This window comes from Stegostoma tigrinum, chromosome 4 (assembly GCF_030684315.1).
Source record: "Stegostoma tigrinum isolate sSteTig4 chromosome 4, sSteTig4.hap1, whole genome shotgun sequence".
In the NCBI taxonomy this organism is placed as follows: domain Eukaryota; kingdom Metazoa; phylum Chordata; class Chondrichthyes; order Orectolobiformes; family Stegostomatidae; genus Stegostoma; species Stegostoma tigrinum.
This window is the reverse complement of record NC_081357.1, coordinates 45543286-45615374: the sequence shown is the minus strand read 5'-3', so window position 1 is coordinate 45615374 and position 72089 is coordinate 45543286. Positions and strand designations below refer to the sequence as shown.

The 72089-nt window shown below is 40.0% G+C and overlaps 1 protein-coding gene across 1 annotated transcript; it reads left to right on the top strand.

Moving 5' to 3' along the window:
- The first annotated feature begins 34635 nt into the window (after nt 1–34635).
- olig3 (oligodendrocyte transcription factor 3) lies at nt 34636–56383 on the top strand. Its single transcript, XM_048531505.2, has 2 exons — nt 34636–35594; nt 55948–56383. The coding sequence occupies exons 1-2, from the start codon at nt 34804–34806 to the stop codon at nt 55976–55978; spliced, it is 822 nt and encodes a 273-aa protein (XP_048387462.1). The 5' UTR covers nt 34636–34803; the 3' UTR covers nt 55979–56383.
- The last annotated feature ends 15706 nt before the right edge of the window (nt 56384–72089 follow it).

The following is a 72089-nucleotide window of genomic DNA, read 5'->3' as shown; positions in this document are numbered from 1 at the left end:
CTATTTTTAAGCAAGGGTTGGGATTTCATACCTTGAGGAAATCTTTTGTATAGAGAATATAATTAGCAATGCCATCCTGAATTAAAGTTGAACTTTCACTGTGTAATTATTATAGTATTAGGACATTCTATTGGGAGATTCCTAAAGAAAAATATGCAGCCTGCAATCTGAGTAGGGTAAATTTTTATATTTAGCCAAACATCCAACACCTAAATAAAATAACATGAAAAGGGCTCATCAAGTGACTTTTCTAGCATTAAGTTTCTGGCGTAATAATCCTTTCACAATCTTTCTTCCACAAATTTTGAGGGACACACTGAAGAACAGTCTCCTTTTTCAACTCCACTGAAAAGTTTCATAAAAGAGAAATGGCCACCAACATTCAGAGTTTGTACAGTATGACCTCGGGGCCGAACATCTACCAGAAGTTGAGAGGCAAAAGGCCAGCCCCTGAAGCATAAAAGGGGCTCACATCACTATTAAATAATTCTTTCTCAGGGAAGCAGATTTGTAATTAGTTACTGTGGTAACTGTGGAGGACTGGAAGTAAGCCTCAGACAATGAAAGCTAAGAAGATGTGTTCAGAGGAGTAGAGCATATTCTTTTGTATCTGTTAGTTTGTTTTCTGATTTGCTATGCCGTGCCCAAAGTAAAAAAAGTCTCACCATTTGAAAGGACATTGATAAAACAGTGGCTCAGGATTAGCAGAGAAAGAATGTAACAGACTGCAATAAAAAAAACCAAAATTCCTCGGTAGTTTGATGCAGCTTTTCAATGGCCAGAGTGCAAGATTTGTTTAAAGTAACCTCACCTTGTCATTTTCAATAAACTACCTACATACATTTAAAATTATGGTGATAGAAGTTATGTTTTCTATAAAGGTAGAAATGCTATACTGTATATATACCATTCAAATACAATGCATATCAGAACTGGAGGTTGTGTGTTGTACATCATTTATAGGCAGTGCTTTGTACCTTCATTGGTATGGGGTTACAGGTAATATACAGCAAACACCTTTTATCTTAAGATTACAGCTGGAAAACTAGATTTCATATTCAAAATTTTTATTTAGATTTTCATCTGTCAGTTTTGCAAGCCTGTACAGTGATCTTAGGCTGACATGAGACACCTGCCAACCTGACTATTTAAGCTATGCTGAGATCAGTTTAAAGCAAACGTTTTAAAAGACTGAAGAGTTGAGCATTTTTCAGCACTGAGAGGTACTGATTCAGAGAACAAATCCTGAGAGCTAATTTGAAATATAAAGTTATGACTAATGAATGGAAAAAAAAGCCTAATTTGTGGATATATGTCATGGAACTACTCAAATAGTTTAACTTAGGATTGCTTTCCATTTTTGTGGTTCTCTAACATTTTATCCTTTGAGTTTAAACAGTCACCCTTGTGTCCTGTTTTAGTGCCCTTCATAAAATACTCTCCTTTCAGCATATCGAATAGCTCCACCAGAATGACCATGACAATGGATGGTCATTTTACTGCTGTAAAGAGGTTTAATGATTAAGAGGTTGAAACAAGACATTAAGACAGAAGCCATTGATTAACACCCATGAAACTCCTTTGGTTTAAAATGTTCTGTTGACAGGATCAAGAGTGTTTTTCATCCTGTTCCAAAGTAGGAACATCTGCATTTTTATCAATACCTCCCACTTAGCAGATATGGTTAATGTGTAATTAATGAAACAATCTTTCTAGTGGATACATGCAGTCTTCAACAGGTATCCCTCCAGTCTTGACGAAGCAGAAATAAAGCTGGCCTGCCTTCCCTCCTTGTACTGCCATTCAGCTATAATAAACCCTGTTCCCAGCTTATCAGACCAGCTTACATCTTAATCTTTTTTATCAGCCTCCTTAGGGAGTTGAGATGAAAACCTTCATTTTCTGGTCACATGAGTCCATTGGAAGTGGATGAACCAAACGCCAAGCTACATACAAAGCAGAATAGAGGTTGCAGAGCAGAAAAGAATATACAAAGGAGCCAAAAAGAGATAGACAATTGACTGGATTGAAAAGATAGTTAAACAGTAGGGTTTGGGATGCAGGCTAGTTCAGAGCTGGATCATATACACAGATTTGGCTTCAGCTGTCAAGAAAGGAGGCAAATTGATGTTGGAGTATGAACCAATCAAATTTCTTGGAATTGGGCGGCAAATTTTTCCTACTATTTGTTTTTCCTTTGTGCCACTATTTACGAATGTTTTAATGAGTCGATCCCTGTATGTGCTACATGACTTGAAAATTTATTCGCTAATCCATTTTCTTTGCACCTCGGTTTGTTTTCAAACATTATTTTGCATACTCTATTGTAACTTCTACAAGATGAATGGATTTTCTCTTGTGGGTATACTAAAGTTATCAATGTTTCAGCTGAAAATAAGAAAAAGGAAATATTGCAGAGTGCCAGCTACAGCAACTGGAAGTGCAAGATTACATTTTTCTGTATAAGTTCCATTAGATGCTGAAGTGTCTATAAAATGTACAAATGTGATCATTTTCCATTTTAAATCTTGATTTCCAGATTGAATAGGTTCTCTGTCATTTAATAGATATTTATTATTTATCATTAAACCGCTATTAACATGTACTTTCTGATGAAGCAGGTGCAGAAGTAAATCCTAAAGCAGTTGGGGAAGAATTTCAGTTTTTGCCGGTATACATAGTGAAACTTCTGGCATAATCCCAAATGATACTCACTAGTATGGATAAGAGACTTGAACTAGTCAGGGTCTTAGAAATCTTGATTGACTCTGATGCTGCACATTCAGTGGGTGCGATGCAAAATGACATTCATCATCATCCTGACATTATGCTTCGCGTTGCTGTTCAATATTTCCTCTAGATTTGCAATGGACTAACAGGACCAGTGTTACACCAGCCCCTTTGGACTATTGCGTACTATGGTGAACGTTCTTAAATCAGTGCCTTTTAAATTTTTACAGAAATTTCCTGATAATGATCCTATCTGCTCTTACAAATGTGGCATTGAAGCAAGCAATAAATTCACAGCGCTTTAGAATGTGGATGCTCAGAGGGTTAAGCAGTATTGTCAGTTTTGATTCTGGCTTCCTTGAAAGATCCAATACTACAGTAATTTTTTTTAAAAATTCATTCACAAGATGCGAGTGTTTTTGGCTAACCCAACACTCTATTGCCCATCATCAACTGCCCTTGAGAATGTGGCACTGAGCTGGCGTCTTGAACCACTGCAGTCCATATGGTGTAGGTACACTTAAAATGCTGTTAGGAAATGTTCCAGGATTTTGACCTGGCGTCCAAGATACATACTGGTGTTCTCCTTCAATTGTTGCCCTATTCTGGTGACAAACTCTATTTTCTAATCTTTCTATTGCTGACTAATGCTGAATTTACATTGGAAATGAGTTGGGCTCAAAACAAAGCACAGGAATCTAGAGAGGAACTCTGCCCCTGTAAGGCCTGTCTGCAATCATTTTATTGCTCATGTTAAGTTTCTGGAAAATGATAAATTCACAGAATCTTGATATGCAGAATTAAGCAAAGACAATGCACTAGGACCTCAAGGAGAAATGGCCGAATTGTCTCTTGCTGGAAATGGCAATTGCCTGGTACTTGTGTGGCATGAATGTCACTTGGCAAAGTGACAAAGAAAGGAAGGAATGTCTTGCTTGATGTATTTGTTTGGAATTTTCAAACAGCTGAGGTTTGAGCTCACTTAAACTAAGCTCATTGCTCTTTTAAGATGGCAACGAGGCAAATGCAGATTAATTTGCAATATGTTTACATACTGATGTTTGATGATGTAACTTCATGACCAATGTTCTTTTGATCCTGGTAACGTAACTCACATTTAGATGCTTCTGTCTAATTCTTGATGTGATAAATTATCTTGCTAAGTTACGAAATGCAATTGTTTCATTCAAAGTAGTAATTCTTCACTTTCAGTTGTTGACTCACTTTTGTATATCTTCAAAATTTTCTGCCTGATTTCAGGTTTGCTGTTTCAATTTGTCATTCAGCACATATTGGAAATTTAGGCATGTACTTTGGATTCTTTCATTTACTGTTTAGAAAACAATATTTTCTGATTTGTGTTTTTAGTAAAACAAGGTCACCAGGACAGCATCAATGAAGGCTCTGGGAACTGGAAATGTGGTATGTGTAATGAACCAAAACATCAAAACCACAATGGTGGGTTCAGAATGAAAAAATAAGTTGACAGCATTACAGTGCTGAGTTAAGCCTCGTGGCACCATATGTTGGGTTTTTACTTGTAACATATTTGCAAGTTGTGAATATTAATTATTTTAATACTTTTTGAAATTAACTCCAACTTCCAAAATCAGGTAAGTAGAGCAAGGCCTCATCGTGTCACCCCGTTCATGTTTATCAGAATGTAGGAAGAGGAATAGGCCATTCAGCCCCTCATGCCTGCTCCCCCATTTAATGAAATCATGGTTAATCTGTAGCCCAACTCTATATATCTGCCTTTCACCTGTACCCTTTAATATCTTTTCCTCACAACAATGTATCTATCTCAAATTTAAAACTAACAACATCACTGCCATTTATTGGAGAGAATTCCAAATATCGTACCACCCTTTATATATGGTAGTGTTCCCTAAAGTCTCTCCTGAATGGTCGACTGTGTCCCCTAGTTCTAGAGTAGTCAGCCAGCTGAATTAGTTTACCTTTATCCACCCCATCTTTTCCTCAAAACATAGAGTCATAGAGTCATGCAACATGGAAGCAGACCCTTCGGTGCAAAGAGTCCATGCTGACCATTATCCCAAACTAAGCTAATCCAACCTGTCTGCACGTGGCTCATATACTTCTAAATCTTTCTTCATCATGAACTTATCCAAACATCTTTTAAATGTTGTAACTGTGCCTGCATCCACTACTTTCTCTGGCAGTATGAACAAGTCAACCCTTATATCCTTTATAAATTTTTTTCCTCTCACCTTAAAAGTATCACCCTTAGTTTTGAACTCCCCAAACCGAGGGAAAGGAGCCTTGTCATTCACCTTATCTATATCCCTCATGGTTTTATAAGCCTTAATAATGCGACCCTTCAATCTCCTACACTCCAAAGCCTCTCTTTATAACTCAAGACCTCCATTCCGAGCAACATCCTAGTAAATTTTTTCTGAACCCTCTCTAGTTTAATAATATTCTTTCTATGAGAGGGTGACCAGAACCGAACACAGTACTCCAGAAGAGGCCTCATTAATGTCCTGTAAAACCTCAACATGATGTTCCAACTTCTATACTCAAAAGTTTGAGCAATGAAAGCAAGTGTGTTAAATGCTTTAATCCCCCTAGCTACGTGTGACGCAAATTTCAAAGAATTATGTATGTGAACTCCTAGGTCTCTTTGTTCAACAACACTCCCTAGCGCCCTACTATTAATTGTAAAAGACCTGTGCTTGTTTGTATTACAAAAATTAATTATATCACATTTGTTCAAATTAACACTTTGAAGACTCTGATCCAATCGCCCTTAACCTTCTAAATTCCATAGAAATAGACCTAGTTTGCATAATCTCACCCTATAACAACGCCTGTTGTCCAGCTATCATTCTTGTAAACCTTCATTGTACTCCCTCTAGGACCAATATATCCATCCATGTGGTGCCCAGATCTGCTCCCAGTAATCAAGCATGGCCTGAACAGATTTTCGTATCGTTTCAGCATGACTTCTGCATTCGTATCGAGTTAGTCATAGAGTTATACAGCATGGAAACGGGCCTTTCAATCCAACTCATTGATGTCGACCAGATATCCTAAACTGATCCAGTCCCATTTGCCAGCATTTGGCCCATATCCCTCTAACCCATTCCTATTCATATACCTATCCAGATACTTTTTAAATGTTGTAATTGTAGCAGTGTCCACCACTTCCTCTGGCAGGTCATTCTATACATGCATCACCCTCTGCATGAAAAAGTTACCCCTTAGGTTGCCCTTAAATCTTTCTCCTCTCACTTTACACCTATGCCCTCTACTTTTGGAGTCTCCCCCAACCTCCCCAGAGAAAAGACTTTTTTCTATTTAGCCTATTCATGCCCCTCATAATTTTATAATTCTCTATGAGGTTACCCCTTAGCCTTTGAATCTCCAGGGAAAATAGCCCCAGTCTGTTTAGCCTTTCCCCATAGCTCAAACCCTCCAACCCTGGCAATATCCTTGTAAATCTTTTCTGAACCCTTTCAAGTTTCACAACATCCTTCCTATAGCTGGGAGACCAGAAGTGAACGCAATATTCCAAAAGTGGCCTAACCAATGTCCTGAAGAGCCACAACATGACCTCCCAACTCCTGTCCTCATGCACTGACCAATAAAGGCAAGCATTCCAAACACCTTTTTCACTATTCAATCTACCTGTGACTCCACTTTCAAAGAACTATGAACTTGCACTCCAAGGTGGCTTTGTTCAGCAACACTACCCAGGACCTAACCGTTAAGTGTATAAATCCTGTCCTGATTTGCCTTTCCAAAATGCAGCACCTCACATTTATCTAAATTAAATTCCATCTGCCAATCCTAGCCCATTGGCCCCTCTGATCAAGATCCCATTGTATTCTGAGGTAACCTTCTTCGCTGTCTACTACACTCCCAATTTTGGTGTCATCTGCAAACTTACTAACCATACCTCCTGTGTTCACATCCAAATAATTTATAGAAGCGATGAACAGCAGGTGGACCCAACCTCGATCCTTGTGGCATACTGCTGGTCACAGGCCACCAGTCTGAAAAGCAAACCTCCACCAGCACCCTGTGTCTTCTACTTTTGAGCCAGTTCTGTACCCTCTCTTCTCTGTGATCTAACCTTGCTAACCAGTCTACAATGAGGAACCTTGTTCAATGCCTTATTGAAGCCCATGTAGTTCAATAGACAATAGGTGCTGAAGTAGGCTATTCGGCCCTTCGAGCCAGCACCACCATTCATTATGATCATGGCTGATCATCCACAATCAGTATCCTGTTCCTGCCTTATCCCCATAACCCTTGATTCCACTGTCTTTAAGAGCTCTATCTATCTCTTTCTTGAAAGTATCCTGAGAGTTGGCCTCCACTGCCTTCTGGGGCAGAGCATTCCCTATATCCACCACTCTCTGGGTGAAGAAGTTTTTCCTCAACTCTGTTCTAAATGACCTACCCCTTATTTTTAAGCTGTGTCCTCTGGTTCTGGACTCTCCCATCAGCGGAAACATGCTTCCTGCCTCCACAGTGTCCAATCCCTTAATAATCTTATACGTCTCAATCAGATCTCCTCTCATCCTTCTAAACTGAAGAGTATACAAGCCCAGTCACTCCAATCTTTCAACATATGATAGTCCCGCCATTCCGGGAATTGACCTCGTGAACCTACGCTGCACTCCCTCAATAGCAAGAATGTCCTTCCTCAAATTGGGAGACCAAAACTGCACACAATACTCCAGGTGCGGTCTCACCAGGGCCCTGTACAGCTGCAGAAGGACCTCTTTGCTCCTGTACTCAATTCCTCTTGTGATGAAGGCCAGCATGCTATTAGCTTTCTTCACTACCTGCTGTACCTGCATGCTTGCTTTCATGCCCACTGCTCTGCCCTCAGCAATCCTCTTAATTATATCTTCAAAAAAACTCAATCAATTTTGTGAGGCATGATATCCCATGCACAAAACCATGTTGACTATCCCCAACTAGGCTTTGCTTTTCCAAGCATATATAAACTGTGTTCTCAGGATTCCCTCCAACAACTTGCCCACCACTAATGTCAGGCTGTCCGGCCTATAGTTCCCTGGCTTTTCCTTGATATGTTTCTTAAATAGTACCAGCATGTTAGCCAACCTCCAGTGTTCCGTCACCTCACCTGTGGCTGTCAATGATACAAGTACCTCAGCAATCTATTCACTAGCTTCCCATAGGGTTCCAGGGTACACCTGATCAGACCCTGGGGATTTATCCACCTCAGTGTGTTTTACTATGTCCAGCATTCCGCTCCTTTGTAACATGGACCTTTTTCAAGGTGTCTATTTATTTCCCCACATTCTCTAAATTCCATATCCTTCTCCACAGTAACTACTCATGCAAAATATACATTTAGTATCTTCCACATCTCCTGTATTCCATGCATTGGTGATCTTGCTGATATTTAAAGGGCGCTATTCTCTCCCTAGTTACCCTTTGGTCCTTAAAGTGTTTGTAGAATCCCTTTAGATTCTCTTTATCCCTATTTGCCAAAGTTATCTCATTTCCCCTTTTCCTCTCCTGTTTGCTCTTTAAATATATTCTTACTGCCTTATTCTCCTCTCAGGAATCATGTGATTTTTGCTCCCTATACCTGACATATGCTTCCTTCTTATTCTTGACCAAAACCTCAATTTCTCTAGTCATTCAGCATTCCCTACACCTACGGGGATTGACCTTCACCCTAACAGGAACATACTTTCTCTGGACTCTTGTTATCTTAGTTTTGAAGACTTCCCATTTTCCAGCCATCCCTTTACCTGTCCCCAATCAACTTTTGAAAGTTCTTGCCTCATACTGTAAAAATTGACATTCCTCCAATTTAGAACTTCAACTTTTAGATCTGGTCTATCCTTTCTCGTCACTATATTAAGACTAATAAAATTATGGTTGCTGGCTCTGAAGTGCTCCCCCACTGACAAATCAATCACCTGCATTGCCTTTCTTCCCAAGTGTAGGTCAGGTTTTGCACCTTCTCTAATAGGTACATTGACATATTGAATCAGAAACTTTTCTTGTACACGCTTAACAAATTCCTTTCCATCCAACCCCTTAAGAGTCCCAGTCTATGTTTGGAAAGTTAAAATCCCCTACTGTTACGACCCTATTATTCTTACATATAATTGACATCTTCTTCCAAATCTGGTTCTCAATTTCCCACTGACTATTGGGAGGTCTACAGTACAATCCCAATAAGGTGATCATCACTTTCTTATATCTCAGTTCGAACCAAATAGCTTCCCTGGACCTATTCCTCTGAATATTCTCCCTAAACACAGCTGTAATGTTATCCCTAATCAAAATCAAAACCCCTCCTCTCTTGTCCCCATTTCTTTCCTTCCAATAATATAGAACATTAAGCTGTCAGCTCTGTCCATCCCTAAGCCACATCTCTTAATTGCTATAGTATCTCAGTTCCATGTTTCCAACGATGCCCTGAGTTCATCTGCCTTATCTGTTAGGCCTCTTGCATTGAAATAAATGCATATTAAACGATCAGTCCTACCTCATTCTCAACTTTGTTCCTGCCTTGTCTGTTTGACTTGCTTCTTTTCCCAGCTGTATCAGTCTCAGACTGATATATTTCCTCACTATCTCCCTGGGCACACCCCCACCTCCAAACTTAATAGTTTAAATCCTCCTGAGCAGCCCTACCAAATCTCCCCACCAGTGTATTCGTCCCCTTCCAATACAGGTCCGGTCTTACTTCTTATACAGATCACTTCTACCTCAGAAGATATTCCAATGATCCAAAAACGTGAGTTCTTCTCCCCTTCACCAGCTCCTCAGCCACACATTCATCTTCCTATTCCTACCCTCACTAGCTCGTGGCACTGGGAGTAAGCCAGATTTTACTATCCTTCAGGACCTACTTTTTGAATCCCTGCCTAACTTTCTATATTCTATCCTCAGAAATGCATTATTTCCACTTCCTATGTCATTAGTTCCATGTGTACAATGACATCCTGTCGGTCCTGCTGCCCTTTGAGAATTTTCTGCGCCATTTCCGAGGTATCTTTGATCCCATCTCCAGGGAGGCAACACTCCATTCTGATGTATCGCAGTCGACTGCAGAATCATCTGTCTGTGGCTCTAACTAGAGTGTTCCCCATCATAATGGATTGCTTGAAACCTGGCCTAGCCCTGTTTACATTGGAGCCAGTCTTGATACCAGAAACCTGAATGTCAGTGCTACATCCCCGTGAGAGTCCATCACCTCCTATATTTTCCAAAACAACATACTTAATAATGTGAATAATTACAGATCCCTGTGTTCTCAGTTCATTGATTTCTTTTTTTTGTTTTCACTCTGTTTGCTTGCTAGAATAGAATAGAATATGCCTCAGTTTGCTGGGGTGGTTGGAGTCACTCCCGTTCTGTTTTGCAGTGGTTTGTACGTTGGGTTTAGTTCAATGTATTTGTTGATGGAGTGCATATAAGTAACAAGCAGGACGGGGCACCAACGCTTCACTGGTGTGATACATCAGAATGGGGTGTTGCCTCCCTGGAGATGGGATCAAAGATATCTCGGAAATGGCGCAGAAAATTCTGGAGATGCACTGACGATGTTACCTAGCAGGTCACGAAACATCTGCAATCAAACACACTGGCTCAGTGAGCAAGTCTACAACCTCATGCTTACACGATGCTAAAGGCATGGTTGATCAGGCCTTCTCTAGAACCATGACTCCAGGTAGCCAAGACGCTGTATCTTAGGCACCTGCGGCTGTCACTGGCTGTCAGATCCTGCTGCTGCATGGTTTTGGATAGTGATCCATTGTTGCTGCCACGCAAGGTGATAGTGGCACTCAACTTTCTCACTACCAGCTAGTTCCGAATTCATGGACACCACGTTTTTGCATTATGCACTGTTAAATACAGGATTATCAAAGAGGTGACCAATACCCTCTTTCATCTTGTCAATGAGTTCATTTATTGAACCACAGATGTTAACCATCAGGTGGCAAGGACGATGGGTATTCATGAACATTTCCCATCTCCCTAGATGGTGAATATTTAGGCAATTCACAAACGACAGCCCAGTAAGTTACTTGATGACACAAGTTCTTGAGGTGATCAGCTTTTCAGCCAAAGTCAATGGACTGAACCTTACCATCATTGAGGTTCTTCTGCTGTTTGAATAAAATATGCTCCCAACTTCAATGCTTTCAGTAGGCTGCACAGTTGTCACAATTTTACAAGACAGACAGTCATAAGCATTCGCTGTGTATTTAAGGCGGCAGGTTAATTCATGAAGCAGGACATCAGTCCAAAGCTAGGGATGGCTACAGGCCCTATGGGAAGAGTGATGGTGATGCAAACAGGGCACCATAAAGTTGCCTCAACCAAAACATTCTGAAGATTTAAAAATCTTTCAAGGTAGTGAGTTTACGTAATATCGGTTTACCTTCTTTGAAATGTAGAGGTAAAGGGGTGATTTGATTGAACGTTTTAAGATTTTGAAAACACTTGATAGGATAAATAGAGGGATTTTTTTTCTGTGTGGGTGTAGGATTCTTGGAAAAACAAACATCAGTTAATATCAAAGAAAGGAGAGAGACAAGGCAATGTGTCTTTGTAAGAATGATAGTAGGAATGTGGAACACACTCAAAAAACCTAAATGTTCATTTAATTGATAATTTAAACCTGTGATTAATCATGCTTTGATAAATATGGGTACAAATGAATACAAAAGCAAGTAATTAGAATTAGGTTACTCATCAGCCATTCGCTAACTGAATAGCAGAATGAGTTTGAGGGGCTGAATGGTTTACTGCTGTTCCTAGTTATTTTATTAATTTCCTTCAGCTGAGTTCCTTCGCTTGTTAACTACTGTTAAATTGAAAGGGCAGCTCTGAGGCTAGTTCTGCTTTGCAAACTAAGAATGCAAATGTATCAGCACAGCATGGCTTTCTGCTTATGGGTGGCTGCAAACAGACCCTCGAGCTGTTTTGAATTGAGAGCCTCAGCTGGTTACAACAAAGTCCCTCCAAGCTACATTGGGTGATTCTCCATTATTTATGCCACTAAAAGGGCCTTACCAGGCGGGGAGCCCCCTACACATGATCTCTAGATCAGTAATAAATTAATTTATAAATTTGTAAAATATCAAGTATCTGTGGAGAATCTAAGTGTGTTTTGTAAAGAGGAGCATACTCTAAGTTAAAAAGCATGCTTCTTTTATTATCTGTCCTTTACGTGAATATACTTTTTAGCTACAAGCTATGTCTTACTTCCAAGCCAAATATCCAATTGTGTTGCACATAGTGCATTGAATGATTTATTTTCTTTCAGGAGAATGGGTAAGTAAATATCCCCAGTTCATTTTCCATTTGGAAAAAGAAGCTGACACACTAGTCTTGCTATAATATCAACCGATGGCCTGCTAGGTGGTGGTTTCTACATCTTTTCACTTTGCCCCAGGATTTTCAAGACTTTCCTGGTAAGCTGGAGCTGCACCTTTGTCTGTTGTTGCTCCATGATGATCAGGGCCACATTAATGAGACAGCAGGATGATGGGGAAAGGATAAGCAATAGCAAGGTATTCCTATGTGTATGTGTATGTGGGTGTTCTGAAACTCTTGCATCATTTTCCTGTATGCCCTAGCTCATGGTGCATAGTGAAATCCAGAACTTCATCTAAGGGAAGAGACCTACAAATCTGGTCTTTACTAGCGGCTAGAAAACTTCCAACTTGCAGTGACAAACCTGAAGTGCTTAACTTTCCTGCCCCTTGCTGTACATTGTATGGACTTGTCTTGATGGGAATATGTTCAATTAATAGTTTTGAGGTCTTGGATATCTTAAGCTTAATTATTTAGTTGTATTTTACTATTAATACAATGGCAGGTAGCAGGCTTACCATGTAGGGAAGCAAACTCCAACAAGTTGGTTTGTGCGCTTCCAGGGAGCATAGGTACTTAGCTTTTGATCAAGGGTGCCTGCGTTAGGAAGAGGGATCTCACTGAGAGTCATCCCTCAAGCTTGGTGCTGACACCCCTCACCAATCTTTCCTGACAACCACATTCCCACTGTCACACTCCTCTAACCTGGGATCTAGCCACAGTCCAAGGACACGGCTGATATTGTCCTGACCTGCAGCAGCAGGCACCACCTCATCAGGAGAATTGCTGCTCGATAGATCTGCTGGCCCAACATATCCTATGTAAGCAAGGCAAATGCTTGAATTATTTTCTAATTTCCATTATTTTGGGTCTGAATTCTGTTTGTGGCTAACTGTATATTTCCTGTTGCATATCGGATGCAGGTCATTGCTTCACCCTTTCAAAAAATGTTAAGTTCTATACATGAGTCCTAGCTGTCACCCTGACCTGCAATCAACCTTCCTCTATTTCTGGTAATCTCAGCTCAGGCGTTGGCTGCCTTGATTAAAACTTGCCACCTAGGCAACTGAAGAAGGGCTTTACATTTTGGACGATGGAGTACAAGAGGTTAGAAGTGTTTGGAAGAGTGGTCAGTTCTAGTTTTTTGAAAAATGAACTCTGATTCAATTAAAATTTTTGATTTGCTGATCAAAATTGTTTCTGTGAATGCAGCATCTACATTAAGACAGTGACTACAATTTAGATGTATTTTCTTCACTCTGTAATGTGCAATGATCATGGAGGGCACCAGGTAAATAAAAGCCTTCCTCCCTTTCCGTTCCTTGCACTCCTTCCTTAGTTAGAGACATGGAGTTGTGCAGCATGGAAAGAGAGCCTTCAGTCCAACTCATCCATGTCAACCAGATATCCTAAATTAATGTAGTCTCATATGGCTCTAAAGTCTTCCTATTCTTGTACCCATCCAGATACCTTTTAAATATTATTGTACCAGCCTCCACCATTTCCTGTGGCAGCTCATTCCATACAGATATCACCCTTTGCATGAAAATATTGCCCCTTAAGTCCCTTTTAATTCTTTCCCCTCTTACCTTAAACCTATGCCCTCCAGTTTTGTACTCCCCGACTCAAGGCAAATGGCTTTGGCTGTTCACCCTATCCATGCCCCTCATGATTTTATTAACCTCAATAAGGTCACCCTCAGCCTCTACCGCTCCAGAGAAAATAATCCCAGTCTATTTATCCTCTCCCTGTAGCTCAAATGCTCCATCCCTGGTAACATCCTTGTAAATCTTTTCTAAACCCTTTCAAGTTTCACAACATCCTTGCTATAGCAGGGAGACCAGAAGTGAATGCAATATTCCAAAAGTGGCCTAACCAATGTCCTGAATAGCCACAACATGACCTCCCAACTTCTGTACTCAAGCACTGGCCAGTACAGGCAAGCATACCAAATGCCTCCTTCACTATCTTGTCTACCTGTGACTCCTCTTTCAAGGAACTATAAACCTGCACTGCAAGATTTCTATGTTTAGCAACACTCTCCATGAGCTCACCATTCAGTGTATAAGTCCTGCCCTGATTTGCCTTTCCAAACTGCAACACCTCACATTTACCTAAATTAAACTCCATCTGCTACCCTTTAGCCCATTAACCCATCTGATCAAGGTTCCCTGATACTCTGAGGTAATCTTTGCTGTCCACTACACCTCCAATTTTGGTGTCATCTGCAAACTTACTAACCATACCTCCTATTTTCACATCCAAATAATTTATATAAACGATGAACAGCAGTGAACCCAACATCAATCCTCATGGTGCACCGCTGATCACAGGCCACCAGTCTGAAAAGCAACCCTCCAACACCACCTCCTGTCATCTTCCTTCAAGATAGTTGTGTATCCAAATGGCTAGTACTCCCTGTATTTCATGTGATCTAACCTTGGTAACCAGTTTATCATTAGGAGCCTAGTCCTTTCCTTTTTTCTTTCATTTTTGACTTACTGGAAGGGGTTTTCCAAACAGGATTATCCTCTTTGTGCTAATTGAAGGAAGAGAAAAACCTGGTAGACCTCTTGGATGCCAAACAAATGCAGCATGACAAAAGGAGAGGGCACATGCATGCAGTAACTCTGCTAGAAGAATAATGTCTTCCTATAAACTTTTTCTACTTACTTCAATGTTTATGAGACACTTCTGTAGTAGATTGGGCTTGAGCCCGAATCTTTTGGACCAGAGATAGGAACGGTATAAATGCACCGCAAGAACAGAAAGTAGAGGGAAGTAAGCACTTGTTTGGATACATGGAATGTTGGTTAGTGTGGGGATTGAATAAATGACCCTGGAATCATTAACACCAGATTCGAACTATCGGAGCTGACCAGCTTCCATTGATTTTTTTTAACCCTTAACAAAGGAGAAATATCTTTCCATATTCAAGAGTAACATCTTCCTATACAGGCAGTCCCTGGGTTGTGAATGTGTTCTGTTCTTGAGTCTATTCATAAGCCAATTTGTGCAAAACTCAGGACTCAATGCAGAATCATGTAAAACACCTTGTGTAGTTATAGGAAATTATTGTTAAATTGAATCTTTAAAATTAAAACCCCCATATGCGTGCATAAATACAAGTGTTCATGAGTGAGATGTTCTTAAATCAGTAGCTCCCCTGTCATACTGTGGGCTTCTGAATAGCAATTTACGACTTAACTGAAGATTTGACACTTGTCACCAGTAAAGTCACTATAGCCTTGACTCATTTGTACTAGTCCCTTCACGATCCAACAGTACACTGAGCAAGTCACAGATATATTGGTCTCCTAAGGCAATCAGCACACTGACAGAGCCCACACGAGAGTCTGCCAAACTCTAGACTGTCTTCACATGGCTGAATTCCCAATTTCATGCATTTATTTTGGAGAGTGCTCTTATATGATGGAGCTTTACTCCACTACCATTCAGCTGGTGTGTGACTATTGCCACAAGACAACACAAATAACGGCCAGATTTTCTGGAAGCTTGTATATCTTCAATAAGGTACAATGAAATATAATGCTTAGAGACTGAAGGGTTGGCTCCTGGTAATAACCATGTCTATATCTGTCTGTGGTCTATTAAAATCAAGTTCCTTTTTGGGACTTTTCTTGTTCAGGTGTATCTCCGAGGGAGTCTCCTTCAATCTCAGGTAGAGAATATCAAAGCTCAAGAACACTTTAATTGGCTCTATAGTCTGATCAGTCTCTCCCTCAAGAAAACCTGCCAGTTTAGATTATTACCTTTTTCCTGATAGCCTTTTATTTTTAATTAGTTTTTTTAGCCAGATTGTAGTTTTCCCAATTACTATAAGGTTCTGGGTGAATATCTGCAGTTAATTATTCCCCAACCAAAAGGGAATAGGAGTTACTTCTTTGGTTAATGATTCAGAAAACTGAGTAAGACAATTTAAACTCTAAAACACTCAAAAGGTATTAAAATAAGCAGCCATGTCATTTGAGTTATATAAACATGCCCATGTTTATTTGAAATACATACATCATGAAACTGGATATATCTGAAAAAAAACCCAAAAGCTCTTATTTCTAACAGAAAAACCAATGTTAAAATTGTAAGTATTACAGAAATATAATGATAGAAAGGAAATGATTTCCATCAATTATAAAAGTAATGTTGTTCTAATCCATGTATGTGAGAGATTTCTCAAGTTCAAAATTAATGTAAATCTATACAATTTTGGTTCAGATAATTACAGCAATTTTGTAGGTTGTATAATGAATTAATATGTGTTTCTTTCATTCATAATAAGACCACTGCTATTTGATTTCTCATATTTTGTGAATGGGCCTTCTGTATAATGAAGGGGCCTCTTCAATTCTATGAAATGCTGTTTTGATCTGTTCTTTAAAAGCTGGATCTTTGTTACCTTTTGGAAATTTTCTAATGTTTAGACATGTTGTATATGTGTGGAGCAGCTGGGAATTGAACTTAGGCTTCCTTGCTCAGCGGTAGGGACATTACCTCTATGTCACAAAAACTTTTTTGGCATCTTTTATGTTGATGCAATTTTATGTAGTCAAAATGCAGGTTCAAGTAAGAATAAAATGTGGGGCCTAATATTCTTCTACTTGCTTGCAGTTTTAATCATCAGGGTTTGCATTGTATGGTTACATGCAAACGTAATAGAATATCATTTTCTAGGGATGGCTATTTTCTCATCATGGATTTTATATTGTTATGAAGTGACTTAACCATTCTGTGGTTCCAAACTAGTTCTGACAATTGTCAAACAATAGATTTTTCTGAGTTTTTGATGCATTACTGATGTACCATTGTCAGATCCTTTTAACCCTTATTATTTCACTGTTGCCTTAGGTCATCATTCAACAGCAGAAAGAAATGCATGATTCTTCCTGTCATCACAAATACTGTCAGCAAATAGAAACACTGTGCTGTATTTTAACAAAAGTTGGCTAAATGTCAACTTCAGGGAGTACATTGAGGGTTTCTCTCCATGAGCCCCAGTGAGTTACCACATGCAATTCTGTGGGGCTAACCTTATGTATGCACCATGTCACAACAGAACTGTATTCGCCTGTCATTGTACTCACTAGCAGCGGAAGTACTCGACATTGCCAGGACCATCTGGGATTCATGCCATTGGCACCACATTTAAAGCCCAGCTGTGCCCCAGGTCAAACACTGCCAGCCAGAAATAGATCTTCACAGTGCACACAGAGTTAAACATAAAAAATTCTAAGGGCATGTAGATGGCTCAGGTGACACTTCATTGTAAATAGAATCACACAAATATAAATATGTTGCCACTTTAGAAGGTTACCTGCCTGACTATTGGTCATAATGGCTGCAGCTGTAAGATTGGAGCTGTAGATGCTATGAAAGTGATGTTTCTCCTGCTCAATGTTTTCATCTACCTTCCCTGAAGGCCACTGCTACTCTTTCAGCTTTTCAGCTTCCATCATATCCCCCTCTTTACCTGCTCCAGTTGTGTAGAGCACAGTTTGCTAGGATTATGCAGGGCACTCTGTCTGGATTGGACTGTGAAGTTGCCCCCAGACCAATCCAAGCATCGGAACATCATCTTCAGGTGGCCTGCCATCTGCTCCCTTATGGTCCTAGTATAAGATTGATCTTCATTGTATCTACACTTGGCCTCAGTCAAAGGGTTGTGTAATGGAGGGTAGCTCTTGTAACCCAGTAACCCTCTTGGTAAGAGATCTAATTCTTGACATGAAGAAGTAACCTGAGTTTTATCACAGGTATAGGCATCATTGCAACTTCCAGGATATTTGGAAGAGACCTCTCTAAGATGTGGTGCAGATGATCAGACTGCTTCATTAACTGAGTGGAATCCTTTTTTGTTGATGAAGTCTGCAATATTATGATTCTGCACTCTCAATGTGATGTGTACGTTCTATAGAGTCCTGCACTGAGGAAAGAACCAGCCATGTTGGCTAATCCTGGGCTACAGTACTAAACTTGTCATGAGGAAGACAATAAGACATAGGAGCAGAAATTAGGCCTTTCGGCCCACTGAGTCTGCTCTGTCATTCAATCATGGCTGATAAGTTCCTCAACCCCATTCTCCTGCTTTCTCCCCTTAACCTTTGATCCCCTTGATAATCAAGAACCTATCTATCTCAGTCTTAAACGTACTCAATGATGTGACTTCCACAGCCTTTTGTGGCAGTGAATTCCATAGATTCACCACTCCCTGGCTGAAGTAGTGTCTCCTTATCTACATTTTAATAGGTCTTCCCTTTACACCAAGGCTGTGCTCTCTGGTCCTAGTCTGTCCTAAAATTGAAGACATGTTCCCAACATCCACTCTGCCCAGGCCATTCAGTATTCCGTAAGTTTCAATTAGATCCCCCCCTTCCTTTTAAACACCAATTCATACAGTCCCAGAGAGGAAATGAGATAAAGCATCGTGATCTGGCGTAACTTGCATCAGTAGCAGCTTTGATAAATTTGTGGGCTGAGGATTGAGGTAACACAACAGATCCCCAGTGGTTCCTTGGAAACTTTCATTTGCATAAGGAATTCTAGCAGCTCTCACCTTGATAGCCGCTGGGATAGAATGGCCACTCAGCCTTTCAGAGCACTTCTGATTTGCAGCAGATGTGGTGGTTCTGTGACATGTTTAATCAGCAGGGGCAATGTGCCCCACACATCTGGAAGAAATGACATTCAGAACAATATACTTTGGGCCTCCTGCACATCCTTAGGAGATATTCACCTGTGATCCCCTCATGTGGAGGCTGTTTGACATTCAATGGAGGTTGCTGCTGGTTCTGGGCTTGCTAGTACTTCTGTTTTTTTCCTCCATTTCTCTGTGCCTTCATTACACCACAACTACTGTGACAAAAACCCCCGCTGTGGCTGAATCTATTGGTCATGACTCCAATGAATCAATGGGAGCATATCAGAAACAGAACAGATCCTTAGTTATGTAAGGGGTCAGCATTGGCATAACACACAAATGACATGGGTCCTCATTGCTGTGAGACATGGAGAACTCTGTTAAGGAGAGACATGGATTCCTGTATTTGAACCTTTGACATAATGGACTTTATTCCCATGTACACAGTACAAGCCACATCACACAAATCGAGCAGGAAAATGTAACTGCAGTTTGAGTACTAATCCTTGTTTGCCACCCTGCCCCATCAGCCAAGAAAGGCAGTGTTGCATAAACGATCATGTTGTCAAATACTTCAGGATGAAAGAAGATCAGCACCTAGCCCTTACACAACCTCTGGGACCTTGGTTTGTCTTTGTGAATTATGGTCCACAAGTGACATTTTTAAGGTTTTCTATGACTACTTCTGTTTTACAGAGATGGCTATGATCAATTTGTAATGGCCAATATTCTTTCTGGCCAGAATTTTATTCCACTCATTGCATAAGTGTCACACACAGAATTCTATGATCATTGGGTTTTAGACCTGTGTTGCGTAAACAGATAATTTACAATTGCCTCTTGAAGGGTCTCACATTGATCACAAGTACAGACTGTGTGTTCAGATTGAAGTAACACTTATTCCACCTATTATACTCTCGGTGTTTAAGCGATCGTTTTTCAATTTTCCATTTGCAGTTAGAATTAAGACAGGCATGTTTTGTGGAATGAGCTGCAGGCTTAGACTGTAAGTTGAGATGAACACCCCAAGCCTTCACGGTTCCTGTCTGCTTTGCATTCCCTGTTTACCCATCGGCTCTGAGCTTCCACACATCTAACCACCCCCCACCCCCAGCTCTTTCATTTCAGCCTAGCTTCCTCTACATTTACTCTTGTACCCCAAACCTATAATCTAATTGTGCCAGTCATTATAATGCACTGTTCCCCAATCAAAGCCAGGGAGGTGTTGACCCCTCACCCTACAGTAACCAATATATTGAAATGTGCTGTCCTCTTCCAACCTTCTAGTTTGAAATGCCCCCTTTCATGATTATTGTCCCCTTTGCGTCCCAGCATGCTCCCTGCAGTCTCAATGATTGTGTTCCTCCACTTTCCCACTACATCATTGGTCCCTAATAAAATGACCTTGGCCTCAATGAGCTAATTCACAGAAGTGACCATGACCTAGTTCCATGATAATAAAATGTGAGGCTGGATGAACACAGCAGGCCAAGCAGCATCTCAGGTGCTCCTGAGATGCTGCTTGGCCTGCTGTGTTCATCCAGCCTCACATTTTATTATCTTGGAATTTCCAGCATCTGCAGTTCCCATTATCTATGACCTAGTTCCATGGCTGATTTGGAAAGACAGCTGCAACTGATGACTGATTAGACTTCTGACTGATATCTATGCAACTCCCCAATGACTTACTGCTAATCTCTGGGCTGGTGACACTCGACCTGCAGGAGTCATTGTGGCCCACTACCCAGATTGCAGTAACATTGAATCACTGATCCAGACTGCTCAAGTGACTGACACTGTCTAAGCCCTTGGACTGAGGTTGGATGATGCCTGTGATTGACACCAAGACTCATTGACCAATAACAGTCCCCTGTTGACTCAGGATCGGTTCTTTTCGACATGAAGACTTGGCCACTTGACTGAAAAATCTTGACTGTGTTTGCTATGTAAACTACTAGCACATGCTGTAAGTATGAGACTGAAGTACCATGGTATCATATAGCATCGCATCATCCCTTTGACTGATCACTGCTGGCAACTATGACAAGCTGCCTGGCTTTGTCTCTGTGCTAAAAGGTAAAGAAAGAGAGAAGTAGTATGAGGCTGTAGGTTCTGAATAAGACAGCAATGTGCAAGAAAACAACATAAAACAGAGATGCTCTAAGCGTCTGATTGCGCTGGAAGCAATGAGCTGCAGTCTGTTATGATAAATGAGATGAGTGTTTGTTTCTGTATGCAAATTAGGAGAAATATTGCAATAAATGATGCCAGGGATCTCCAAAGTACAGTACTGAAGTGGTAAACTGCATTGTAAGCAAGTTGAAGATGTACCATGAGGATGTGACGAAGCTGGTGAGTGCCAGATGCCAATCTCTACTGACGAAGAATGTATGTGGTTGCTGCCCATGGAGCATATTCTGAGATGTTGGGGACTCCTGGTCAAGATAAAGGCTCAGAGGAGCAAGCTAGGTAGCTGCTCTGACTTTCATATCAGGAATTGACCCGACACTGCTTGGTAAAATAACAAACTTATTACTGAGGTGTAATGCGACATCGCTGCTTTGAAATAAGCCTCTTGCTATTCTTTTGCAAAATTCCCACTGTGTTCTTACAATGTTTGGTGGAAAATCTGACCCTTTCTTGCGTTTTGTTATGTTTTTCCATCTTGACTATGATGTTGATACAATTTCCAGGATAATTACATGAATCCTAAAGGAAGCCTAAGTATCATATAACTGAAAATCTGTAATTTTTTTCACTACATTCCATTTGAACTTGTGTGCGAATGTGTCAGAGTATTGTAAATTTGATGTTCAATGCTAACTGTACACTGGTTTTCCACAGTGTTTTAAAATGGACCGAGAAATCTTCCTGCTCCACTCAAGAATAGTGGTGAGGGACTAAAACTCTTGAAACTAAGCTATGTTGTGTCTGCAGCTTTCAAACTCCAAGCAGATATTTGACGGCCAGTACATTCATGAAAACAAACCTGATGGCCTTTTACTACTACTTGAGATAAACAGCTTGGGAACAAAGTCAGAAAAATGAAGGGAGCCAATAAAGTATCCTGAAGCCGTTTTTAGATTGGAAGATGGTTAGTGGTACATGAGGGCAAACCTGCCTTTGCTTCAATCTCTAAATTAATCCACCCATTATTGTAATTTGTAGCTTCTGAAGAAAGTGGCAAACCTAGCTACATGCTTAATGCGACTGTTTTTCACCTGAAGATGCATGTAAAGACACCCTCCATTTGACGCTAACAAATTTTGATGTTGAGAGGAAGCAGACAAAGTTGCAATGAATGGCTTAACCAGTCCTCCTATTCATTAACAAAGGGTCATTGAACTTGCAGCATTAACATCCAGTTTTCACTCTACAGATGTTTCTGTTTCTCCAGCATTCTCTATTTTTGTTTCAGACGTCCAACATCCACAGTTCCTTGTGTTTGTTTCCGTATTCTGCTACTTCTTTTGCAACATTGTCAAAAATTTTATTGCTGTCTGCGCTTAAGAGCATTGGATGTCCTAGTCACAGCAAATATGAGAAAACCAGGCTTGGAAATCTCGTTTACTGTTCAGTAAGTTAAGAGTAGAATATTAGATAGATTGTTCTGCAGTCGCATGGTTCTTTCCAGCCAGATCCCCTTTCTGTTGCATGTAGACAATCCAATGCACCCAAATGGACTGACAGGCAAATTGCACTCATAGCCTTTAAAAGAAACAAGTTTTAAATATGTCCAGTTTACTCTGGTCACAATTGGGAACGTAGAATTTGAGCTCTGCTGAAAAAGAGTCATGCTGTGAAATTCTTGTCATCTTGCATTCGTCAAGACAATTGTAGAATACCAAATGTCAGACAGTAACAACTTAGACTGCAAGAGGAAAAGTTGAAAAGTTGACTGTGATTGGTCAAGATATTGCCATGGGATATGCACCAATGAGCTTTGGCCCTATGCTTTTGTTTAATTCAAAAAAGGCACAATTCTGAGATAGGTTTCTCTTACATGCAAAATATTTCTAAACATGTAGTTTCTAGCAAGTATAAGTGAGCTACACTATGAGCCTGAGTGATAATTTTAAATTGGTTTTTCTGTAATGCTTAAGATACTCTGAATTATTAAGAAAATGTTTTCTGACCACAGACTCACAATTAACATTGGACAATATATTCTGAATTTTGTAAGCATAGGCTGGCAGAGAATGGCCAGTTCTCTGCTTATTACAAACAGTTTAAAGTAGATGTTTTTTGATATAATCCTCCAGAAATCGGGGATTTCAGTGCCAATGTGATGCCAGAAATGGACTTGACTACCAGTGTCACAGAGTCATAGAATCCTACAGCATGAAGTCAGGATCTTCAGACCAAACGAGTCCATGCCGACCAAAATGTCCATCCACTTTAACCCCATTGCCATACATTTGGCCCATTTCCTTCTAAACCATTTTTGTCCATGTATTCATCCAAATACTTTTTAAATGTTGTTAACGCACCTGCCTCAACCACCTCTGCTGGCAGCTCATTCCATATGCTTGTCACCCTTTGTGTAAAAAAAGTTGCCCCTCAGATTCCTATGTATTCCTTCCCCTCTTACCTTAAACTAATGCCCTCTACTCCTCAATTCCTCAACCCTGGGAAAAAGGCTGAGTGTATTCACTCAATCCGTGCCTCTTACGATCTTGTACACTTGACTATGATCTCCCATCAGTTTCCTACGCTATAAAGAGAGAAGTCTTGACTTGTCCAACTTCTCTCTATAACTCAATCCCTTGAGTCCTGGCAACATCCTTCTAAATTTCTTCTGCACTCTTTCCAGTTAAATAACATCCTTCCTATAGCAGGGTGACCAAAGTTGAACACAAAAGGCTTCACCAATGTTCTGTACAACTGCAGAATATCTTCCCAACTTCTGTACTCAATGCACTGGCTGATGAAGGCCACCGTGACAAATGCCTTCTTCAATGTCCTGTCTACCTGTGACTCCACTTTCAGAGAACTATGTACCTGCACTCTAAGGTCCCTCTACTCCATTACACTCCTCAAGGCCCTACCATTCACCATCAAACTCCTACCTTGATTTGCCTTTCCAAAATGCAGCACCTTACACTTATCTATATTAAACACAATTTGCCATTTCTTGGGCCACTTTTCCAGCTGATCAAGATCCTGCTGCAATTTCTGATAACCTTCCCCAATGTCCATGACAGTGCTTTACTGAAAGAGCAGGTTTACCGTTTATATCCATAAATCAGACGGCAAGGACCTCCAACTGACTTTGAGTTGATTCAGAAGCTGCAAATTCAGCTTCTCAGGGTCCTAGCCACATTGTTATGCCAGGAACTGCAGATATATTTGGTGACAAAATGACAGATGGAGGCAGCTTGGACGCCTCAGCCTGCACATCTCCCTGTTATGGTTTTATCCTATCCCATGATGTACTACATACATGTATGTGTGATTCTTCAAACAAACTTCCATCTTTTAACTTAACTTGAATGGTTGTCTACCCTAAGTCTCAATGTATTTCACCCATTGTTCCTTGAGCTCACATGCATGCATGTATTATAAAAAATAATGTTTAATTCTCCTTTGTTTTTCAGTTTCACCTAATAAACTGAAGCCTCAACTACAGTCATTGGATTAGCAAACAGTATCCAGTTATTTCTCCTAGAGTAACAAAAGACTTCTTCAAACAAGTGTTTACAACAAAACATTGACAAACAAAAATTTATGTAAACTAATAAAACGAAGCAGTACTAAAAGTGCTTTGAAGGATGAGGCCCTTAAACATCCACATTTCTTTCAAAGGTGGAGTTTCAAACAAAATCAACGTATGAAAGAAACAAACAAGGCTGAAGCATTTATTTCCATCTTCAGCTAGAAATGAATGATCTTTCAACACCTCTCCCAAGGATCCCATTATTGCAGAAGCCTATTTTCAGCCAATTTGACTTATTGGTTGTGACATTAAAAAACAGCTGACTGCGCTAAGGTGACTGCCTAACAGTGCCAGGGACCTGGGTTCAATTCCAACCTTGGGTGACTGTGTGGAATTTACACATTATCCCTTGGTCTGCATGGGCTTCTGCTGGATGCTATTGTTGCCTCCCACTGCGCAAAGATGTGCAGGTTAGGTGGATTAGCTGTGGGAAATGCGGTGTTATGGGATGAGGGTGACAAACTGGGTCTGGGTGGGATGCTTCTCAGAGGGTCATGCAGACATGTTGGGCTGAATGACTACTTTCTACACTATCAGGATTCTATCATTCAATTGTCTGAACACAACAGCAATTACCAGATGAATCACATCTGGTTATAATGCCAAAGACCTGCATTTCAAAGCTTTCTGTGCCCTTAGCTCCGAAGCAGTTCCAGCACGGTTAATTTGGAATCTGCCAGACAATGTGGCCAGGTATGACCTGTCTACAAAAAAGCAGGACAAATCCAACTCTGCCAATTACTGTCCCATCAGTCCACTTTCAATCATCAGCAAAGTGTTTCAATGGCTCATGAACAGCCCCATCAAGTACACTTACTCTACAAAATTTGTTCATGGTGCTCAGTTTGGATTCCACCAGTCTTTGGTCCAACTATAGGGAAAAGAACTGAACTTAAAGCAGGCAAGTGAAAGGGACTCCTCTTCACATCTAGGCAGCATTCAACTTTGACATCAAGGAGTCCTAACAAAGCTTCAATCATTAGGGATCAGGAGAAAGACTCCCGTTTGGTTGGAATCATTCCCAGCACAAAATAAGATGCTTGTATTTGATGAAGGATGTTTCAATAAGGTTTACTCAGGGAGTGTCCTAAAATCAACCATCTTCAACTAATTTATCAATGATTTTCCTTCAGATGATTGCACAATGCACAGAACATTCCTCAAATACTGAAGCTACCCATGCCTAAAATTGCTAAGACCCGACAGCCCATCTAAAACCTTCAGCATTCATTCCTTTCACGACTAATGTGTACTGGCAGTAGTGTGTACCATTTACAAGATGCACTGTAACAAATCACCAAGGCTCCTTAGACAACACCTTCCAAAACTGTAATCTTTAGAACCCAGAAGAATGGATTTAATAGATACGTAGGGGCACCACCACCTGGACGTTTCCCCTTCAAGTCACATATAAATTTCACTTGGAACAATATTTCCATTCCTTCAATGTTCTGGGTCAACATCCTGGAATGTATTTTCCTCCTTTAACTTTTTGACTATTCTGCAACTTTAGATGCATTTGACCAACCGTGACTTCACTCGATTCTGCTCTTATCCATCTAAACATAGCCAGAGCATTTCCATCAATGAGTCTTCTTTTAGCTTTCATAGTGTTACCTTCAGAGTTCCGCTAGGGTGCATTCTTATCCTCTTCTTCCTCATATACATGCAACATTATCTGGACTCAGGTTTTACATCAGCATTGAAGGCATCCAGATCCATGTTTTAACCAGCTCATTTGATCTCTGCACTGCTTATGTGCCGTCAAGTTGCTCATCTTGAATAAGCTACAATTTAGATGAGTTAAACATTAAGAAGATTGAAGCCATGAACTTTGCCCTTGCCTAAAAACAGAATTCACTTTCTAGTAATGCCGTTCCATTTTCTGGCCATTGTCTCAAATTATTTTTGCAATGTCCAACTCCTAAACATTGAACCATCCGTTGTCTCCATCTGAAATATTGTACTAAGTAGACTTGCGTGGGACCACTCTTTTCAACCACCACTTAAGATCATCCACTACTGGAATTCCCTTGATGCTCTCATCTTCACCTGGCTGAACCAACCTAATAGACTACTCATCAACCTCCTATCCTGTACTCTCTGAAAGCTTCAGCTCATTGAAATTGGATTGTGTATGTCTTATATTGCAGTCCATCCACTCATCTTTCATCAATTGTTTATTCTATTGGTTTTTGACACCTCTCCCCTTCTCCACTCTCTGATTCAAATTTAAATGTTTTTTGATCTCTTCTTGGACTCGCTTTTGCTTACCTATCTAATCCCCACCATCTAGTTTACCATTTCAGAATCTTCATTGCCCTAATCTCTTGTATACCCTCATTCTGCTTGTTCCACAAGTATTGGCAGTGTTTTCCATTGTATCGGTCTCATGCTTTGGAAGTCATTTTATCAATCCAGTCTTTCTAATTGCATCTCTTCCATGAAGATCTGTCTCAAAGCAGAGCATGTTGATACTTTTTGCCATTTTCTTACTATATTGTTCCTAAGGTCAGTTTTTTATATATGTTTTGTTGAAACATTGTTTAGTTTTACATATAGATGCAATAAATATGTGAGTTGTTCTGAGGGTGTTGAGACTATTTACATGTATAGAATAGTGATTCCATTTTTTAAAAGCTGGACAATTTGATTATCCAGGCTGCAGGTGATCTGTCTTCTAATGTATAATTATATGATAATGATTGACTTTTTAAGCTTAAATGGAAGGTATACTCAAGATCTGAAAAATGCCGTAATTGATCCATTAATGAGGGGAGATTGAAAATATAGGAGTGGTCATTTTTTTGTGAGGATCTTGACTCAGGAATTACAATGGTGGATTGAAATAATTGCTGCCATTTTTGCTCAGCTATAACAGAAGAACTACATTTAAGACACTAATGTTTTATTAACTTGTATTAACATTACTTAAAATTGCATTTTCTGATTGTTTATAGATCTTTCCCGTTTGCATATAAATCTTCAGTCATATAATATGTAGTTCTAACAAGTCATTTCTCTTCAAAATGTAATTCATTGTATGAAACATTTTGAGAAGATTTCACATGAAAATGTCTATATAAATGGGAGTGTGATTTATAATTTATTTATTATTAAACTATTAATAAATTACATCAAAAAACCCTTTCTCTGTAGGTATCAGTTTCCTAGCTTCACATACCTGTAATCAAACATTCCCAGTTATTATATTTTTACTTCTACTCTCTTAAATCCACATAATAATTCCCCCAAGGAACTATTGATTAATACCTGGGGCAAAAAGGGTTAGCTTTGATTTACTATAATAAAGTGTGAAGCTGGATGAACACAGCAGGCCAAGCTGCATCTCAGGAGCACAAAAGCTGACGTTTCGGGCCTAGACCCTTCATCATCTGATGAAGGGTCTAGGCCCGAAACGTCAGCTTTTGCGCTCCTGAGATGCTGCTTGGCCTGCTGTGTTCATCCAGCTTCACACTTTATTATCTTGGATTCTCCAGCATCTGCAGTTCCCATTATCTCTGATAGCTTTGATTTAATAATTGCAATCATTACCACATTAGACTAATCTGCAGTAAACCACTCACTATATTTCAATATCTTTATCATGAATAATATTTTGATTTAATTACGTACATTTTGATTGGTCAGGCACCTGTAAGTCTCTACTTATTTTAAGAATTTACAGGTCTGTGCAATATTTCCTTTGGATTTAGCAGTGATGGCTCAATTAATGGAAACATACCATTGATGTCAAATGTATTAATACACTATTCTTGGAATGAGGTGTTTATCTTACAAGGAAATATTGAGCAGATTGGGCTTGAATTCATCAGAGTTTGAAATAATGACATGTGACTTTATTGAACAAGATTCTAAGCAAGCACGACAGTGTAAACAATCTCAACTTGATATGCCAATTCCTATAGTCACCCTGTCTACATGTGATGCAAGTTTCAAAGAATTGTGTACCTGAACCCTTGGTCTCTCTGTACTACAACACTGACCTAGGCCCTACTTTTAATTGTAGAAGCTCTGCCCATGTTTATTTTTGCCAAAATGCAATATGTCACCTTCATCCAAATTAAACTTGATCTCTCATCAGCCCATTGACCAAATTGATCAAGATCTTTTCTACTGTTGGTAACCTTTTTCACTGTCCACTGTACCACCAATGTTGGTGTCATCACAAACTGACTAATCATGTTTTCTATACTCTCATCTGAAATATTTATATAAATGGCAAACAAAAGTGGACTCAGATGCGATCACTGTGAAACAATGCTGGTAACAGGCCTCCAGTCCAAAAAACAACCCTTCACCACCACCCTTTGTCTCCCAGCATTAAGCCAATTTTGTATTTAATGAGCAAGCTCACTCTGAATACCATGTGATCTGTAATGGGAGATTGAAAATTTATTTCAAAAAAATTGGTCAATGTGTTGATTTTAGGGCAACCATTGCATTTTGGTTTTGGGTCAGCAATCTACAATGAGACTTTAAGAAATGGAACGCTAAAGTTCTAAAGTAATCCACCCTGTAATAAATTTGCAATTTAATCAAATTATCTGAATTACAAGAATGGAGTAGGTTAGCATTGAAATAGTAGGCAGATTGATTCCACATCTGTGCGACATATTAATATGTCATGAAGCGAATTCAATCTGAATGGGGAATGTTTCAATATGTTTACTGTCTTAATATTAAATACTGCAGTCTCGTTGAATTTTTCAGGGATGGGATTTGGTGGAAGGAAACTATAACCAGTATGGTACTTGGTTTAGGCAGCGTTTACAATCTCTCATACTTCCGTCTGAATTGTAAACATCAATACTTTTTCATAGCCACATTGACATGACTAAACCTGGGTATGTATCAGTAAACCGCGGCCAGCGTCTGTTCGCGTCCTTTACGTAGTTTGGCTCATATTCTTTTGGAAGCTTTGGAAAACCTTTTCCTTTCATTCGTTCTTACACGTGAGCGTGGCCGGGTCTCTGGCTGTTTATAACATTTACAGTTATGCAGAGATGATCGTCATTGCGGTGGAACATTGTGTTTAGATATTAATTTTCATTGCAGTTTATCGCATGCCAACTGTTATAACAGGATATAATGCAGCAGACGATGGTCCACTATTCCAAATATAGTTCCAGTTCCATCATATGATTTGCATTGTCTGTCGACGGTTAAAAGGCTAACCTATTTCACTATACGGTGGGTCAGCTGCTTCTGAAACCTCTCTATTTATGCACACAGGTTGACCACTATATCTGTGATATACATTTTTTGTTCACTTTGTTTGGCCCCACCATTCCATCCAGCACAACACATTCTCCAAAACCCCAGCACCAATCTTCCCTCGACTTGTGTGCTGGAATTGTGTAATGCTCAACCTGGGGAGGCTTCCCTGCTGAGTCGATTTCCTTTTCTGGGCTAGCTGCGAGTTGGTAAGAAGTTTCCCTCATGTGCTGGCCGCGGGGGAGATGATGGAGATTCCAGTAGCATCCCTGCCATAAGCTTTCTCCCCTTGGTAGCTGTGTCACACTGCGCCACTTTTAAAAGATTTTGCAGATCCTGGGCCACATACGCTCAGATCTATGTGTGCTACCCACTCTTACAAAGAAGACCAGATTAGTAGGATTAGAGGAGATTCACATATGTCCAGTTCATGCAATTGGTATTCAAAGCTTTACACTTTCCAAAGCACCGAGAGAGAAAAGAGGAGGAAAGTGTTCGCCCCACCCCCGCCCGTTTTGTGTTCATTTTTATGTTTTCAGCACGCCTGCGAGAGAGAGCGCCGCCTCAGCTCCGCGACACCGAGCTCAGGTTTCAACATTTAGACGCATTTCAATAACTTGCGCTGCAGTTCCGGCAAACTCCGACAGCTAAAACATCACAGGCTCATCTTCAATTTTCATCACACCTTATGAATTTCTTGGTACTTTTTTCTCTCCCATATTTTCGGTATGAGTGCAAGCCAAATTACATTTTAGGTTCGCTGACGAACGCACAGTAATTTTCAACAAAAACTAGAGTATAAACTAATGTTGGCAGTCACCAGGCATCGCTTTCTCATGCATGCAGTGGATTAGGCTAGTCAAATAGTTTTAAAGAAATTCAAATTGTCATTGATTTATTGCCACTGGCTAAAGACAAAAGGCAGGCAACCGAAAGAGATGCTGTTTAATTTTTTACGGGTTAATTATTTACATTTTCATAAAGGATCCGTGGAATTGCACAGGAACAATAGGAGTTACTAGTAGCACCTTAACGAACCCATGTAGACCACACAATATAAAACAGATATAAAATAATTATTAAACGAAATAATTGTTATTCTGTAAGCAGTAGTTAATCTGTGAACCAGCCAACTGTTAGATAATTACGAGTTTGCGTGCATGGGATTTCCATTAAGAATGTTTGTATTTTGCTCACCAATCCCTAGGGTGTGGCTGCAAAATATGTAGGCTAACACCAACTGGGCACTTTCTTTTGATTTTTAAATTCAAAACTTACTTCTATTCACCAAAGACATGACCAAGAGATCATAGAGGACCGTAACATAAGATGTAGGATGTAAAGTAGCCCATCAAGTCTGCTCTGCCATTCAATGAGCTCGTGGCTGATCTGATAATCCTCAACCCCACTTTCCTGCATTTTCCATATAGCCCCTGATAACCCTTGCTGATTACAAATCAGTCCATCTCAACTTCGAGTGGGCTTAACATAAACTTATACTGAAGAAAGAGACTAAATTCGAATTACCAAACACAACTAATTGCCATGAACTGAATGATACTGTCGAGCTTCTAACATTTACAGCATTTGTCAACACAAAGCGAATTGAGTCGAGATTACGTGTGTAAACAGAAGTTATCGATGTAGGGCCTACTGATCAGTAACTCGAATAAGGTAACGCGGCGCAAGACTTTGCCGACCTTCTCCATTGCAACAGCGCCTCTGGATAAATGCGTTCAAACTTGATTCAGGTGGTCCTTTCCAGTTTAGCAACAATTAGTCAACGAGACTTCAAAACGTACTGGCCATCAAATTTTGTTCTTTGCTAAAGGAAATATTGACAGCCAGTCATTTTTCTTCAGAACTGAGGTAGTTGGCTGGTCAGTGAGTAGTGGAGAGCTAGCCAGCGAGTAGTAGTGGCTGATCAATGAGTAATAGAGAGCTAGTGTCAGCTAGACAGTGAGCAGTAAAAAGCTAATCACATTACTCTCAGCTTGATAAGGAAAATCATCATTCCTTACTGCCAGAGCTTAAGCCAGACCCGGGACGTGGTTTATTCAGAGATTAGATTAACTACAGTACGGAAACGAGCTCTTCGGCCCAACAAGTCCACACCTTGAAGCATCCCACCCAGACCCACCCCCATGCCCCTGGACACTACAGGCAATGTAGCACGGCCGATCCACCTAGCCGTGCACATGTTTGGACTGTGGGAGGAAACTGACGCAGACACGGTGTGAATATGCAAACTCCCCACAGGCAGTCGCCTAGAGCTGGAATTGAACCCGGGTCCCAAGTGCTGTGAGGTTGCAGTGCTAACCACTGAGCCACCGTGCCGCTCAAAGCTGACAAGGTGTAGAGCTGCATGAAGGGTCTAGGCCCGAAACGTCAGCTTTTGTGCTCCTGAGATGCTGCTTGGCCTGCTGTGTTCATCCAGCCTCACATTTTGTTGTCAAGGTGTAGAGCTGGATGAACATAGCAGACCAAGCAACATCAGAGGAGCAGGAAAGCTGTCATTTCGGGCCTAGACACTTCTTCAGAAATGGTTTATTCATTCCACTCAGAAAGCCATCTTCAGTTAAAATAGTGAAATCAGTTTCAACCTCCTGCGCACAGTAACCTTTGAGGAACAGGTCATTGCCTGACAACAGTGCAGTTTAAGAATTTAGTTTACACATCACCCTCTCTATCGCTCAGATGTAGAATTGTGAATGCTTCTGCTTTTGGAAATGTAGATGTCCTGTTTTTCAGAGGATTGGCAACACAGTTTGCGTTTGTTTTCTTTAATTTTCCCCTGCCTGATTATTTACTGTAGAAATGAATGAAGGCCCAGGGGAAATTTGACAACCCCTTTCCCCTCAGTGTACACTTTTCTTTTAATTGTACGTTGGTGAAAGCACAGACACAACGAGCAAAGTCACAGAAACCAGTATTTGTAACACAGTCACATACCACCCACTGTGTGAAGAAGTTGCTCTTTAGCTCCCTTTTAAATCCAATCCCTTCTCTCTTTAAACCTATGCCCTCTCGTTTTGGATTCTTCCGCTCCAGGGAAAAGACCTTGTCTATTTACCCTACCCACACCGCTCATGATTTTATAGACCTCTCTCTATAGAAAAGACCACCCCTCAACTTCCGCCCCTCCAGGGCTGAATGTATATATGAATAAGAAGGGGTTGAGAGGGATCTAGGCCAAATTCTGGCAAAGGGGACTAAATTTATTAGGGTATCCAGTCGGCATTGACCACTTGGACCGAAAAGTCTGTTTCCGTGCTGTATAGCTGTATGACTCTGTGACATGTACACACAAGCACAACAAAGGCACACAATTATACAGGGACCATATACACGCTGAAACACAAATACACATTCAAGCGGAGGTGCCCACACATCTGGGAGCAAGTGCAGATTCATAACAGAAAGGTTCGACTATCCCAAATGCTGTGGATGAGGGCTTCCTTCTCTGTCCGTGGCGGTGAGAATGTTCGATTCTGAAAGCAATTTAAAGACCATTTTCAGTCAGGGGAGGATATTCAGAAATCGCTGCATGCTCCTTGCTAAGGGTATGGGTACTACGACTAACCATTCAGCAGGCTGGCTTTGGTGATCTTCCGTTGATCGTTAAGTTTATGAGGTTAATGTACTGCCTAGGAAATTCGATGACTCATTCAACCAATTAACTGGTTTACAATATCAGAATGGGATCTCAAACTAGGCACAGCTCTTTGACGGTCTGCTCATTTACCCTGCACTTCACTTGGAGTGAAACAAACCTTTCCACAGTTACAATACATTATTTGGACGCTAGTTAATTCTGAACAGAACAAGAAAAAAAATGTGGTGCACCGAAATCAAATAAGGTAACTTGTGGTATTTATTTTACGCTGAGCGAATTGTCTTTGCAATATTCTCAGAGGCCAAACAGTTGATTCCTCTTGTATTTTCCTCTTGTATTTGTGTTTTAATCTGTTTCTTAATAACAGGTCCTCTGTCTACACTCAATTTGTTTCATTACTGAAACCCTTAGTAAATAAGACATTCGCAGATTCAGTGGCTCAGCTGCTGGAGCACGCTAGGAGTTTAAACTCTGTAAGTTTTGTAAGGTTTCTAAATTGCGCTTCTCCACTCAATGTTTTTAACTCAAGGGCTATGCGATTTTCCGTCTCTGGGAGGCGGTGTGTTTCTCCTTCTCCGGAAAGTTGTTTCACTCTCATCTCCCTTCCATAGGCTCTGCAATCCCCCGTTTCTTCCCAAAATATCCCAGGGCCTCAGAAGAATCGGTATCTCACAACAAAGATTTTGATGGAATCAAATCTCCAAAGTACATTTGATTGACTGAATGATCATCGACAAAAAGCCAGCCGTAAAAACAATCTCATTCAAGACAGAGACACATCTTGTATTTACAATATGTAGAAAGCATGACTGGGTTATTTACACACATTTTCTTCGACTTGTATGCCAGTAATCGCGTGGTTTAAACGATAATAGAACGTCAGCAGTGTTTTGTGCCAATGGTGGGTCTTATCATAACATTGAACAGATGTGAGCTACAATATTAGCACTCGAATATAAACCGTGATCAAACGGCTGTAGTTTGCTGAATATAGGCTTCGTTGTGGGTCATCTCGTACAATTATAACTTCTAGTTTATTTGTATCACAAACTTTAAGGTGCGGGCCAGTTCATTTAAATGTTCGCTCGTTGCGATGAGTAAGTGTCTCTCTCTCTCTTCAGTTTGCCCTTGGCAGGGTGTCCCAGAGTGAAAAAAAACACAATGAATATGAATAGGACAGAGCTAAATGGAACCGTCAAAGCTGCGCCGCCCTCAATGATCTCCACGTCATACTAACAAGACCATTATGTGTAGGAGGGAGCTTTTGTTTCTTTGCACTCTGCACCTCTATAAAAAGCTTCTTTAAAAACCAAATCTCGTTCTACATCACAACTGCCCAAGAGGTGCAGCCTGCTCGGGGAGCACGCCTGAGCTGGGAGGAGACACGGTGTGGGGTTTTGTTTTGTTGTTGCTCGTTCCTGTCACTGACGTTGAAGGTTGGCATCAAAACAAGGTCTCAAACTATTGACTAGAGAACATCTCATAATAACGAGAGGCAATAAAATGAATTCTGACTCGAGCTCTCTCTCTAGCAGAGCTTCGTCGCCAGACGTGGATGAAATTTGTCTGAGGGATCATCTGCAACACCAGGATTCCAGGATGAACTCGGTGTCTTCCACACAGAATGATCTGCTCCAGCAGCTCGCCAATGAACACAACATCACTACCCTCAACAGATCCGAGGACAAGACGGGAGGCAAGTTCAAAGTGAAAAAGCAACTGTCGGAGCAAGACTTGCAGAACCTCCGGTTAAAGATTAACGGAAGAGAGCGCAAAAGGATGCATGACTTGAATCTGGCGATGGACGGACTCAGAGAGGTCATGCCTTACGCCCATGGGCCGTCAGTGAGGAAACTTTCCAAAATCGCCACTTTGCTGCTGGCTCGAAACTACATCCTGATGCTGTCCAACTCACTGGAAGAGATGAAAAGACTGGTTGGGGAGATTTACGGCGGGCATCATTCTGCTTTCCATTGCGGGACAGTGGGACATTCTGCTGGACACCCAGGACACTCCACATCTGCCCACCAGGTCCACCCCATCTTGGGCAGTGCCCTGACCTCTTCCGCTTCTTCAATCTCGGCTTCTCTACCGGGCATCAGTGCCGTGAGACCTCCTCATTCACTATTGAAAACGTCGTCCGCGCCCCCTGTACCGCTAGGAAACACTTTTCAGCACTGGGCAGGATTGCCATGTCCCTGTACTATCTGCCAAGTGCCACCGCCGCCTCACATCTCAGCCCTGAGCACAGCCAGCATGCCAAGGCTTTCTACAGATGGTAAAGACTTAATGAAGTAAGGTCTGATTTTGGCAGCTCCGCTTGTTATTAAATAAGGACGCCGCGTTGCATAAGAAGGCTGACTTTTGAGTTACGTTTAAAAAGACTGGCGTTGTGTTGTATAAAGTTGTGTTGTCAGCCGCCTCCGAACAGCCAGATCTGATTGCATGCATACTTGTTTTTGTTTTCCCTCTTTTTGAATTGTGAATTTTCAAATCGGCATCTTGTGTGGCCCAACAAGTGACGAAGAGAAAATTCCATGTAACAAGGATTTGGTACCTTTTGTGTAAATAATTCCTCACGGACAGGCGCATGGGAAACGGTGCAAATACAGTCAGAGACAGAATGTGATTTGCAGTGTTTCGAATTCCTATAGTACAAAAGGTAATAAGATTACTGAAATGTAGTTGTTTAGCTCAGGCGTGTCTGTGTTGTCTATGTTTGCTCAGATCCGCATGGCTTGTGGCGTACAAATTCGTTGTAAAAGAAATCACGCGTTCTTCAACATTTGCTGCAACTATTTTGTTACACATCGAAGACAACAGTCGTGTCTTTTATTTTTGTATTATCTCAATGACTTATGGATATATTTATTAAAGCCCGGCGTCCCTGAATGATCACATTTCAATAAAAGTCATCTTAAAACGAAATTAGCCCGAGCGGTATCTTGTTAAATTTGTTACGCGATTTGACCACTGCTTCCGGCCAGTCGAGTTGGAGCCGGTCTGCAGCTCATTGAATTTCGATTAAGCTCCGTGCAGATGATTAAATTCAACTTCCCAACCAACGATTTTGCTCGTGTTGCGACAGTCAAACATGCCGTGCCCACTGATCTGAACAGTCTTTAACGATTGTAATGAGTAGCGTAGAAGGTGCCTATAATAAAAGGTACCCAAACTAATGAGAGGTAGCTAATGGGGCATTACAGATATAATTTATCAGCAACTTTACGAGGCAGCTTACTTTGTTGGGACTTCCGCTATCAATATTGTATGTTGCGACAAATTTGAAGTCTACTTTCTAGGTGCACATCGTTGATAGAGGATATGGTCAGTAGATTGACTGGTAGCAGCGGGCTGCACGCTGTAGCCTGTGTTTCTATTCTATGAATTGTAAGGCTGCCAACCATGGGCACAGGCAGAGCTTGCTACCAAAACATGCCGCAGTTTCTTTAAATGCTGCATTGACTTATGCTAAAATAGGATAAATTCGGAGTTTTTCTTGATACTCTATAACTGCGAGTATCCTTGTCTTTGTGCTAACACCAGTATCACAGCCAGCGGAGAGAAACGGGACTGAGGGGGGTAGTGTTGATGTTAAAGATGGTGGTTAATTAGCTCGTTCTGTCTCTCTCTCTGTGTCTCTGAGCTCTCCGCTTCCCCTTTCTCCAGCCCCTTCGGCGGTAGGTATAGAGCCGCATTTTATCGAATGCCAGTTATCTTTTGCAAACTTCCTTAAAAATAATTCCACAATGCCCCAAAACCTATGGCTTCAGTTTTAAAGAAACTTCGGAGGTTTTAAATTTGGCCGAAATCTTCAAGTTCAAGCTGCGAAGGAGAGAATTGGCGGAAAGTGGGAGGCGCCTGTGTGTTCCCAGTAGTGGCACGCTTTGCAGAGGACAGGAGATGACTTGCACGCGAGGGGGGCCGGGTTGGAACGTTGAAATGCCATCCTCTACTGTGAATATACATCCCATACATTTATTGAGTTCAGAATAAGACGAAGCATAAGACCTTGCACCTTTAGACAGGGCACTTTATAGTAGACAAGACAACGCTGTTTTATTTCATATCTGTTTGTTTTGTTGGGGCTGGGTGCTAGGTTGAAGATCAATTTGCAGATCTTAAAATGTAACGTGTAAATGCAAACATGCCCCGGCTGTTTCAAGTATAGTCTATGAGGATTTGAATCTGCAGAAACCGAAATTACAGATACTACTTTATATCTCTACACGAATAATACTTGAAAACGAGAGAAATTGTTTAAATTAGGACTGCTGTCGTTTGTTGCCGAACAGAACCACACACCTACTGCTTTGAATTTCCAGATGGTGATTTCGTTACTTAGTTTACATGGAATTTAATAAAAACTTCGTTATAGTTTAAGATTTCAACCCCCCTCCCCCTTTACATTTCTTTTTCAACTTTTACAGCCAACACTTGACCAAAAGGCGGGTTTAGTAAAATACTTCATTAAATCATAAATTCGGAAAGGACAATAGTTTTCGGTCCACCTTGCCTCAAATGCATCCTTTATCTGACACAAAAATAAATCAGGAGCTGTCACTGGGTAAATGAGAACACAAGTTGCTATGTTATGGAACCAACCCTTTAATTTGTAATAATAACGATCGGTGGCTTCACTCAGGGGTTCAGACTTCAGTTGGAATATACTTCCTGGCTGAGGAGGCGAGCCTTTCCAAACAAACTTCAAATTCAAAACTGCAAGGCAGAGATGGTTTGAATCTATCATTTCGACAATTAACCATGCTGTATGGCACCAAATGAAATCCGTACGAAAGTTAAGCGTGTGATCTTCTGTGAATTAGTCACTTGGGCCTTTTTGATTTCACAAATGACCTGAGATTGGAAAGTGAAACGCGATGCCCATTGTCGCTGTTTAATCCGTAAATTACACGATAACATAAATCGCTCGATTGGAATTTGAGGCGAATGCATATTACTGTGGAACCAGTGGAAATACTGCGATGATTGATTACAATCCAGCTGCAGAATGAATACAATCCTCTCCGCCTTTTATCTTCCCAACCGGTTGGTTTCGAGAAATTCCAAATGTTTGTTTACAGAGATTGGAAGGTAATTGTTCTTGCTGAACAATATGAAGGAGCCCATCAGATAGTCAGCACAATGAGCATTACATAATCCTTCATTCAGAGCGATTCTAATACAAGATTAAGTATTCCATCTACTTGTGAAATGATGGAATTGAGAGCGTGAACTGAGTCCCCAGTGTGTGTTTATAGATTGGAATGTTCTTAGTTTGTTTTCCCCTGATTTACAGTTAACACCGTCAGCACAATGAAAGGTTTGTAATTTAAAATTTTGTTTTCGGCTGCAAACCACTGAAGAGCGGCGGAGGAGCAGAATGAACTGGCAGATGGAGCAAGATTAACTTTATGCAAATATGTTCCTTTTGTTTACGGCGTTAGCCAGATTACACTGAAATAATTTCAAGTTTTTTAAAACCACACCCGCCCCACAAATCCCTCTCTACCACTCCCCCTCCCTCATACACACTGACCACAAAAAAGTGGCAACTGACGGATTACAGTGCCAATATACTTATAAATAATACCTCTATCAATCCTTCCTTAAAATATTTCATAGAACCGCAGAACTCGAGGTACAAATTTTGTGTTCTTGTGAAAAACGGTAAGTCATGAACGTCATGCTCCTTTGAGATTAATCATAGTGATTTCGTCCGTTCAATTAAATTCTTCTGACGCAGAATATCGAATTATTATTTGAATTCGCTTCAATTTATCATATTAAATTGGAAAATAACAGTTCCGACAGCCTCTTTGTATTTGCCCAAAATAATCACTGTAGTTGTCATCCAGTTCAGTGTTGCTTTCCATCACATAACATCTGTTAAGCTTTGATTTGATGTGTTTTTGTATTACGTGTTTTTTTCTAGAATTTCAGTTAAATCGTTTTGCTGAGCAAGTTCTCTCGGTGTGATATGATGCAATTTGTCACTGTCTGGAGATCGTTACTTGGATTAGTTCGAATAAATTACATTGCTTTGAAATTGATTGGTAATCATGGGATCCGGAAGACTGCGGGTTGCAGTCTTGACCGATTTTGTCTTATTTTTATAAGATACATTTGGCAACATCCCTCTAATTTACATAAACCTCACCACATGGGCAGGTCTCAAAGAGCTTTAACTATGAATTTGCGTTGGACGTGCAATGACTTTCGTTGCCCAGACATCGATTAGAAGAAACAAAAGTTTTCTGGTCGCTTAGAAGTTCCCAAAAATCTGGTAGTTTTGCGTGATGTACCGTCATCTAAAACATAATTGATAACAGCGCGATTTTAAAAGCTATAAATCAGAATACCTTTGTTTTGACTGAAAAGAAACCTCTATCTCACACTTAACGGTCGTTTCATCGCTAAACGAATATGACTATCAGGAAGGTCATTACATATTCTTCCCCAAAATCTGTAACAATCCCAATAGTAACACAAAGCTCTCGAACTGAATGTATCATTCCCTTATTTTCTTTTTAAAATGCTGCTCACGCCCCAAAACATCTCACCAGGGATTGTTCAGAGCATTTTTGTGCTTGCTAAATGGATAAATCTATTAAATTAGTTGCAAAATGTATCCCCGTTTTCTCCAAATTCTCAAAGGACACACCTGTTGGCTGAGCAGCTTTTAACCAGTTTGCTAAACCGATCTGACAGATCAAAGGATCCGGGCGACACACATAAACTTTAACAATGGACTGGTCCTTAGCAAGAGCTGCTGCCAGGCCCAGACTTGTGCCACGGCCATTGAGCCTGCAATTGAAAATAAATTTTATTTGAATAATAAGGACCTCTGCCTGGTCAGAGGGTTCCCCGGCGCTGAAACAAAGGCAGTTGGAGATAACTTATTGACTCAACTGATAGCCTGAATACAGTTCATTACGCTTGCCCACTCTTACTAAATGTGACAGGTTTTAAAAGTGAATTAGGCGGCAGGTGCACAAGCCATTTTTCTCTCCCTCTCGGGAGAGCAGCAGACCAGATATCACCTGATTCCGTGCATACCCGTGTTTGCAGTTCGTGCTTCGCTTTTCCGTGAAGCGAAATATTTAAAGGGGATTTTAGAAGGGGACTAGTGTTTCGATTACATGGCGTTTCTCTGTGCAATGTCGGTGGTGAACGTCGCCAAGTTCCGGTGATGTTGTATCTCTCCGTTTTCTATAGCAGATGGTGTTCACTAGTTGGTCACAAATGGCTGTCATTGAGCGCTTGTCTGCCTGCCAGTAACCCATAGTTCAGGGAATCCCTCAGAGAGTCTATCAGCACTTGCTCCGCAAATAGAACAATCACATCGAATGGACTGCTTCTTCTTGTCAGCCACAAGATGATGTTTCTTGAACACTTTTAAAGAAAGATAACTGTTGCCACACCGACTTAGTGAACATTTCATATTGTTTTTAGGTCTTTATCTTTTTTTAATCGAGCACTGGTCTTAATTGTTGTTTGAGAAAAATCGCGTATTCAGTGGAACAGATGTATATATTCTAATAAAAGTTGCAGACTGGTTGAGTGTAGTCTTTTTAAAACTCAATTGATTGATGCACGCTGCCACTTCTCCAAGAAAAAGCCTTGACTTCAATCAGAACAGAAAGATAATATCTGAGATGTAATCATCTTTAAAATAATGCTTCAGGAGGACGACTCTTAATTTCACAGTTCAGTTCTAACTAGCCAAATGTCTGCCGCTAAACACCTCATCAAACAAACATTGAATTGGATGAATTTCACTTTTGGATTTGTGGTATCCAGCATAAACGAAAGTTTAACGAGGGGAAATTTTGCTATTTGATTGTGGGCATTGAGTTTAAAGAAACGTAAAACAAGTCAAAATATACAATGCTGATCTTAACCCGATGTCCTGCGTGTTCAGTAATACAATTTCATTTCTGGAGATATATTGAAACAATTGCAGCCAACCATGGCCATCCACTGTTCTCGGGATGCTGTGTAAATCGCTGGGTATCCAATTGCTGTGAGTTTGGCCGTTTTTGTACTGCATTATTCACCGGACTTTTCTGTGCATTTTTATCACGCACAGAATAATAAAATGATGTTTAATACTGGACTACCTGTCTGCATTCTTAATTTGTGAAAATGTGAAACACGTTTTTAATTACTGAATTTGGTAGGTGTTTCGTTTCTTACCTTTCATGAGGTGGACATAACTGAAGCAAACGGTAGAATGCAAGGCAGCTATTTACTTCCCATAGGGTTCCATCGGCTGCTGTCTAATATTTCTGGGCTGCAAATGCGTAGGGGCTTTTTCCAAAACAATGGCTGGTAATTAAAAAATGGCCGGAAAGCGGAATAATTTTCACCCACTCAGCTAATCCTTCTCTTGGTAATATTGAAGGCTTCGTGCGTATTGGATTACCGAAAGTATAACACGAACCCAAAGAATTGTACTTTCTTGCGTTCTTTGCATAACAGAAAATTACAATCCCACAATTTCTGACCCAATCCAAGATCTCTTTGCAATCATCACAGATATTCTTGGCATGGGACATGAGATACAAATATATTAAATATCTTTGGCAGGACTGCGATGAGAATGAGAACTCCTCAGTTTGCAAATCTGCAATTTAGACGTAATTAGTTTCGCGGCTGATCTGATCTGTTAAACTTGGATCATTTTTTATTGAAAACGAAGCATTTATTGGATATTGCAACTTTTGACTGAAATACAGTGGGGGTCAATTGAATCTTACTCAGAAAATTAGAACTGCATTGAGGAAGATACTTTTACCGCCTCCAAATTGTGCTTGCTGGACTTCTCAACGTGGCTCCAATTTCATATTCCTTCTCCACAATCTTTAGAACTTGATCCATTTATTGTATTGATCCACTTCCGTTCTGTCGACAATGAACATATCAATTACGCCATTATTTGATCTACCTTCGTATATCAATATTACAAACTTGTACTTTATAAGGCATGAGAAAAATAAAATAATTTTATATGTGAACTTATAAAAAGTATATACTGTCAACTAGTTTCTGACTTGCATTGATTTGGTTGCGATGGGTGTAGTTTAATTATGATACGTACTACGGATTTGAGAATCTATCCTATTTCAGTTAATTTTATATTTAAGGCATACACATATAGAACTTCTAAAAGGAACTTGCTGCTTCATTCATCTCTGCTCTAGCTCTAGTGTGATATTTGTAGTTGATAACATTTAAAGTTTGTTTAGTAACTGACATTTTACAATGTGATATTGACTAGTGAGACAATCCAAAACTATTTGTTATATCAGTTGGATTTATAAATAGCAAGGTTTCTGTAAGGCAACCTCCCCTCAAATGTCATTCGATTGTACTTAGAGGCCTGCTTCAGAAGGGAATCATACGCTGCAGCAGTATGAATTTGTATATCTCTCACGAAGTATTCTAATTGTCTTCTTGAGCATTTTAATGCATATTAGGTTCAGACTTAGGGCTATTTTGTGTCAAAGATTTTTAAGAGTGAAAAAGATTAAATTTCCTCCAAAGTCAAAAGCATCTCATAGTTCTTTATTTGCCACCCCTAGTGGAGGGGAGACCATTAGTTTATTCTCCTCAGATTAATTGTTTTAATATTCTGTTTGCATTGGATAACACCAAACAATTGAGCCCTCACAGGACTGAGGTAATATGCCATCTTCATATGTGACAAACTGTCTAGTTGTCAGTTAAAAATGGCTGCCAGTCTGTCCAAAGTGTGCAATATAAAATGTATGTGTAGCTAAGTCACTACAAATTCATTAATACAGTTATGGTTGAAACTAATCTGATGGTTTGGATAATTTGAGATCACACTTTATTTTAACATTGCAAAAGCGTTTCAATGGCTGTACTTCACGTTGAGAAGAGATTTACCAGGAATATTGATAGTTACATGAATAAGAAATGTTTGGATGGATATGGGCCAACTGCAGGCAGGTGGGACTAGTTTAGTTTCCAATTATGGTCGGCATGGACTGGTTGGATTGAAGGTCTGTTTCCGTGTTCTAAGATTGTGTTCTGAAATATGCTGTATAAATGCAAATCTTATTTTCAATCAGTTTCACTAAAATTAAAATACTGATTAACTGAATTGAATGAAAGGATATGGTATTTATCCATTTGGTAACAATTCATTGTTCTCAAATAAAAACAAATTCTTTTTATGTCTTTGATGTTATGGTTGCACAGGTAAATACTTTTCTGATACAGACAGGGAATCCAACAACTTTCCAGATTCTGTTATTAACTCTACAAGGGTTATTGTAAATTTTAACATGTCACCAAGCTAAATGTGGCTTAACAGTTTTAACTTAACCTAAAGGCAGCCTAGTAAAATAGAGAACCTATTTGATTTTTAGTCTCTGATCCAAGGTTATTAAGGTCAATTATTGCAACCTCAAATACCAATCTATCTGAGGACTTGTGCTCTATGTGGTTCTTGTCTTTGTTTCTGTATTTTTTTTTATTATTCAGCTACTCACTGCTTTAGCAAACTAAGCCATTCAGAGCACCATCCCAGTAATTTACAGTGATCCGTGTTGCTGTGGATGAATCTAAAATTATAACTCTCATTATAATAGTCATACATTTATAGCTAGTGGCATCAATACACAAATGGATTTTCTTTCCAGAACTTTAACCTTCACTGCAACATGGAAAGAAATGTTGATTTCCCTGATTCTTTTCTCCATAGTCCTCATATCCAAAAGGCATTGGTCCATTAGTAAAGTTTCCATGAATGTTAGTCATCATCCAGTCATTCCCTCAGCGAGGCACTCTTCATGCCCTACTAACCAAGACATTGAGGGCTGAGGGGACATTCAAACATGAAGCTTGATCCTGAGTTCACCAACATCCATGTGCACAGACTTCCAGCAGGAGCCACTGGATAACAAACCAGTCGTTTTCTGCTTCTCAATGTAGCAATGCCAAAATGAATTGCAGCAGCTTTTGGGCCACTCTAGTTGTGAAGCTAAGGTCTCTGTTGTCTTCATGTTTAGCTATTCATTGCTTTAACCATTTGAGCCATAAAGACCCAATCCTAGAAATATATAATTCAAGAAAAAAATAAATGATCAAAAGCAAAATACCATTGATTATACGTTCAATTCACATAGTTATGTCCTGGTTATTGTCAATAAAACATCACTTTATATCACAACTTTTGTCCAGAAAAATGCCATTCAATGTTGGCAAGTTTGCTCACTTGAGAAACTTGTGTCCTGTTTTTTCTATTTTTACTTTTCATTATGGCTGCACAGACATTTGATAGCCTATCTGAAAGCAGAAGATATCGTTAAAAGTTTTACAGTCTGAACAGAAACTGTTGCCGATGTATGTGAAGCTAAAGTACTGTAAATCATGATGTATAAGTCATAATCACCCCTGAAATTTAAAAAAAACTTTACAAAAATAAGGTCCATTTTTACACTGTATAAAATTTGAACCACTACTGTTAGTGCAGGAGAAACTCAGCAGATCTGGCACTATCTTTGGCAGAATGTTTTCATTTGTCTTTGCTGGTCACCATGTACAGTCTGCTTCGTGTGGGCATAACTTAAGATGCACTATATCTTCTTGCGTCATAGCCCATAAGTAAAGTATAATTCTAAAGCTATATTTCAGAGTTAGAAAACTAAACCTGATCCCGAATACAATTGGAGTCCTATCATACCTGTTATAAAAAACAAGGACCAACATTCATGTCACATGTAGGCATAAGCATTCGTTTTGGCATGAGAAATTGGGATTGTCGTGCGCACTGGACCAATTTATAAAATATAATTTCTACCAGTGAAAATATATTGGTGAATTTGGGCTATTACTCTGAAAATGACCTTTCATATAAAGCATGAGAACAGTCACTGAAAGCAGGTAGGAGTTCAGTTTTTGAAGGAAGGAAGACCATTACAGACTGAAATCAGAGATGATATCAGAGATTAGATGACCATATTGGCTGAGTCTCAAGGGAAGTGTGCGAAATGAATCAGATTAAACGAAATTGATACAGTGAATACTTAATCAAACAGACAAAGGTAGTCTGCACAGCTAATTAGGGGCAAATAGTGTGTCCCTCTTGTACCTCATTTAACTGACAAATTGTGCAGACAATTTTAATGGTAAATCTGTTTAGCAAAGAGATGGCTGATCAACTGACAGCTTGGCAAAATGTGGTTTCTGCAACACCACATGATGCTTATGTAAATTAAGCCTGGTACAGCTGATCTCATGCGCTGACGTCTTTTTGAACCAATGTCAGATGGGGCTCTTACATGCAGTTTATTGCAAAGTTGCATTGTTCGGTCTTTCTTATTTGTGATTATAGAGAGTTAGCTGAGCAAATTAGCTTCAGTTTGAATTACATATGATATAGTTCATTTTCTAGTAATGTGACAAAGCAAAAAATCCAGGTTTTTAAATGCTATGCGAATTGAAAGTATATGGTGTTCTGCCACACCATACACCTACAGATTCATAGTTATAAATTCTTTATCATCCCTTTGAGTATATTATACTGTACTGATTATATTCAGCACATGCTAGAACAACACAAGCATATATTTTAAAATCTACAAATACCATGTTGTAAAGAGTAACAGATATTTACATACAACAAAACAGAGCCTGTAGGGAACATTTTTGATCTAAAGACTTAAAAAAAACATTTTTATAAGGTGGTTGGGGGCCTACAGGTGAGATATTTCTCTTGCTATGCTGCTGTGTGATATCAATTTAGATGCACACACTGCGTGTTGTTAAACAACTCTGTTGAAAATCATGAGAAGATAAATTTGGATTGGGTTGAGAGCTGGTCATTACTTTCACCAGGATAGCATGCTACTAGCTGGATTCTCCAAATTTCCAGCAAATAATGTTGTTTTGACTGACTAACACTAAGTTAGATGGCTGTAGAAAACCTTCCATGTTATCAAATTTGAAAGCAACCAACTGTCCCATTGTCCGTTGCTTCTTGGCTTTTCATAATTTGTAGGTAATAATAAAATAAACAATGTGTATAAACCTACACTGATGTGTTTCAATGGAGTTTTTCTGGCATTCTAGGTGTATGACTGCTTTCAGCAGAAAGTGCTTTCCATGACATATTTAAAGTTTAACGTAGCAGGTCTGATAAGTGCTCAAATCTTGTTCCCATGATTTGCAAGTTAGTGTAATCAAACACAGTTGAATATTCTGCTTTATGAGTTACTTCAACCAACCATTACCTGAATTATGGAAGGTACATTTTAAAAAAGTCCTGACTTTACATAGTGTCTTGCAATGACCATAGGACATCCCAAATGTTTTTTGACAATTTAATACTTTTGAAATGTAGACAACGCTGAAATGTGGCAAATGTGGTCACAATTTGCAAACAGCAAACTCCCACAAGTACAAATTTGATAAATGTCCCGTTAATCAGTGCTTCTGATGTTAATTGAGAGATATGTATTGGGTAGAAATCAAGGTACCTCATCTACTCTTACGTGACAGACCTCAGGTTATTGTACTTCAAAGTATTTGTATGTGGCACTGATGCTGTCTTTTGAGTATCTTGCCGTTCGGTGTACCTGGTGCAGAGATTGTGCGAGAATTTCCAAAGGCCAATTGCCAGAATGATTAATATTCAGTACACCTTTCCCAAACCCAAATCTTGTCAAGTCTTATCGATTTTACTTTCATGTTGCACTATGTAAGACCACATGGCATTTTTTTAGCAGTAATGTTTCTGACCCTGCACAAATGGGTTGGTCCTTCTGCACGAGGGAGAAGGCACAACATATTAGACTAAATTCTTGGACTAAGCGATTAAGGACAAAATTACATTGATGCCTTCTTGTTTAAAACATGCTAGCTTCATTGTATAATTCTGAGAAAATTCTGAGGAAAAGTCACTAAACTTGAAATGTTAATTCTGATTTCTCTCCACAGATGCTGTGAGTTGCTGAGCCTTTCCAACAATTTCTGTTTTTATTTCTGTTTTCCAGCATCCACAATGATTTTGGTTTTTATTTCACAGTATAATTATTTTTTTAAAAGATGAAATGGTTTCTTAAAATCAAAAGACAGTGACAAAATAATTTGTATACCATAGAAACTTTTAGAATATAGTCTTTCCACTTTTCATGAAAGTTGTGGATATTGTTGTTTTATGTATCAGCACTTATTTTATACATATAAAACCATTTTGGTTTTGAAGATGAGTGTGGAATTTCTTCCTAGTTTTCATAATAAAATTACTCAATAATAACTCATTGTAATAAAATTATTATTTCATGTTGATGCTTTACAGTCTAATAATCATCTTTAATGCTATTGCTGAAAATGTAAGTTACTAGTACAGTGGTAAGGTTTGATACTTTATTGGGCTCAATGAAATCCTCTATGAAATATGACCTGCATAGGCCATTCTGTATTTTTTTAGCACCAGTATAATAGGAAGCTAAATCAACCTAAAGTGGATGAAAATCTGATTTACCTCATTTTTAGCAGATGTTGACGTTCTGCATGTAATCTGGTGCTTGTAACATAGTGCTAAATATATTTTGGGAAAAGCCAATTGCACACATTTAGAACTCCAATTTGATTCAAAATGGAGAGATCCACAATACATGGAAAAACATGAAGAAACTTTGAGCAAGTGTTAATTTTAACTTGGTAGGTGCAAATGAAATAGTAATGTCTACTTTCTGCGTTACATTGCTGTGCCAACTTAACTGTATAATAATACATGGAATATTTTTAAATACGACCATCCTATTGTTCATCAAATATTATATTCTTACTACGGGCTAAAGAAAACATAAAAACAGTTCTTCTGGTTTAAATTTTGATTTTTAATGTATTCCCCTTTGAACCTTGAGAATCCTGATCAGATCAGATAGATATTCATGTTTAAAATACTTAACATCACACTTTCTATTTACCTCCATGTTAAAAGTAAATAGCATTCAGCAACAAAGAATCATCATAAACTGTCTCTGAAAATTCAATTTCCTTGCTGAACGAACTCTGCATTACATTTACAAAGCTTGTTCACAGTAATTGTGTCTGTAATGAGGAATGGTTGTGGATTCCAGACTCTCTAACGGCCCATGTACTCCCACCCAAATGAAAATCTGCACCCAAAGGCTAAGGGATAACAACAGGAACAAAATACCTCAGGCATTTCTGTCAATATTTGTGTGCAGTCTACTAAGATTAATAAGTGTGACAATTTCTTTGCCAGTTACTGTTGCATCAATATTATTGATGTGGACATGCTTCTGGATATATCACTGTTTCGTAATGAAATATATATTACAATAGTAGGACACGCCTTATGTATGTAGATATTTTTGTTTGAAAGGCTGTGGAACTAAATAACTATCTGATGAAAATCAATTTGACTGAATTTAAAAATGGAAGCAATATGTAGCCAGCCTTGAGAATGTTTAGGGGAAAAATTCCAGGTTTAAAAATGTATGATAATAATAGTAATCATTATTGTGTGGGATGCTAATTCCACTCAGCCATCTACAATTTATATCTGAAAGCAGGATATACTATTATATATAGAAAGAAAAAAAAACTTTTTTTGACCTTAAACACAGCAGAATGATGTTTCGTGATTTACACTGCTTCATGTGTTTGGACCAGTTACTTGTATTACATGACTTCTGCAGAGCCAGAATTGCTATCTGGTGGCACAACACCAGAATACTGAAGGTACCAAGTAGAGATTGGCAGTAATCCTGTGACTGACAAGCCTCACATTTGAAGTCATCTCCCAATCTTAGCCCTTGTGTCTGTAGGTTCTTAAGTGTTGAACTTCTCATATGGTCTGACCCTTCTGATAAGTGGAACAAATTTAGTTTGGATGCTTCACTACAGGAAGATAGGTGGGGTGCAAAACAAATATACTATTAGGAATGGACAATAAATACTCACCTCGCCAGCAGCACCCAATGAAAGAAGCAATTTTTAAAAAAAATTACGGTCTTAAGTTTTTTTTATCAACCAGTGATCAAGCAACATTTTTACAGATCATATGGTTGAGGAAGATATGTAGCAAAACAAAGGGAAAAGGTTGCCTCTTTGATAGCGCAGTATTGTTGATCCAGCTTGTGTTATGATATCATCTGTAGCTTTAAATTATCCTCCATAATTTCATTACAACAAAGTAATTCGGGTTGGAAACACCATTATCGATAGATATGAGTCCTGGTTTCCTTAGTTTAGGGCCAAAACTCTTTTAAACTAGAAATCACACAGCATTATAATAATGCCATCTGTCTAATGTAATACATTTCTTGGGATTTCGACCAATTCCTCATGGGTTGCCATCAGATACAGTTAATAATGACACTAAATTAGTATTGACCGTTAAACAGAAGTGACACACCGATGATCTTGTCCCACACTCTCAGTGAATGTTCGCAGTGAGCGGTTAGTCGAGCCTGGGATGCTTTGCATATATGCCTAATCACACAGGCACAAAAAGTACAAGTTCCTACAAGGCTTGAAACTATCCGTACGGAGAATTACTGAACGGTTTAACTGCGCCATTTCAGTTTTAAAACTAAAAACAGGCGATTACAGCATTCTTCATCAGACAAGAAATCACGCCTCTTTCTAATCTTATCGCATTGTTTTCGAGATGATTAAGTGCCAATTCGTCACCGGCACTGCGACACTCACAAGGAAAGACGCAACGCTTTCTCTTTTAATTCTGACTGGAACCGAGCATACTTCCAACAGTTTCTCGTTATCCTGCGTGTTTTGCAGCACTCCCGCACTGGGCACACTGTTTAGCACCAGTGCGCGAAACTAAAACATCTGTGGGGATGTAACATGACAGATTTGCAGCGAGTCATGCAAGCCGGCCTAAACAAAAGAGACATTGCAGCATCAGGACTGGCGATTAAAAGTGACAGCATCCAAATCCTTTTTAATGCCCTCGAAAGCTGGAGGAGCCAACAAATAATGAGGTGATTTGCTTGAGTAGGTGCCAAGCAGCCAGTACTGCTGTAAAATATGCATCCTTCACCGAACACTAACTGTTGTGCAATAGAATACAACCGCAGTGATCAATTTTCAGCAATGCATGACTATTTGTTTGTGTCTCCCTTTGGCCATAAGTTCTACGCGAGAGTTCCGCCTACTACTGGAGCTGGAGCTCCCCGCTACTGACCCGTCCGAAAACGCAGGCTTATTGTGAAGAGGATGAGTCTCTGTGGCGCCCTCCAACCACGTGCTGCACTGCCGCTCTTACCAAATACAGCACCGATATTTTCCAGCCATGAGAAACGAAAAAGCCCCGGGTTCATGAACTTTCGCACACACACAACCGTCTATTTTAATTCCCGAATCAGGAGTGGACTCACATTATGATCCCAAGGAAAGTCATTGTCATTCAACCAAAGAACAATTGAAGTTTCTGTTCCGACGCAGAAAATTGTTGTTATCTTTTAGGTTTATCGCTACCAATTGTTCTGTTTTCCCTTTTAAAAGTGCGTACAAGTTGACCATCCATGATTCTGATGGATCCTCTTCCCTTAACTGATGCTGTCTTACTTGGTGACTTTTTCCAAACGCATTCTACTTTCATTATTGATCACTTGTGGTATTCTTCTCTGCGATTCTGTCCAAGGGGAGCCCTGACAGACAGCGTGCAATCTCCACCAAGGTTAGGACAAGAACGAAAGTTCGATGGACCACCCACCAAGCATGAGCCCAGCCCAGTAGGTCGAAATGCAGTCTGATCCAGCCAACTGAGCAAACCGGCCCTGCAAGCAATTGCTGTGGCAACGCAGACATTTCACAGGGATGTTGTAGCGATGTTAGAGGGTTCAGCTTCTGTCCATCATGGCTGCTCCTGCTTTTACCTTCTGTGTACGTTGGTTGGATTTACAAGTTAGTGCTCAACCTGTTTGACTGTTCTAGAAAAACATTTCTTTTTTGCTCACCAAATCCTGGAATTGGACTTGAGCCCATGGCTTCTGACAGAAGGAAGGACACTACTCATTGGGCCATAAGATTTCTATCCTGTGATAATATCGAAGGGCAATTATGCAGAGACTCTAGCCTATACTCTGCTAGTACTCAGTACAAGTGGATGTTGTGTTCTTATTCTTTCTCAATCTCCTTCCTTTGCATCAATACCAGTGAGTGGGAGAGGTTTGGAACTGTCTTCCACAAATGGCAGTTAATGCTAGACTAGTTAATTTTAAATCTGAGATAGATAAATATTTGCTAAGTGATAGTGTCAAAGGACTTGGAACAAAGGTATGTACGGCTGGACCATGGATCATCCATGATCACATTGAATGGGGTGCAGGCTTGAGATGAATAGCCTCCTTCTGATCCCATGCTCCTAGTATCTCCTGTAGATCTGTGATTTCAACCTGGTGGCCCTCTTGTTTTTAACCTTTGGTGTGAAACAATAATAAATTAAGCTGGAGCTACATTCACGTCCTGACCTTTTGTTATTTTCTCCAACAAATTCCCAAGATGAAGTATTTTTCTGGTTTGCTCCATTAATTGCTAATTATTATTGTGAGACTTGTGATTCTGGTGAGATATTTTGCTTAGTAAGATGAGAGTCAAGGTTGTTGAAGTTATTAGATTAGGGAACAGAATACTTTATTGACAAGTTTGTGCTGTTTTAAGAATCATTGATATTTTTGTGTATTTATATACTTTTTTGAGTGTCTGGTTGGGATGGGAGACTTTCGGTGGAGCTTTGCCTCAGAGATTTCCATTAACAGCATGTGAATTGTTTACTTTTAAAATGTGATTCAGGAGAAAGGTAATATAATTGATGAATAATGAAGGTCTATAAAAAGTAGAACAGGAAGAATTTGTGAACTGCGTTGAATTTACAGAAAATAAAATGACCTTCTAATTGACCTCGTGCCATGCATAGAGAAATTCATGTTTAATCAATCTCAGTAAATGCCTCGAGAGGTAACAAGGTGCAGAGCTGGATGAACACAGCAGGCCAAGCAGCATCATAGGAGCAGGAAAGCTGACATTTCGGGCCTAGACCCTTCTTCTGAAGAAGGATCTGGGCCCGAAACATCAGCTTTCCTGCTCCTATGATGCTGCTTGGCCAGCTGTGTTCATCCAGCTCTACACCTTGTTATCTCAAATTCTCCATCATTTGCAGTTCGTACTATCTCATTAAATGCCTCTGTGGGAATTAGACACTGAAGTTTTAAAAAGCATGTCTTGCTATAACAGGAGCAGAGTTGTACACTGTGTATCGCACAACAAAAAGTTTTGATCATTCTTAAACAGCATATCATCAAATTTATAATGGATATTGTTGCCAATGTATTGTATGATTCTGTAAAGCAGTACTTTTCAACCGGTGTGCTGTGACAAGGTGAGAAGTGGGCGATGAAAATTTTGGAAGCAGCTTCAGTTTACATGCAAACACCAGGCAACCCTGTTGTAGGAACATCTCCCAATGTCTGACTAGTGAATGGTGCTGTCCCTCAGTAACTAGGGCTGGTGAGTCTGTCACCTTTTGCTTTTGCATCTTTCATGGGCTAAGCCAGTCAGATTGTACTCCTCTGCCACTGTGGATCATCAGATCCATGCCTAGAGCAAAGTGGAGAACGCAGTGAGTGCAGGAGTTACAGCCGGAAGAAGAGTTGGTGCTCCTTTAGTGGAGCTAAGTCTGGGGGAGATGGGTTCACCTCACCACCTCACGTAAGCCCTGCTCTTCAGTGGGGGACAGCTCAGCTGCTGCTGTTACTGTTGCTAGTGACAAGCTTCCTGTCCATGACTGAGGTACATAGTGATTGCTACTAGATGGCTTCATGTTTTGAGAGTTGGCTGGATAATGAATGGGGAGTGAGGAGGTCGTGGGGGAGCGTCACTGATGATTTGGTGCGTCCATTCCTACAATGGCATAGTTACTGGATGTAATGTTTATAAATGATCAATTCAGCTGAAAGTAAAGTGTATGTGCTGTGGAATTGTTCATAACAGTGAAGTATGCCTTGACGCTGAAAATGTTGGGAACCAATGCCGTAAACATATTGAGTGGAGCCAGATCAAAAGCTGGACCTCTGTGAAGAATTAAGGCATATTGGAACTATATCACAAAATCATTCAACCAGTTAGAGCTTCGTTTTCTAGTAACACAGCTTGCTGATTGTACCAACCAGCTGCAGTAATGATTTATCATCATTGCCTAGCTAGGAGATTATTTCAAACAATTATCATTTTTTTGGGAAATATTGATATTATTTTTAATACACCTGTTTTAACTTTAGTTACCATTCCAAATGGATGTTTTCTAAACAATTGAGGATGTAATGCAAGTTATTAAACATCAATTTTGCAAAGAAAAATGCACTCGGTATAATTAATTCTACACAGCTCAGCAGTTGTATGTTCGACTAAACTTGTGCTTCTTATGAAATCAAATTTGTTAATCTGGATTAAATTCTGTTGCATCTTTGGCTGCAGTGAATGCTGTTGCACTATTTTGCATTTTTGGCATGTCTGGTATCCTGTTGGGCATCAATCAGATGTTGAAAATACAATTTCAATGTAATAGTTGCAAGAGTACCTGGGAGACACGGTTTCTAATTTAGTATTGGCTGCAATTTTTAAAAAAAGTATGTTGATGGGATGTGGGCGTCACCAGATAAATCAGCATTTAAATCCCATTCCTGATTGTCAACTACATGATTGTAGCTCACATATAAGGCAGGCCAAGTAAAGATGGCAGATTTCCTTCTCTATTTGTAAACCAACTGGATTTTTACAGGAATCAATAATCACAGTTCCATAGTCACAATTTAAGTTACCTTTTAATTGCAGATTTTATTTTTTGGTGCAATTCAGATTTCATGAGTTGTCACAGTAGGATTCAAATCCCGCTTCCAGAGCTGGATTACTACTTCAGTACCTTCTCCACGAAGTGGAATGCTGTTAGTTTCAAATCCCCCTGGAAAGGCAAGTTTTTCAAGCCAAACTAAACTAATGCAACTATCTGCACTGCTATTCCATTCTTTTATTGAAAAGAGTTCACTGTCTCTCTTTATTAATTCACTTATGTGTTTGTTAGAGAATTGGACATTGCTGGCTAAGCCAGCATGTATTGCTCACCCCTAATTACCCAGAGGGTAGTAAAGAGTCAATCACATTGCTGAGGGTCTGGAGTAGCATGTAGGCTAGACCTGATAGGGATGGCAAATTTCCTTCCTTAAAAGATACTTGTGAATCCAATGGATTTTTATCGCAATTGATAGTAGTCACATGATCTTTATTAGACTAACTCCCTATTCTAGACATTTTATTGAATTCAAATTTCACATCTGCCATGGTGAGATTTGAACCTTTTCCCCAGAATATTTTTCTGTGTGTCTGGGTTGATAATTAAAATGTAATCAACAGTTGAAAGCCAATGAACAGTAAAGCAATAAAGACTAAAGCGACAATGGAACTCTTCATTCTCAACCGTTGTTCTGATGTGACTGGACTGAGTGACTATTGTGAAAACACAGTTAAAAAGTCAACAATACATTGGTGATTACATAAAGTAAGAAGTCAGAGGGCATTTTCCCTGACAGCATGGGAACTGTTCGCTGGAGCAATTTATTAGTTATTTATTATTTATTGTCCTGAAAGTGTAGTGATACAAAGTACACCAGTGTCAAAAAGCAAGGTAACTGCTAAAACCGTCCATTTCACCAAACACCTTGTCATTGGTAAACATTTCAGAGAGCCACTGAACATGAAAACTTGATAGTCTGACCTGGAAATGATGTGATCTGATGTTGAATAAATGTGGAAGGTGATAATATTAGAGGAATAAAAAAAGAGAAAGAGTTGTATACCTGATTATTAAATATCTTCGTGAGAAATGCAGCATGTAAAAGCAGAATCTTTTCATAAATTTATTGGTTATGTAGGAACACAGAAATTGCTAGATGAATAAGATGAAGATCTTTTTATTCTTATCTGCCATCCTGATTGTCTCACCATGCAATGATAATAATGTCATTGAATAATCATGGCAATTAATCTTAATCAATTAATCTATGACAAATTCAGAAGTTGACAGAAGTAAAATATGTAGTAATGGAGAGTTTTGGGAACCATAAAACCAGGGCATTTGTTCCTTTCTTGCACATCGAAAGAAGTAACCCTGAATTTGCTGGGTTAGCTGACATGAGTAAAAACTAAACAAAGCCTGCCCTATTGAAAGATCAGACATACAATGGTAACATAATCACAAGAACATCATTGGGTTATGTTGTAAGAATTTTCTGTGTTTTCTGAAGGGATATGAGTGTGTTTAAACTCAGTGCTGTCACTCAGCTCACTGAGCTGATGATAATTTGTCAGCAAAAGAAAGTGAGGTTGGCCACTGTGTTGTGTGGGTGAATACCCTATAGTTGATTGGATAACTCAAAACTCAAAGGTTTATAGTCTGAATTGACAGCCTACGCTGGCTCGCCTTGTCAAGATTAGTTAAAATCAAAAGATAAACTTCCTTCCAGAAATAATGCAAACTGTTTTTAAGCACTGCCCAGTTAAGTCATGGCATAGCTAATTTTAAAAATCATTGCGCTTCTATTAAAGAAATGTTTTTGTTTTTCTTAGAGCCACAGAGAAGTTTGCACATCTGGACTGACCATGTTCCAGGATTGTCACCATATTTACTCAGAGTGATCATCACTATAAGCTACAAGATCAAGACTTCTCAGTGACTGAAACATTAGTCTCTAGTTAAGTTTTCTATGAATGAAAACACTTTAAAGTATGTTGCTTCCACTTTCAAAAGTGTATTTTTGAATCAAAAAAGTTGAAGAATGAAGGTAACAGAAATTTCTGTAAGACAAACTACACATTGCAAACTTTAAAAAAAAGTTACAATAAAGAAGGAAACAGGTGAAAGTAAAACTCAACTCAAAACAAAAAAAATGCAGAACAAGAAAGAGAGAACTGAGAAACTAAGCAAGAACACAACAAACCCAGTTGGTGTCTGAAACATTTTACTTTTACATTAAATTGTATTCTGGGCATTTAATTTACTATTTCAAGCTATAACATTCTAGTATTAATGGTATTGTTGATATCTGAGTAGATTCCTTGCTTAAATAGTAGGATATAATACTGCTTTGTGCATTGCTTTGAATTGTAATCCATCTCTGATGCTGTGAGAAATACTGCTGGAGATCTGAGAATAAATATACTAATGTGCATGCGGAAATTTTTCCTTGTGGAAGGGTACAGTATCTCTTAATTGATCAGATTTCATTGTTGTGCCTGTCATTAAATTATTTTTTGTAATGAATGCTGGAGGATTTTATACCACGTATAAAACTCCCTACTTTGTGTCCTAAATTAGAAGAGAACCAATTGACTTACCCAAAATGTTATGATTAATGTTTGTTTATTTGCACACAATTACAGATTTAAGATAGACACAGTTTTTAAATAGCTGTGAGAAAATTAAAATGACTATAGGTAACGATTATAAATATAATGGATTAAAATGCTAAAACAATAGAGTGCAACTGCTATCTTACAATATTCTAGCAATGAACAATAATAGGTCAAATATGCATTAACCATTGTCACACAAGCTTCAGAACTAGATAGTTCTGTGGTTGTCATTCTTCTCTTAATAATTAGCCCGGCTCTCTCTCTCTCTCTCTCTCTCTCTCTCTAAGGTTTCTTTCTGATAGTTGGTGAGGTTGACATGTCATATGGTCTTAAGACGCTCCTTTTAAAGTATAATACACGATTGTGTTTTGTGGCCACAAAAAGTTATTTGAATCTGTCTAGAATAATATCTACCTTTCTTTTGTTTCTTTCAAGTAATTTTCCATTTCGTCCATAAGACCATAAGAAATTGGAGCAGAAGTAGGTCCATGGAGTCTGCACCACTATTCAGTGCAATCATGGCTAATCTGATAGTCCTCAACACCACTTACTAATCATACTGTACCCACATTCCTGTTTTCTTACCCCATTTTGAATGACACTCTGTACCAAGGTGCCGTGGTCAGGTCACTTAGCCTCCCTGCAGGCCTCTCTCTCATTTGCACAGTCAGCGAGAACATAATAGCTGTAGGGATCAAGGTTACACAAACACAACTGCTGGGTCTCCACAACTGTTTGACTTGCAGCTACATTCACCCGTTTCTGAATATATACCAAATTTGAAATTCCTAGTCTGAGGTGTTCAACATTTGGAACAAAGTGTCCGGGTAACCTTCTCCTTCCCTGATGTGGTACAATGTTCAAAGCTTGGATTTTCACTCCTCAACTCGAATCCAAAGCTCCTTGAGCAACAGACACTTATCGCAGAAGAATATGGACCAAATGTGGGCAATTGGAACTAGCTGAGTTGGCACCATGGTCAGGGTGGACCAGTTTGGGCCAGAGAGCCTGTTTCCATGCTGTATTACTGTATGACTCGATGACTGTATTTGTTCTGGATCATCATGATGCCCAGCAACTTCTTTATCCTAAAGCAGCAACACGTCACCCGTCCCACCATCATTATCTTATTTAATTTACTTTATTAATTCATTATTCAATATTCCATGCTTTTTATACCTTATTTGTAAATAATCAGCATCAATCTTATACTTAATGCGTTATTTTTAACAGAGAAAAGAGACAAACATATGAATTTTTTTTTGCAGTGGCTTTCCCTGTAGCATGTGATAGCACTCCATCATAGTCAGTTTCCAGGAAGAGATGTTTATATTTTGCTAGAACACATTTTATCTGAATTCAAAGTCTAGTCTTCAAAAGTGAAACAGAAGTGCCTGACTGGCCTGTAATCTCTGTTGTGTTTCTTTCGTCTGTTGTTGTGCCTTGGCTTCCAGAAGTATATTTTAGAAAGATTGCCACAAAATTTGCGTTCTCAGTTTAGGTCATTTTATTGCAAAACATGTTGAGTTGCCTTGTCAGTCATTGCCCTGAATTTCCTTCAAAGGATTTTTCTTTTGCCTATGCTGCCTACTCATCATTTCCAGGTACTTGTACAAAACATCAGTGTCACACGTTCACTTCATTTCAAAGTACAGATTCGCAACATGTTTGAGAGAGGATGGAGACGTGTTCATGATGCACATTAAAGGAGTTGTGTCTTTTGATTTACTTAAATGTTGAAACTGTGACATGGATGGATTGGAAGTCTTAGCAGATGATTCTGTTATTGACAATATCATTTGGAAGACAAACAGATTTGTTGGCAAATTCCTGGGAAGATCAGCAAAGCTTTAAGTGCTGCTGTTGATTTGTTTGACAAGATACAGCAGCCAAGATAATGACAGTTTGAGTGACTTGACTGTTGGTGGTGACACTCCGGGAGGTAATGACATTGATGGAAAGTGATTGATAACCCTGACAGAGGCCCACCCTGGCCACTTAACCATGTGCATTACAGTAGTTCTTGCAGATCTGATCTGAGCAGTGGAACAATGACCAAACTAAGTATTCAAATGTGTAAAAACAATGCATGTGGATCCAACGGGGATTTTTACACAAATTTATGACCACTAATGAGTTGCTAATGTGAAAATAATTTTCTTTTCTGTCTCTGAATGGCAGGGAATAATAGCAGATGGAGAGAACCTACTGGTTTGATAATGGCTTTGAAGTCTCTTCAGGAAATGCAAAACAAAATCTAAACATTCCACTATTGAAAAGTGACTGCAGCTAAATGTGACACTTTCAGCTGTCAAACATATTCTGTCAGTCCTCCTTTGAACCGATTTATCTTGAAAAAGAAAGCAAATTAAGTTGAAATACAAGTTTTCAGTAGGGGCTTTCAGGAATAGTTTGAATATGCCAATCCTGTTCAAACCCAGTTGTAGACAGTTACAATAATAGCTACTGATTAAGTTCAGATTGCAACACTATAGGAAGAAGATAAACAAACAGAGTAAACTTTTGATTTCTTAACTTCTCTGTTCCAGATTTAGCTGGCTTGATTCATTCTGTTCCTTTTTTAAATCTTATTTGTCTATTTCAACTTCTTCAATGCCAGTGTTGCCTCTGTCCATTACTGCTTCTGAAAAAGGGTTACATCTAAAATATCAGTGCTATGACTGACTACAGCCGCAGAATTTATCATTCATTTCAGTCTAGTAAATTTTAGTTTTTATAAAATGCCTACATGTTGTGCAAAATAAATTTACTAACTTTCCTTGTTGGCTTTCCAATGCATTAATGAATAAAACTTTGCTCTTTAATGGCTGCTGATTTTTTGTGAGTTTAAGCCAGTAGATGGAGAACGATCATTTTGGACATACAAGGAAAGAGTTTTGATATTCAATTTTGCCCTCAATTTAATTCAATTCAATTTAACACTGATCTGGAAGATAAGGACATGATTTTGTGATTTTTTAAAAATTGCACGACAAGTATATTAGGTGAGGGCCTACACACCACCCCATTCCGTGAGATAATCTACCCAAATGCTCACTAATTAGCTAATTAAGAGCTGATAGGCAGGACAAGGGCAAGTATCTTGCTTATCATAGGCCTCAACATTGGTGACCCAGAGGCTTCTGGATCTTAAATTCTGCTGGCTGAGGTATTCTGATGATCCAATTGGTTTCAAGCTGACCGACTTTTAAAAAAGGCTGCTCTGTCTTAATAATATGCTGATCTGCTGTGTTACTGAGGACTCTGATCCTCAGACAAAGGAAGTCCCACTTTCCAGAGCTGTCCACCAAATCCAGCAGCGCCACAGTCAGGAGTGGCTGCAACTGGGACTACAAGTAATCCCACGAAGAGTGACAACATGGATACACTGCAAGGGTGAATTGGGCTGTTTTGTCAGGGTGGAATTGTGGAGTCCTAATCTGCCAATGTCCTGAAACCTCAATTTGACCACAAACCCCATGACCATTCCTCCAAACATAAAACTCCCACTGAGCATTTGATTAACACAGCCCCCAGAACCGACAGCAAGTGTTGGTTATGTCTCAAACTGCAAAGACATATTGTGATTTTCCATTTGAAAAATACACAAGGACAGTGTTTAAAAAAGCCATTTTCAACTCTAATGTCCTAGAAGGATTGAATGTTCTTACATGTACCAGTCTGTATGTGAGTGTTACTGTGCTGTGAAGGTCTCAGTCAAATAACGTTTCCCTAGTTTCCTTGCTTTTTGTAGGTGAAAGAAGAATTTAATTGTAAATTAATCTTGTTACAAACAGTCAGGAGTTTGGGCAAATAAAAAAAAGGTAATTAGCTCATCTCTTCTCAACTGTAGTTTAACAGTTTAGATTATCCTGGGAACAGTAATTGGGGAACGTCACTTGGGGGCCTGGTCATAACAGACCTCAACAACTTGCCCCTCATCCATTTCCCACCCTACCCCTCTGACCATCATTGTTCCTGCTGTTTCACCCACCTTCCACTCAGTCCACTTACCTGCTCACTTTCCACCTCACCAAATTACCACACTGTCCAGTCACTCAGTCAGTCATCAACCTGCCCATTGGTCCATTTACTAACCTTCATACGGCAGCTATCATATAGCAGCTGGTCACCTAAGAAGGGGATGTGTCCTGCCTGTCACCCATATCTCCTCCTCTATGTTATGGCTAGGAACATTGGTTTCTACATTTCTGGAAAAACTAGGATCAGAAGATTTGGCAAGAAATATGGAGCAATGTTCAATTTGGGGAAAAGTTTGAAGGGAGTTTGAATAAGGCAGTATGGTGGCACAGTGGCTCAGTGCTTAGCACTGTTGCCTCACAACGCCACGAACCTGGGTTCAATTCCACCTTTGGGCAACTGTCAGTGTGGAGTGTGCACATTCTCCCTGTGTCTGAGTTGGTTTGCTCTGGGTGCTCTGGTTTCCTCTCACAGTCCAAAGATGAGCAGTCTAAGTGATAATGGGAAGTGCAGATGCTGGAGAATCCAAGATAACAAAGAGTGAAGCTGGATGAACACAGCAGGCCAGGCAGCATCTTAGGAGCACAAAAGCTGACGTTTCAGGCCGAGACCCTTCATCAGAGAGGGGTTTGGGGAGAGAGAACTGGAATAAATAGGGAGAGAGGGGGAGGCGGACCGAAGATGGAGAGAAAACAAGATAGGTGGAGAAGAGAGTATAGGTGAGGAGGTAGGGAGGGAATAGGTCAGTCCAGGGAAGATGGACAGGTCAAGGAGGAGGGATGAGGTGGTAGGTAGGAAATGGAGGTGCAGCTTGAGGTGGGAGGAAGGGATGGGTGAGAGGAAGAACAAGTTAGGGAAGCAGAGACATGCTGGGCTGGTTTTGGGATGCAGTGGGTGGAGGGGAAGAGCTGGGCTGGTTTTGGGTTGCAGTGGGGGGAGGGGAAGAACTGGGCTGGTTTTGGGATGCAGTGGGGGAAGGGGTGATTTTGAAGCTTGTGAAGTCCACATTGATACCATTGGGCTGCAGGGTTCCCAAGCGGAATATGAGTTGCTTTTCTTGCAACCTTCGGGTGGCATCATTGTGGCACTGCAGGATGCCCATGATGGACATGTCGTCTGAGGAATGGGAGGGGGGGTTGAAATGGTTCGCGATTGGGAGGTGAATTGTTTGTTGCGAACCGAGTGGAGGTGTTCTGCAAAGTGGCCCCCAAATCTCTGCTTGGTTTCCCCAATGTAGAGGAAGCCACACTGGGTGCAATGGATACAATATACCACATTGGCAGATGTGCAGGTGAACATCTGCTTGATATGGAAGGCCATCTTGGGGACTGGGATAGGGGTGAGGGAGGAGGTGTGGGGGCAAGTGTAGCACTTCCTGTGGTTGCAGGGGAAGGTGCCAGGTGTGGTGGGGTTGGAGTGGAGTGTGGAGCGGACCAGGGAGTCGTGGAGAGAGTGGTCTCTCCGGAAGGCAGACAAGAGTGGGGATGGAAAAATAGCTTGGGTGGTGGGGTTGGATTGTAGATGGCGGAAGTGTCGGAGGATTGTACGTTGTATCTGGAGGTTGGTGGGGTGGTATGTGAGAACGAGGGGGATCCTCTGGAGGCGGTTGTGGCGGGGGCGGGGTGTGAGGGATGTGTTGCGGGAAATGTGTGAGACGCGGTCAAGGGCGTTCTCAACCACCGCGGGGGGAAGTTGTGGTCCTTGAAGAACGTGGACGTCTGGGATGTGCGGGAGTGGAATGCCTCATCCTGGGAGCAGATACGGCGGAGACAGAGGAATTGGAAATAGGGGATGGAATTTTTGCGGGAGGGTGGGTGGGAGGAGGTGTATTCTAGGTAGCTGTGGGAGTCAATGGGCTTGAAATGGACATCAGTTTCTAGCTGGCCACCTGAGATGGAGACTGAGAGGTCCAGGAAGGTGAGGGATGTGTTGGAGATGGCCCAGGTGAACTTGAGGTTGGGGTGGAAGGTGTTGGTAAAGTGGATGAACTGTTCGAGCTCCTCTGGGGAGCAAGAGGTGGTGCTGATACAGTCATCAATGTAACGGAGGAAGAGGTGGGGTTTGGGGCCTGTGTAGGTGTGGAAGAGGGACTGTTCCACGTAACCTACAAAAAGGCAGGCATAGCTTGGGCCCATGCTTGTACCCATGGCCACCCCCTTTGTCTGTAGGAAGTGGGAGGATTTGAAAGAGAAGTTGTTGAGGGTGAGGATGAGTTCGGCTAAGCGGATGAGGGTGTTGGTGGAGGGGGATTGGTCGGGCCTGCGGGACAGGAAGAAGCAGAGGGCCTTGAGACCATCCTCATGAGGAATACAGGTGTATAGGGACTGGACGTCCATGGTGAAAATGAGGTGTTGGCGGCCGGGGAATTGGAAGTCCTGGAGGAGGTGGAGGGCATGGGTGGTGTCACGGACGTAGGTGGGGAATTCCTGGACCAAAGGGGAGAAAATGGAGTCCAGATAGGTGGAGATGAGTTTGGTGGGGCAGGAACAGGCTGAGACAATGGGTCAACCAGGGCAGGCAGGTTTGTGGATTTTGGGAAGGAGATAGAAACGGGCCGTTCGGGGTTGGGGAACAATGAGGTTGGAGGCTGTGGGTGGGAGGTCCCCTGAGGTGATGAGATCCTGTATGGTGTTGGAGATGATGGTTTGGCGCTCGGGGGTGGGGTCATGATCAAGGGGGCGGGAGGAGGAGGTGTCTGAGAGTTGGCGTTTGGCCTCGGCGGTGTTTTCTCTCCATCTTCGGTCCGCCTCCCCCTCTCTCCCTATTTATTCCAGTTCCCTCTCCGCAGTCTAAGTGAATTGGCCAAGCTAAATTGCCCAAAGTGTTCATGGAGGTGGAGATTAGCGGATTGGGTCTGGGTGGGATCTTCTAAGAGTTGGTGTGGGCTTGTTGGGCCAAAGGGCCTGCTTCCACGCTGTAAGGATTCTATGGTCTGTGAATAATTCAGTGGCAATTTGATAAGGATTACTTGCTCCTTGGAAGATCTGGGCCATTCTCTCAAATAATTGAGATCCAGAATCAAACTTTGTACATAAATTGTAAAACTGAAGAGCTTTTTGGAGCATGTTTCCTCAAAATATTACACCAGGTAACTTAAGTGATGAAACATGTTGCATCTTGGGAGCTGAAGCAGCATATTGCAGTCAATCATTGGTCTAGCAGTAATTCTCTTGAAGCTCTATATTAGCATTGTGCAGTTTATGTGTCATTACAACACTTCCAAGTGCCTAGCCTCTGTTATTCTTTTTAAGTTACCTGCTGTGTCTTCTCTGTTATGTCCACTCTGCTTGGCTTCTTGCATTCTGTGTTTCCTCTTTAAAACACGCCAACATTTCTTGCAGGTTATTATAGATCTCCTGTATATCATTCTCCCACTGTGATACAGCATTATGCAGCACTTAAAAAAATTTATACATGGGATGTGGGTGTCTGTGACTAGAGACTGCTTTTGCCTTGCATACCAAAGATGGGGGTAAGCTGCTTTCTGAAACTGTTCCAGTTGTTGTAAAGAGACTGCACGTACTGTCAAGGGAGAGAATTCCAATGGCAGTGAGGGGAATGATATAATTCCATGGGCAGCTTGGAAAGTAACTCACAAATGATGGTGTTTCCATGCATCTGCTGCTCTTGACCTTCCAGGTGCTAGAAGCCTCTGCCTTTTGAAGTGCTCTCAAAGGAGGCTTAGTGTGTTCCTCTGGTATAAATAGTACACACTGCTGCCACTGTCATCAGTGGTGGTAAATAGGCTGCAAGGTGTTACACAGGAGATAAATCTGGGCCTCAAATGGGTCCATTGTACCTGGGTTAAGGGAAGAACTGGGGATCCTGGGCCAGGGGCAGCACCAGAACTCATGACTTCTGTCCTTGAACCTGAATACATGTCAATCAAGGGGATGTTTTATCCTCATTGGAGTTGAGTTTTTTGAGTGTTGTTGGAGTTACAATCATTGATTGAAGAGGAGCGCAATCCATCACACTCCTGACATGTGCTTTGCTGATAGGGAGGGAGGAGGTATCTTACTCATTGCAATATCTCCAGCCTCCGATCTCTGCTTGAAACCGTAATAGTTATATGGCTGGTCCAATTAGTTTCTGAATAGTGGTAACCCCTAGGATATTGAGGGGGTGGGGTGTGGAGTTCAGCAACCGCAATACCATTGAAAGTCAAAGGGCATCTGTTAATTACTCTCTAGTTGTCTGGCATTTGTGTGGCACAAATGTTACTCACCAATTAATCAGCCCAAACCGAGATGTTGTCCGGGTCTTGCTGCAGACGGACATGGACTGCTTCAGTATCTGGTGACTCACAAATGATGCTGAACATTGTGCAATCATCAGCAAACGTTCCAATCTCTGATCTTATGATGGCTGAAGGTCTTTGTTGAATTGGTTAACGGTTCAGGGAAACTCCTGCAATAATGCCCTGAAACTGAAAATTGCTTGAATTAACATTTTGCAGTTATATTTTTAACCCTGTTAAGAAATTGAAAGCAGGCTCACCTAGTTCATGTCTCAGGCTTTAATACCAATACAAACTAATGTATGCTCATTGCTGTGGAGGTGTCATTCTGTGTAGAAACCTTAATATGAATGTGATACAAGAACAATCAAGTGAAATTCATGTGAGAACCAGAACAAACATTCTAACTGTGTATCAAGTATTTAGGCTTTCACATGGTTTACTCAGTCTTCTGTGTCTTGTGTGCACAAATTTGGATTAATTTTGTTTAATCTTATTCAGCATCTAAATCGAAAACCTTTTACATTTTTACTTACAAACAGCCATTGCAACCATGTCATTGTTGTGGGTACCACAAATTTAAAATGATTGCACTTTTAGATTTAAAATAATGAAGCTTCATTGAGCGTATTTCTTAAATTTCTCCATATGGCTTGTAGAATGACACATATTTACTTCGTATCTGACTTCAGCGCAGCATTAAATGTAGCACTCTGGATGTACATTCACATCACAGTTTAGTTCCTGGATCTTTACGAGTAATGTAATCACACAACACTTAAATTCTTTCCTTTAAGAAGGTCCTTAAAAATGTATTTCTTTGACCAAGCTTTCATCAAGAGTGAACAACCTGGAAAGTCCACCTACATCTGATTTGAAACAGTTAAATTGCTTAGCAAAATCCAAATCAGGACCAATCAAAACAAACGTCTAGCTAAATGGTCATCTGGTTCTAATGAAGTTGATATGGCATGGCTGTTTCAGTGATTGCAGAACCAGCCTTCAACAAAATTCAGTCTGGCCTCCAACCCCTAAGTTTGTGCAAAACTTCAGCTAGACTGGGAACCTATGCCGGGGAACTTTTACAGATTAAAGGTACAGCTTCAGTTCTAGTCTCTTATGGGAAGCAATTGGCTCAGTTACCACTGATTGTAGTAAAAGGCTCTAACCCATGCTTGATGGGGCAAAATTGACTGAGAAGGGTTCTCCTAGATTGGCTCATAATTTTTGATTGGAAAATGTCCTGCTGATTGAAGTCCTAATTAAATACCCAGAAGGTTTCCAGGTTGCCAGGTGGCACAGTGGTTCAGTGGTTAATACTGCTGCGTCACAGTGGCAGGGACCTGTGTTTGATTCCACCCTTGGACATATGTCTGTGTGGAGTTTGCATATTCTCCCAGTGTGTGCATGGGTCCCCTTTCAGGACCTCTGATTTCCTCCTACAGTCCAAAGATGTGCAAGCTAAGTGGATTGGCCATGCTAAATTGTCCCATAGTGCTCAATAAGGTGGGTTATGAAGGATGGGCCTGGGTGGGATGCTCTGAGGGGCAGTGCGGACTTGTTGGGCCAAAGGGCCTGTTTCTACACCATAGGAATTCTATGATGGAAATTCTATAATGATAATTCTATCTATGATGTTCAAGGGACTATCGAAGGAGCCAAGGCCACCTTGTATGTTGACCAGGAAGCAACTTCACAATTCCGCAAGACCCAACCAGTGCCATTGTGTAGAGGTAAAAGCAGAAGGCTGGAAAGCAAAAGAAACATCAAACCAGTCCAATTTGTGGAATGGGCAGTACCAGCTGTACTGATAGTGAAGACCGATAGGTCAGTGAGCCTTTGTGGAGACGGTAAACCACTTTTTACAACTGGATAAATACTCAATCCCTGGTATAGAGGATTTATATGCAAAGCTGGCAGAGGGGCTGTCCCTCATGCAGCTCAAAATGAGCCATGCATACTTGTAATTTCAGCTAGATGTAGGTTCTCAGAAGTATGCTACAATTAATACCTACAAGGGTTTGTACCAATATGTAAGACTGTCATCTGAGGAAGCGTCGGCCTGTGCAATTTTTCCAAAGGTCAAAATGAGAACCTTTTCAAGGTTGACCTCAGGTTGCCATTTGTCTAGATGATACATTAATAACAGGGTAGACCAATAAGGAGCATTTAGAGTACTTGGCTAATGTGGAGAATAAATACACCCAGATAGAGAAGGGATGTTTGGCAATCATATTTGGAATCAGGAAGCTCCACAATACCTTTCTGGGTATAAATTTGTAATAATAACAGACTACAAAGCCCTGCTAGGTCTAATTAAAGAGGACAAGCTGGTGCCACCCATAGATTCAAGCTGAATTCAGTGGTGGGCTCTAATACTAAGTGTGCACAGTTACAAGTTGGAACATCTTCCAGGAGACCAAGTACCAAATGTGGATGCATTGAGCTGCCTCCTGCTGACATTTGCAGGTGGTACTGCCACTGAAAGAGTGCATATTGGATTTATGTTTTCTGAACACACTTCCAGCCGCAGCTAACAATATCAGACTCTGGGCACAGAAAGATCTGGTCCTGGTGAAACTGAAACAGTTGGTGCTGGTGGGTGAAATCAAAGTGCTGCCACGACCAGAATTAAAATGTTTTGGACCCAGAGAGACCAAATCACAGTAGAAAATGGGGAGCAAGACTGATTGTCCCAAGCAAAGATTACGGCCAGATACTGGCTAACCTCCACAAGGGTCATCCAGAGGTTTTCAAAATGAAGATGTTGATGAGGAGTTATGTCTGGTGGCAAGGATTGGGTACAGGCATGGCCTTGTTGGTGGGGTAGTGTCCAAAATGCCAACAAGGACCAAAATTATGTTGGCTGCTCCACCACAAACAACTTAATGCCATATGCAAGAATGGATCAAGCGCAAGTTAAATTTATGATCAGCAAATAATTGGTATATTTGGTTATCCAAATTACAGTAAACCCTGGAATCAGCTACATGTCAACTATGCCTTTCATGGGTTCAATGTCCTTAGTCATTGTGGATGTCTCTCAAAGTGGCTGGATGTGCACAGAGTTCATTCATCAAACACAGGGACAATGATACAAAAAGTGTATGCATTTTTGCATACCCGGGCTCCCAGGAGTGTTGGTCACGGATAACTGTCCATTGTTTATTAGCAGGGAACTTGAGCATTTCCTAAAGTCAAATGTTATTCAACATATAAGGTGCTATATCAATCCAAGTTCTTGTTGAGAGCCTAAAGAATTGGATTGTGATAGAATTTTGATTTACTTAAGACTCTTACAGCAAACAGGCCAAGAAAGCATTTTTTTGCCCTAAGGTAAAAGGCTTATTTTTAACTTTCCTGTACCACCCATTTCCAGGAAAATCTACCTCTTGGGAAAATATGGTCCAACAATTACAATTAACCCTGAATTTATATTGCAGCAATGCTATCAAAATTGGCATTACTGTGATAACTCACTATAATAGAAATACAATCCAACAGGAGTGAAGTGAATTTGTAAATTCTAATTGTGTGATAAATATTTAGAAAGACGTTTGAATCGGATGCAACAATGATATTGATCTCTCCGGAATGTAATGTAAATTAATTGCAAGTCAATTCATCTGAATTTGTTATAGGCTTCTGAGGTACTATTTCAGCTCAACTTCCCTGTGTGAACAAGTGCACTAAGTGAACCATTTGCCCATGAAAAGTTCCAAGGTAACTGCAGCCATCCATGACACCTCATTAATTCACTTTTACAATCGCAACAAGAAATCACACACTGTGATAAATGTAACACATGTTCGTATGGGAAAATATGCAAAAGGTGACAGCTGTAAAGGCAGGAATGGTGTTGTCTTATACACACAAAAAGTCCGGAAGAACTAGAGTTACAAGGCTGGGCTGGAAAAAGAAATCTGAAGTGCAGCAGCAGACCTACTTTTATGGGATAAACAACTTAATGCCATATGCTAGAATGCAGAGCTAGTTAAATTTATGACCAGCAAATAATTGGTAGATGTAGTTATCCAAATTACAGTTGAATTCCTGCAAGAATATTCTTGCTAGATTTAATTGCATGGGAAAGAAGTAAATTATTTTCAGCTAAGTATCCTAAAATATTCACCCAGAGTCCATTGCTGAATAAGCAAGCTTTGACCACCAAGTATATACTGTAAGTATTTACTTATGCTTATATATAAAAGTGGAACAGGATGAACAAATCTGCACTGTGGGCCTCTCCGATTTTTTTTACTGTACTTCAATCTATTTGCATGTAAGTGCTTGCGAACTTGCTTCATATGTTCACTGATGACAGGCAGTGCAACACAAAAGGTGTGAAATCGAAGCTGTCTGATAACTGGATGTGGCTGATTAATAGAAATTTCTCGGTGAGGCTCCTGCAGCTCTGAGGCTGAGCTTTGTGGGGGTCACTGGAATGGAGCAGCTGTAGAGACAGCAGGAGCAAGGAGGACAGCTTGACCAGCCCTTCCAATGGTAAGCACAAGTAGAAGGACGAATAAACCCTTTAGTTTTTGGCATTAGCAAGAGCAACTGAGAACTGTGTAAACTGGGCTTAAGAGTCTCCATGTTCTGTTTACTTGCACTGGTTTAGAAAATGGATTGAAGATCATTCAAGTTCAAACAATCTTGTCTCACTAGGATTTATTATTCATATCAGTTTGGGCTGCTGCAGAATGGATTTAAGGCAGTGACTGTGCTAGCAATCTCACGATATACTGTTAAATTAACTTGTAAATTCATGTTTCAGGGTTAAACTTAATTTATTAGCCTAAATCCTCTAAAAACATAAGAGAAAATAGTTTTTTAATGTCTTCTTTTCTTTTCAACACAATGAACAAAATTTTCATTTTATTTAGTTTGAAAATGCTTTTTAACCAACAATTTGTTGCAAATAACTGATTGGTTTCACTTTAAATGCAACAGGCTGTCATTCATTTCCGACATGGTGAGGATATTGGGGTAAGAAATGATTTCTTGTTGTTTTGTTAAGTTATCTCCAGAGGATGATGTTAAGGTGATGTTGTTGCAACAGCTGCAAATAGTCTGAGGTGCTGTCCACCTTCACACCATTGTTGCTGGCCAGCTTGGGAAAATCTGCAGGATTCTGTAATTAATGAACTCTAATTAACTGCAATATTAACCAGTGTTGTCCAAGTTTGAATTTCCATTTTAGATTTTACTGCAATTGAGATTAAAAATTGTACATTTATGACACCAGATGAAATCTGCAATGCCGTTTATTAACTGGATGAATTTTCAAAAGATAATTAGCTCGGAAAGATGCCAGGTTACTTTATCCTCACTTATGAACAAGCAATATTTTTATAACTGATTAAAATTCTTTGTTATTTAATCCAATACTCTACTGCATGAAAAAGTCTTCTCTGTAATAGCACCAGCTGTAGCTTAAATTTTGCCATTATATATAAAGTCTCAATGACCATAAAATGACACCATTTTAGTTGCTTTAGTTTTAAATATACCTAAAGGCGACTAGATGCCAGAAATAAATACATACCAGCTCTGTGAGAAGAGAGCAAGTTAGCAGTGTGAGATGACAAGCATTTTTTGAAATCAGGCTGTTTGACTACAGGTCAGGCACCAGGGTTTATGAATGTATATAAATTTCTTTAAACTAGTTCAAAGAAAAACATCAAAGTAACGGTCTTCAACCTGACACCAAGATAGAAGTAATGGTGACCTAGCAGTCAGAGGCAGACATTTCCAAAGCTGAACCTAAATCAAAACTTTCCCAACAATAGGAAACTCCTGACATTGATGTATATTTGTAAAGCAAAAGGTGACAACATTAGGAGGGACCTTCCATCTCATTGGATAATTTCGCTAAATCTCAGAAAGAAGTTGTGAGATCAGCATTGATAACAGAGAACCATAATATAAGACTGATAGAGTATATTTTCATAATGTTAACGGCTTAAAGAATCAATACATGTTTAGATGCAGAAGGCACGTGGCAAAGAAAAATCTGAAGGGTGTGAAATTGCCATGATTAATAATTAGAATATTAGCACATATGCCAGCTGCTCATGTATGGGCTAGTCTTTGATTTATGGGATCATAAGATTCTATATCAGTGGTAGCGCAGTGCCAGACCACAATAATCTAAGCATTTCTCTCTGAGCTCTCTGGTACTCTCCCTGTACATCTCTTCACCATATCCTCTGTCCCGTTTTACACTCAGCATTAGTAACCATTGTAGGAATATTACTTTGGTTTATGTGACTGTGTGGTTTACTTGAACCTGGTCTTTGCAAGATTGTGGAAAGAGGGAGTGAGATTTAGGATGCTGTTCAAGCTAATAAGGGCTGGCAGACTTGCACTCTTACTCAAAACTGTTGCCAGGCTGCAAACAAGCACTTCATGGGAGATAGAGGAGGTGCTAAAGGAAAGACCATTTACATTAACAATAGAAATAATAGCTGATACCATCGGGGTTGTAAACAGGGGCATCTCTTTTACATTCTTACTTTTGTGCATTTATTAAACTGCCACCATATATTTATGCATCCAAGTACTTTTATATCCAAGTAGTTTTTCACCGTTCAAACAGCCAGCATTACTTTATCACCTCTAAAACACCCAGGCAACTCCTCTAGGCAATATTTCAAAACTTAACAACAAAGACATCTATATAGGGCACAGTATGTTCAAATCTTCTGCCATCTTTATTGGATTATGTTTATTCAAATTAGTTGGGGAATAGTAAAGAGCTAAAGACGGACATCGGTTTAGGGAACAAAGTGAAAAATTTTACGTCTTAAGATGCGTTGTTATTAGAAGACTGTTCCATGTGATGATTTCAAATGTGATTTAGCATTAATGCTGTGCAAAATCGTATCCTTTATGCTATGAATTGATGTAAAATATCTGTCAACTGAGACTTGCTTTTGTTAAAGGCTTTATAAAATGTGAATCTTTATAGTGAAGTTATTGCTGCCCAGAGGCACTCGTAATAGTTGAATCACCAAAAGGGATAATTGAGGGTGATCATCCTAACATCGGGAATATGTTAAATGTTTCCCGCTTGCTTGGATGTTCAGTTTTATTATATGACCAAAAATTACATTGCTGTGTTTATATACAG

Coding starts and splice junctions, on each gene's coding strand:
- olig3 (XM_048531505.2), top strand. CDS start 34,804: ATGAATTCTGACTCGAGCTCTCTCTCTAGCAGAGCTTCGTCGCCAGAC. Junction 35,595..55,947: donor GATGGTAAAGACTTAATGAA/GTAAGGTCTGAT, acceptor TGTTTTTCTTAG/AGCCACAGAGAAGTTTGCAC.